The sequence below is a fragment of the Helianthus annuus genome, chromosome 15 (assembly GCF_002127325.2).
Source record: "Helianthus annuus cultivar XRQ/B chromosome 15, HanXRQr2.0-SUNRISE, whole genome shotgun sequence".
In the NCBI taxonomy this organism is placed as follows: domain Eukaryota; kingdom Viridiplantae; phylum Streptophyta; class Magnoliopsida; order Asterales; family Asteraceae; genus Helianthus; species Helianthus annuus.
This window is the reverse complement of record NC_035447.2, coordinates 104,148,067-104,220,155: the sequence shown is the minus strand read 5'-3', so window position 1 is coordinate 104,220,155 and position 72,089 is coordinate 104,148,067. Positions and strand designations below refer to the sequence as shown.

Sequence of the window (72,089 nt, the reverse complement as noted above, 5' to 3'; positions counted from 1 at the left end):
ACTTACATCGTAGCAGAACCTCGCTAATTTAGGGGGGGTATAATGCCCGGGTATAATAACACTACTACAGAAATTGTGATTGAGAATCGAAAATTGAACGAGCAGACTGAAGGCCCGTTGCCTTCTATTTATAGTTGTGAAGTCTGGTTCCCACGCGGCCCGCGTGACATTTGGGCAGGGCCTACGCGGCCCGCGTCAATCTCGGTCAACGGACTAGCTTGTCCGGCTCACACACTAGGTTCGACACGCGCTGGACACGTGGCGGCTCCGGGTCATGCCACCATTTAGGACGCGCGCGGCCCGCATCAACTAAACCAAACATGTACGCGGCCCGCTTGGGCTTATGGTTTTGGCGATATACTGGTACACACTCGCGCGGCCCGCTTTAACTTGAGGTGAGGCCCTACGCGGCCCGCCTCAACTTAATAATTATTGTTTTTATTTATTTTCTATTTTGGGGCTCGGTTTTCACATACGGGGTGCATATAAAGACACATTGAGATATTTAAAATATATTAGGGTGTCGGAAATATCATGAGGATGTCTGTTTTACCGAGGTTTGTTATAGTAGGCCCCTCTTTTGAAGGTGACGTTACCCTCAACCCAGTAGTTTGAGTCAGCAAGTATACAATCCTAAAGGGTTGGATTATTGAAAGATAATTAATTAAGTTATTAATGCATAATGTGGTATGCCCCTCTTTTGAAGGTGACGTTACCCTCGGCTAAGTAGTTTGAGTCAGCAGGGATACAATCCTAAATAGCCGGGTTAAAGTTTTAATAGTAGTTTACATATGAGGGGGTCAAGGAGTTCGGACCCCCGCCATCCAATACCAGTGGGTATTGAAGGAGGTCCTACTAAACTTGACCCAGGTCCTTGCAGGATCTATACACTGAACAAGGCAAGACACTTACCAAACCATTCCCTTAACCCCCGACCAGGTAGCCAACATATCTCCATATAGACCGTGGAGATATGAATGGTGAAAATCTTTTATATTATATAGACAGTAAAATAACGCCAAGACACCACAGACAAATGATAAGGAAGACTCACCTTCAACATGAGAAACTAGTTATTAAAGTCATTAATACATAACCAAATAAAAAGTGCGAAAAGATTAAAAATAAAAAGTATTACACTAAACACTTGTCTTCACTAAGTGTTGTAAGAGACTTAGGCAAACATGACCTTTGATTTTCAAGAACTCTTACGATCAATCTTGGATCCCGAGACTACTCACACACTCTATGATAGATGATGGATGATGGTGGTGGATGTGGGTTGTGATAGTGGTGCCGGGTGGGTGAAGTGTGTGAGAGAGGGTTTGCCAAGGGATGGTTTGCAAGTGAGCCAAGCATCCCTATTTATAGCCTGCACAGAAGCCCGGACACGGCCCAGTGTCCATTGGGCACGGCCCCATGTCCACCCATCTTCTCTTTCTTCATTAAATGCAGTTTGTCTGCATTAGTTGACCACGCCCCCGTGTCCGCTGGGCACGACCCCGTGTGTAGAAGCGTATATGTACTATCAAGATTTGCCTAGATTCTGCGAATCTTTGCGTTGACCACGGCCCCGTGTCCGCTGGGTACGCCCCCGTGGTGGGTGATAGAAGCTTCTACAACTTTGTCTTTTCTGCAGACACTTGGGCACGCCCCCATGCTCACTGAGCACGGGGCGTGTTCAGCCTTCTGTTCTCTAGTTTTTTCTTGGGAAGATGCTGTCGAGGGGTCGGGCATGCCACGTTTATTCCTTTTCTTGTATTATTGTTAGATTTGGCTGCATTTTTGCTTCTTTTGTTCATTTAAGCTCTTTTAATCCTAAAAATACAAAAGGAAGAAGAAAACACACTTTTTTCCAACATTAGTACTAAAAAAGGGTTAGTTTTATGCCTCATTTGATGTAATTTATATGTTGCATTTTACGCACATCAGACACACTCACAAAACCTATTGTAACACCTCACAAAATCATACCCAATAAATGGATGACACGTGTCATAAACCCTAGACGGGTAATAAAATTTACTTTGAAAGAATGAAAGTGTCAACATGCAAATCTTTGACTCTGAGTGACCATTTATCAGACTCGGGACTTTATAATATTGATAACATGCTCTCGGGAATGACTGGTGATAACTATAAAAGTTGTGTGATCAAATATAAAAAAGGTTTCAATTTTTTTAGTCCTCTGATCAAAAGCTTACGGACCGTAAAGGGTCCAGCTTACCGTCCCTAAGGACTGTAACTGGGCGATACATTTCAAAAGCGGTTACGGACCGTAAGGGCCCAGGCTTATGGTCCGTAAAGACTGGTACTGGGCAGAAAAATGGACAGCTGCAGGTTTGTCACCTTCTACACCCTTAATTCAAAACAAGGGGCTGTTGTCTGTATTTGGACATGTCTAAGGACACTTGTTAAGCTCTCCTAACTTCCTAAGACACCTGGTTGCAACATAGAACTCTTGCACTATAAATAGCCCCATTTACCTTCATTTGCAACTTGCACTTTCAAATTTTCTACTCTCTACATCATCTCTGGGATTCCTGGTCAAGAAGGAAGCCCTCCTCAGTTCAAGTTTCGAGCTAGGACCATTTGTAAGTGTCCTTAGCCTCCTTAGTTCGGTTTTTATATGTTTTAAGGCCAAAAGTCAAAGTTGTCGTAATAACACATTGACTATCGGTTTACACCTAAACGGTCCAGCCATTGTTCGGGGCGAATGTGGCTATATGATCATAATTAGGTAGGTGTTAATCCCTCAAAAGGGCGCCTTCTAATTACCACGTTTATTTAGTTAATTGTCGGGTCAAAGTAATTAACATAAAAAGTCAAACGGGTCAGTTTTAAATAAAATCAAATATGATAATGTGGAAGTTATAAAATATGTTTTGTCACCTTATTAACTTGGTAAATATTATTAGAACATATCTAGACATGTTCAACCCGACAATTCTGAGTTTAGGCTCGGTTCACAACCGAAAGTCGCAAAAGTTGACTTTTGCTTTGACTTTCAGTTCTGACCCGAATTAGCTAAGTTTCTTTATGCATTGAGGTTCCTTTGTGACCATATTATATAGTAGTATAACCCTTTGAGGTTATATTACATGATCCCTTAGTAATCTGAGTTTATTTACTTGATTCTGTTATTATGCTTAATATTGACTAAAATGCCCTTTTTGTCAAAAATGAGATTTTTAACATAAACAACCATGCAAATGAATTACATTTTGATTAGTAATATTATTTAACATATTTTGACATTTAGAATCTGGTCAGAAACTGTAATTACACAATAAATCGTAAATTATGCTTTTAAAAGGACAAAAATACCCTTTTTGCATGCAAAAAGAGTTTAAACATAATTTTGACATAAAAATTTATCAATCACTGTTATGATATCATATTTAGGACTAATTGAGATTCTAAGTTAGATTACTAACTAAGTTTATGCATAAGTTTCGTATTAAATTAGTAAATGACGATTATGCCCTTTTCATGCATAAATTGAGATTTAAATAAGATTATCATGCAAAAACCTTTTGTTACGGATATGATATGATAAATAAATTATTTTGACCTTTTAAAGCTGGTCATAACCTCAAAATTTCCTAAACATCAAAATAATCGTCATTTATCGATTTTTACGACATTAAGGTGCATAGTATGGTTTTAAACCTAACTTAGCACCCAACCAAGATTGCTTTACCTAACCCAGAGGCATTCCGGCTGTAAAGTCGTTATCCCCAACCAAGATTACAATAGGTGTCGGTAATTTTTTTTTCTGCAATTTCGATTTCACACATCCTAGAGGTATTCCGGCTGTAGAGTCGTTATCCCCAACCAAGATTACATAGGCCTGCGCTACTATTCTTTAGTTTCCAGCTCATTTATTTTATTATTATTTTTTTATTTTCCATGATATGATAAGAAACTCTAACGACCTTAGCTTATAATGGCATCCCTTATGCTATTATTGGCGGTTTCAATTTCCCCACTTTCCCTAGATGAGAACCCACTAGTAGACCGACAATTTAAGGTGTATTAAGATCCAAGGAACCTAGAACCGAATCGAGCCTACCCGTACATCCCAAACTAGACACAAGCTCGAATATATTATCTCATATTATCATTATTTGAACCCGAACAAAAACCCGACTTTTCTATCATTTTTCGCTTTTTAGTTGCAAACTTCTTATAACAAAGGACATTTTCTAGTTTTTCAATTTTTTTAATTTTTTTATTTTTTTTCATTTTCAAATTTTTATGACTCAAACTAACCTAAAAAGCAGCTACCCATCCCCACACTTGAGATTTGCATTGTCCCCAATGCAGAGACGGAAACTAAAAATAAAATAAGAAACAAATAAAGTACAAAGAGAGTTGGAAAAGACTTAGCTGGTTAGGACAAAAGTCAGTGCCAGTTGTACGAGTCTTGAATCCAACGAACGACCGTATAGCATTTCCTTCGCGATCGTTGCCTAGTCTGCTTGGAAAATATCAACATGGCAGCTCTGAAATCACCCGAATGGAGATTGAGTACGGGTGGTACAATCCAAACATGCACAAACATAGCAAAACAAAACCCAAAGTAGTACCGGCTCTAAAAACCGACTCAAAAACTACTAACTAAGACTCAATATACAAAAACTACAACTCTATACAAACTCTACAAAACCTCCCCACACTTGAATTTAATCAGGAGGCTTTTCTTTTACTTGAACCCGGTCTAACCCATTTAATTCCACCCGGTCCTCATAAACATTTAAAAATTTAACGGTGGAATTATAAAATGATTTTAAAATTTTTAACGGGTTAGAACACAAAAATTTGAACTTACCTGGCAGGAGCCGCTGAAACACGATCCCATGTGTTCTTCTCATTGCCTTCTCCCGTGGTTTTGAACTTTTACTCGCATTTGTTATCAGTACCACGGGCCAGCTGTGGTGTTCTTTCTCTTCCACCACCACTTCTTCTTATTTGATGTCTACATTAGGTTTCCTACAAGTAAAGCTTCTAAGTATGCAAGGTCCCCCTCCGGATCAAACTCCTTTACCTCTTCATCTACCGACAAACCCTCTAACTCATCCGTAAATTCTCTCTCCCAAAATAGCTCATCTTCACTTTCCTTATCCTCTTCATCTGACAAATCCCATATTGGTTCGGTTGGATAAAACTCATCATCAGAGATATCTAGGTTAATAGGATCACCTGCCATTAAGAGAGTAGAAAGAGCAGAACAAGGTAGAGAGAATAAAAGAAAACTAACTAAAAAAATTACACAACTATACAAGTAGGGGTGTGTATGGGTCGGTTTGGTTGGGTTTTTACTATTAACCATAACCATAACCGCTAGTTCGGTTATGGAATTTTGGTAACCATAACCATAACCAAACTTCGGTTACGGTTAATCGGTTATGAAGTCGGTTATGGTTCGGTTTTGGTTAATTTTGGTTAAGTAACCAAGCAAGGTTTGAAATAAATAGGGTTGTGCACGATTTGAACTTAGCTTAAGCCTATTTTAGAAGATAACGGAGACTAAACTTTTGGTTAAACTACTGATTTGGGGTTCTTTTTAATAAGGTAATTCTCAAACAAAAAAACTTATGGCCATAACACCTTAGTTCTTTATCAAAATAAATGGCATCTACATAAGATCATTTTATTAGTAACATACTTTTATCTTAGTAAAATTAACGTTACAAGTTCGGTTCGGTTTCAACTATATCGGTTAACCAAAGCTTATAACCATAACCATAACCGATTGAGCGGTTATACAAAGTTTCATAACCATAACCATTGGTTATATTGGTTATCGTTTATTAGTGGTTCGGTTATGTCGGTTATGGTTCTGTTATCGGTTATGGTGGTTAATTTGCTCACCCCTATACACAAGTAGCACAAATTTTTCAATTAAGTATAATCAAAGCTAATAAACGCAATCGCCAAATAGTCCCCGGCAACGGCACCAAAACCTTGATGTGCAAAAAGTGGTCTAATTAAATTAACTAAAATCAAACCCTAAACTAGACTCTCTAAGTTTTAAATTTATAAACTAAGACTCTCTAAACCTAGACCACACAACCGGAAAGTGTACGGTCAATGTAGTATAGCCTAAGCAACTCTGAGTATCGAACCCACAAGACTCTACTAATCACGCTAACTAGACTTTAACAGACTCGACTCTAACAGACACGACTCAAACTGTTTAATTGTTTGGGGGGGGGGGTACTGAAAATCTAAGGAAATCTATTAAACTAATTACTAAACTAGAACTATGCTAATACGAACTAATATGAAGACTTTTCTTAGATTATGATGAAGACCACCTAGACTAGAATCCTATATTGATTTTAAGAATTTACCAATTAAGTTAACCACATGTTTTATGGAACCGGGATCTTGTGATACTAAACCTGTTAAGACACCAACTAAGCCCCTCAACCCTTCTCGAGGTGAAACTTATGGCACTACCTAGGCCGTTAATTCTACCGGTTATTAGACTTCCTTCCAGTTATCTAATTATTGTGTAAGTCCCCTAATATTGACCTACTCTTTTCCAATTATAGATCTAGGGTAGTTTGAGTTTCTTACTTTGACTTGATAGACTAATAAACCGACGGGGAAACTAAGGCACGACTTTTTCCAAAGACTGTCTAAAGCAATTCGCCGGGTAAGACCTACCAATAGCCCTGCACCTTCCAGCTATTAGGATCGACTAGTAGAATACTAAAATCTAGCAAATTATTAACTATCACTTCTAAGGTTTATTGGCCAATTCACCCAAAAGGTCAAAGACACAAGGTCAAAGATCTAGCATGAACCTATTACGTAGCAGACAACCACCTAGATTCATACGAAGCAATTGATAATAATGAACCAAATTAAAGTACGCATACACACCAAATTAATAAACCAAACCTCTTACAAAACACAATTAATCCATAAACACATGCAATTAACTAAAAAGGTTCAAACTTTATTCAAATCCCTTCATCGTAGTCTAGGCGGTTTAAAAGAATTAGCCAAGGAACATAGTCTTAAAAATAATAAAACTAGGTCTCAAACAAGAATTAATTGAATAAAAACAAAGAAACTAGAAAATAAGAGAAACTGAGTAGCAAAACCTGTTAATCCCTTGTTCTCCAAGCTTTCCGCTCAATCCCGATGATTCCGTAGTCTTGATCCTTGCCAAATAATCTATAGAATTCGTCCACAAAAGCTCCTGTCTTCGTGCGTCACCCAGGAATATTATATCTTCACAAATATTCGCCTCTGATGTTCCTCTCAAAATTGTCTATATATCTATACTAGTGGGAATGCCCACGCGTTGCGGCGGGTGTCCCAACTGATATCAGATTCAGTTATGATGTCTATTTCGAACCACAACTCATTTCGAATTTCTAATATTTTATTCCATTGGATAATAAATAGTCATTAGAAAGGGAAGTTGGATCTTAAAAAGTTTGAATAAACTCAGCTCGGGTCTTTTACTAAACATTAGAAAGGGAAGGGGGTAAATGTTATTAAATATTAATGAAAACTAATATTACACTAAGGCTCGATAAGGCTCGGCGAGCTTGACGAGCTTCACATGTCAGGCTCAAGCTCGGGCTCAATAAACAAACGAGCTTTATTTTAGGCTCAAGCTCGGCTCGTTTCGAGCTTTTCTCGAGCCGCTCGACTCATTTTCACCCCTAACAAGATCGGACAAAAAGAACTGACCTGTTCTTCACACCTTCAATGAACTCTGGGATATTGTCAACAGTTCCAATCTCATTCAACATCTTTAGTCCTATTCATTTCAGCCATTTCACTTTTCTTCATTTTGCAGGTTCATCCATTAATATTTTTTGGTTCTATTAGTGGAGAAAAAAACAGGTCAAATGGGCTGAGAGTTACCCAAAGTGTATTTTAAACGCATACAACCTACTACATTATTGAATCATAAATTTAGTTTACTATTGTGATAATTTAATTTATGCAACGTATTAAATATTGGGAAAAGTATCTAATAAAAGCGGGGACAAGAAAGTGTTTTCAGGATGTCTTGCTGCTAAAGTGGAGCAGTTCATCTCATGTTCCGTGTGTAAAATAAAGAGGATATCGAGTAGTCGAGCAAGTCTGGGATTGGGTTTATATGATTTGTCACCCCTGCAAGTATTATTAAATGAAACCCTTAGTTCAAAAGTAATTTATACAAGTGATAGAAATTTTGAGACACAGCAGTTGCAAACCAAAAAAAAAACGATCATTAATAACACGGAATAGTAACATACATTGAATCTAGCATGTATAGAAAATTCTCAGAGTAATAAAGGTTGCTGGAAGGAAGAACAGGTGGCCTCCCTGCCATCCTTAGATAAGCTGCTACTGCGATCGTTGGTGCCTGGCCATTAATCATTAATCAATAGCCAATAAGCTCAATAGTGTAAAGATAAAAAGATATAAACAAAGCGCTCAACATTTAAAAGCGTCAACTCCCCGATACCTTGTAACAGAGGTCAAAAAGCCGTAATTTGAGTTTTTTTTATTTATAAGATCTAGATCATTATTGTGATAAAATTATTTTTTTAATAATAGTCGAAGCATTTATTGTTTACAATAAACGGACAAAAAGAGTTTTAAGGGTCAACCCAACCAAGGCCAGCAAGTTTTAATCTGTACTAAAAAACACATGTGTCAACCCTTTATCCAACCAGCCTATCTTGCCACCTCTGCCTTGTAATAAAGAAAAATGTAAGAAATAAAGGGATGCGGATGTTTAATGTTCAAACCTTGCCAAGTATGCGCACTATTTGCTTGGCTCGACAATATAAAAGCAAGGGTGACTCGCCTCTTTAATTTCTTGGCTAATAGCTCAACCCGCTTGGTTAACTAAGTAAATCAGGAAGCATCTCATGTTACAGGTAATAATCATATTAGCGTAACAAAATCAAGAAAAAACATAACTTCAGTTATAAAGGGTGACGTTCAGATCCAACATACGTAATGCGGCTTTGATGGAGAGAACAGTCGATATGTCGGAAGTGAAGGAATCGGTGCTTATGCAGCGTAGCCTCCATTTCTGTTGTAAAACCGGTTCAAATGCAGCGGAAGGTTTGGATGAATTCACAGACATGATTATGTTGTGTGATTGTGCAGAAAATAAACAATGCAAGGTGTGCAGAAAAACGAATGGATTTTGTGGACAATTTCGGTTATATGAAACTGTCTTGATAACCGGAATAATTGCCGGCAATCAACTATATATATCATCATTTTGGCGGTTAATTTTAGCGGGTAACTGCTCCGGCAATTTTTTTTAAATCATCACCCGCTTATCATCCTAAATATACATAAGTTATCATCCGAATACATATCATAACTACATATAAGTTCGAATAAATATAAAACATATCTAAAGTTTAATAATACTTCTAACATAACCCCCCTTAAACTTTAGTTATGTTTTGAAGCTTGCTGCATGACACTCGGATTTGCATCTTCAACAGTTTTCCTCATGTGATTGAAGTTGAAACGCTTCCTCTTCTTTTGTAGATTCCATTTGTCTTCCCATCCGTTCCCGGCGAAGAGAGCATATTGAGCCGAATCATCATCATCATGAATATCACCTGTACTTCTCATTCTCCTGTGGCAGCCTTGAGAGGGACCAGCTTCCTCGTTCACCATTTCCTTATCATACACCTTTTCTTGCACTGATTTAAACCTGTAGTAATATTCCAAGACGTCGAGATACATGGCATAAATAATCCTCATGTAATCTCCGTCTTGGTAGTCAAATCCTTAGTCCTTCGCTATAATCGGCCATATATTCTCAGTGGTAACATCCCGGTAGCCGCCGTCTCTCGCCACCAACACATACAGGCTTAACAGATCAATCCTTCTTTTGTTCGGAGAATATGGAGGAACTGGTCTCGAAGTTATTCCCATGTAATCATTCAGAAACCGTCGCACCATATCTTCAAACTTCTTTTCAAGATCATACTTGTACTTGAATACATAATCTCGGTCATCAATCATATCTAGCAATGCTTTGCAATCCGCAAAGTTATGAAATTCTAATGCTCATATGATCATCCGACTCCAATCACTCTCATCATCATTCGAAACATTTAAAGTTTCAAAATAAGAATTCAAATAGTTATCTTTGAATTCATCATCTACCAAACACAGATCTTGCAGCCTTTGTTTCTCACTTAAACCCAATTCTTCCTCTTTTGTTAATCCACTCGCTTCGTTTACCGAATTCACTTCCGGAGATGAAAACATGGGAAATATTTTACACATATCACTGGATTTTCTGACCGTAAAACCTTGAAGTGTTAATTGATCAAGGCTAAGAACATTCCGATCAATTTCCGGTGAATAGAAAACACTGTGGATTCGCAGTGTATCATTCCCAGTTTTCATTTCCACCGATCCCACCCCTCGTATGAACGGGAAATTATTCATTCCTGATCTTGTTTCAACACCCATCATGTGTTTTACCCTTTTGAAAAAATTAAGATTACCCGCGAAATGATGTTTAAACGTCGGATTTACGTACCAGATTTCTCCCCATTGTCCACCCTCAGTCCCGGTGACAATCATTTCATTCTGGCAGTGAACATCATCTTCTTGTCTTCTGATTCCCGTGTTGATTGCCTGTTTGATCAGTTGCGTCGCTTCGTCGTTTTCCTTGGCCTTACACATGTAAATTTGATGCCCCGGTAAATGGCAGTAGTAGCATAGTCTTACACGAGGGATTCATCTATCTTTTTCGTTTTTCTCATCAACGCAGTGTTGACAAGGCATGGTGGTTGCACTCGGTTTGATTTCTGCATTGTTTCTTGTAGTGGCTCAGATACCACTACGTTGTAAAACCGGTTCAAATGCAGCGGAAGGTTTGGATGAATTCACAGACATGATTATGTTGTGTTATTGTGCAGAAAATAAACAATGCAAGGTGTGCAGAAAAACGAATGGATTTTGTGGACAATTTCGGTTATATGAAACTGTCTTGATAACCGGAATAATTGCCGGCAATCAACTATATATATCATCATTTTGGCGGTTAATTTTGGCGGTAACTGCTCCGGCAGTTGTTTTTTTAAATCATCACCCGCTTATCATCCTAAATATACATAAGTTATCATCCGAATACATATCATAACTACATATAAGTTCGAATAAATATAAAACATATCTATAGTTTAATAATACTTCTAACAATCTCATCCATCTTCTTAAAAGCCCGGTTAATCGCGGTCTAACACACCTCCTCTAACTGCCCACCTGTTAATCGTCGACCAGTTGCCATGAAACAGAACATGGAACTCCATTATTACTCACTAAATGGGTAAAAATAACAACAGAATGTATAAGCAATTAATGCAAATATATAGTAAACACACTTTGTGGATAGTTTACTTCCAATACTATCCACAATATATTATAATATATCATATAGGGGCCTTAAGTTAAGACTCAGTAAATGATCTAGGAAAAATTAAATGCTAGTTGCTAGTAGGGGTGAAAATGAGCGGAGCTACTCGAGCACGGATAAAAAAACTCGAAACGAAGTCTTATGTTTTTGTGGTTCAGCTTCTTTGAGCATATAAAATTATAATTAATCATCAAAATCAACTAAAAATCCAAAAATAAGTCCATATTTTGTGATTCCTTGCATGGGAAAAAGATTTGTTCATATTTTGTGATTCCTTGCAAGGATGCCAAAACATATAATAAACTTTGTGATAAAAAAAAAAAAAAAAAAGACTACCACAATTTAGAAACAACTGATCACCTACAAGAACAACCACTTTATCTCAAACTTGTTAAAGAGCAAAACCAACCTGAGTGAGCAAATAGCCCCAGAAGAAAGAAGATTGAATTAGACCCACGGTAGCACTGTTCCAATTAAACTCCTTTGACATTGGTAGTATTGCTATGCTCATATTCACCTGAAGGTAGTAGAGACATAAAACATCAATAAACATAATAAAGTGAGGTGGCGACGCGTTAATAACGCAAAATTACAACCACCTGACAATGAGATGAACGTGAGCATTAATAACAGTCTACTTACGAGTATAAGCTCGAGGTCGTTTAACTTATGAATGCTCGAGCTCGAGGTTGGCTCGTAGATAATTTTTCAAGTTCAAGATCGGCTCAAGTTTCGGTTGTTTGTTAATTATAACTTTTTATATTAAATTATAATTACTTTTTATATATAATTTTGATATTTTTTCATAACTTATAATTAGTAATTACAACTATTTAGATATATATATATATATATATATATATATATATATATATAGAGAGAGAGAGAGAGAGGGAGAGAGAGGAAGGTTAACGTACATTACGGCTGTCACACCCCGATTCTCCACGTGTCACCGGTGGGCCCGGTGTGGGGTATGGTGACGTAGTTGGCATCATCATAGACAAACAACACAATATAATAATGCACAGCGGAAGCAGAATAGATTCATTTCAACTTTAAATACAATGTAATAATAAATATCACGAGTAGTTGAAACGGATCCACAGGCGGATCAAATAAAATAAGATAATTGTTCAACAGTTATTGTCGTCCGAGCTTGCGAGACTATTGTGGACGCTCTAGGAGACAGCCAGCCTAGTACGTGTAGTACCTGCACTTAACCTTTTGGGAAAATACGTCAGTTTACACTGGTAAATACAAATTAACTGACTCATTTTGAAAATGATTGAAAATTTATTTAAATGCACATGGCATAAAACATTTTTATAAGTTGGGATAATTATGCAGTATAAACTTGTGAACGAATTACATGCTACTCGTACGTTTGGTAGCCCGGGATCTTCTGTCCGGGTTAAAGATTAATAGACACACCACTTTAAAGAGTTATACACGACGGGTGTACGCCTACACCCCGTGCTCTGGTCGTGGCCATCTCGTAAGATAATGCCAAGGATATACGGGACACGGTCAATAACCCCCCAAATGCTTAAAGTAAAACAAGACTGTTTAAACGAGCCGATCAAATTATTCCAACTGGACACCCAAGGGTGCAGGATTTGTACGCTCGATCAAGCGGTATTCGATATACCGTACCCCAAGCCCGTATAGGGAAAATAAGTCAAAATGTATTTACCTGAGCTAAATATAAATTCAATCTCAGCCGTATACCACCAAGCAAGTACAGATAGCTTTTACTGGGTCTCCTATTCTGGAATAGAGGTTTATAAGGACCTATTAGATTCCTAACGGGTCTTTATTTAAGCCTAAGCTTAGACCGGTTAGTTTTAAGGACGATACGGTACAAGCGCACGATTAAGCGAAAGACCGGATAGAATGTGTTTTAGACCCGACAAGTTTGAATACTTGTATAATATGGGTATACTAAATACATTCTGGATTTTGAGACAAAAATGATAACGTTTGACCCGTTTCGGTCAATTTACGCAAACTAGTTACGTAAACCGAACCGAGCGCTAAAGAGCGTTACGGGTAGGCAAAAGAGTCATATGCAAGTTCCCTGAGATAATATGCTTTAAATATAATATAATATCAGCAAGTTATGTTCTATTATGCCCCGAATAGATTTAAACCCAATTTATGCCTCATAAGGGCATTTCGGTCATTTAAAGGATTATAAAAGAGTTAGATTGGAAATCTGAGTTACAGGTCTGATTTATACAGTGAATATACTTAATTTGACATATTATATCAGTAGGGTATGACCCGTATACAAAACTTATCATTTAAAATCAAACTATGCACCATAGGGGTATTTTAGTAATTTCACAAGGGCTAAAAATGTCAAGACTGGAAATCTGGGTTCATAAACTTAGACTTACTGTTATTATATGAAAATATGCTAAATACATCAGTAGGTATGAATCTTATATGTTTAATATGAGTATAACGCTTACCACGCGCTAAAAACGCTTAAAATGCGATTTAGAGCCGTTTCCGGGTTTTTAAAAGAAAGCTGAGATTTTTATATTTCCCGAATGCTCAAAATAATTTATTTAACAAATAAAATCAGTAGAAAAAGGTTTGGGGTCAAAAGGATTTATAAAACTCATTTTATGGCTTAAACGGTCAAAACCGGCCTTAACCGAATCGACTTAGCGACCTATGATACGATCAGCCAAAAATTAAATAAAAATCATCAAAAATCCCAAAATATTATATAACATCAGTGGGTAAAAAGTTTTATATCAGAAAGTGGCCTTAAATAGGTTATACGCTAAATGCGCCGTTTATTTAACATAAAGATATAGTTTTACGATATCGGCCATAACTCAAAATCTGGACCACCAACTGATCTCAAATTTTCGGTGCAAGTTTATAAATTAGTAATAAAGATTTCTACTCTTTCACTTTTCCAAAAATCACGTTTTATATCAAAAAGGGCAAAATAGTCAACTTTTAAGCATAATCGGAAGCATGCATATGAATCGGTTAAACATAGACTCAAGTTGCAAAAATTCCAGAGAGTTACACTTAAACAAAATTTGTCAAAAATAAACTCCAATACAGATCTCAAACATGTATGCATGGATCCGAATCGAGAGTCAACGAAAAAGTCGTTTTATAAGACTTTCGGTTCCGATCCGAGTTTATACTAAAGATTGTCGAGTTGATCATGATAAAACATATTCTTATATTCATTATAAAGTTATTTTTGATGATCAAACTGATTGCATGTCATCTACATTACCATTTATGCTATATTTCACAAAAACGATTTCTGTTGACTTTTTAAGAACAACTTTGACTCGACAAATAGCATGCTTAGAGTGGGAATCAGAGAATACCCTTTTGAGGGTTTGTTTCCCACATAAATACCAACTTATAAGTGGTTTCAATTTGAGAAACGACAGAGCCAAACTCGTTTAATCGAAAAGTCAAACTATATGAACAACGGTTTGACTTTTGGCTACTAATCAAAGCTAGAACGAATTAGAGAATGATATGAATGCTTACAAAGGTCCTAATGCAGCCTAAATAACACTTGGAAGTTGCCTTGTCGATCAGATTGCTCCTGGAATGCTTTGTGAGTTCTTGCAAGTTTGTGATGTTCTTGTTACTAACACAAGACCCCCAAAATGTGAAGCTTTGATCATATTAAATGGGGAATTCAGGAGTTATGAGAGGTCTCCAGGTGTCCCAACATGCATGTCCTTTGATTGGTGCAAATGGGAGGTGCTCTTAGCTGTTATCAACTCAAAAATTGGACCAAAATGCAAAAATTCGCGAATTTCAGTCACTGGCAGGGGCATGCGGCCCGCTTAAGGCAGCCCAGGCGGGCCGCCTGGGGTCTGCAGGCCCAAACATGTTTCATTTGTTGCAGTTTTGGTCCCTGTCCTTTGCTCGCGAGGTTTTGGCTATTTATTTTGACTCGTAAACCCTCAAACTTGGTTTTTAAGAACCTTGGGACATTTACCAACATGGTAATGTCCTCGGTTAACTTTGCGCTCACCCGAAAAGCCATGAAATTCGACGTTGACGCTTTTAACCCCTCAAGTACGGTTTTGGCCATAACTTTCTCATACGATAACGAAACTTCATGAAATTTTTACCACATATTCTAGTGAGTATATTTTAGCATTACAAAGCTTCGGGTCTGCCAAAAGTTCACTCAGAGGTATAAATTCAACATGTTGACACTTTTAGCCCCTGCAGTTTGTAATTCCTCACTTTCGTGCATTTTCCGCTTCGTATGATCCATGATCCATCCGTTTAGGGTTATAAACATTATGTAGGGTTATCATAGAGTCTATTTATCCATTGTTGACACTTTGGACCCTTACGTTCCATAGTTTTCACTGTTTGCCAACTTTAGTCCCCCTAAAGTATATTTTCACATACCGGAAGTCTATGACACGTGTCCATGCATTATTGGGCGTAAATTTTCGAGGTGTTACATCCTCACCCCCTTAAAAGAAATCTCGACCTCGAGATTTACTGATACAAATGAGGGTATTTCTCTTTCATCGTGGATTCCACTTCCCACGTATATTCGGGACCTCTACGGGCATCCCATTTGACCTTAACAATAGGCACATGCTTCCCTCGAAGCTTCTTCGCCTGTCGATCCTCGATCGACAATGGTTTTTCCACGAACTTCAAACTCTCATCTATGTGTATATCTGTATGCGGTATAACCAGTGATTTATCAGCGAAACACTTCTTCAGATTACAGGTGTGGAACACCTTATGAATTGCGCTAAGTTCTTCAGGCAAGTTTAACTTATAAGCAACTGACCCGACATGTTCGACAGTCTCGAAAGATCCTTTGTATCTTGGGCTTAGCTTGCCTTTCTTACCAAATCGCATCACCCCCTTCCAGGGCGATACCTTAAGTAACACTTTATCGCCTACTTCGAAGTGAAAATCTTTGCGTCTTGGATCCGCATTCGATACAGGTTTATTATTATATCACAAGTCTTCCAACCGTTATGTGATAGTGCTTCTTGACTTATTGGCGAAACATATCCTTTAACCCTTAGGGTGTAATACATTGCGAGCTCCACTAAGCTCCTTAAATAGGCTTTAGCTCATAAGTTATATGACCTATGATACATTCGATTCCTTCGAATGATTTTTATATATAATCAGAGCTTAACTAGCCTGATACTTATTAATTTGGCACACCCTTCCAGAGTGATGTCTTTGATGGACCTTATTTCTTAACAAGGACTTAGGAGGGTTGCTATTTTCATAAATCTTTGATTTTTCTGCCAAAACTGGAAATCTTACAGATGATCATGGATTTGCCCAATCTTATTCGTTGTTTCCAAGGCAACTATCAGACCGGATGATTGGACGTACCAATCTTCTATTTAACCATAGATAGTCAACATTCCATCTAAGCAAGGTCTCCAAAGGAGCAGCCTTGATACTTATACATCAATTATTATAGAAAAGCTTATCTTAAATGTGAAATGATTATTCCAACCATTACTTTAAAACTAATCTTAAGGGATAGTTAATCCTTCAGACAGTCGAATAAATCGACGATCCTGGGCGGCTGATGGAAATTCTTAATTGTTGCCTATTTTGGGTTGCGGTATTTCATGCATAAGCAAAATGAACCGTCTTTCTTAATTAACGATACCGATTTCTTTAGGATATCGAGTCAGGCTATATGAATCCTTTATTTTAAAACTTACTTAATTGGGGATTCGAATTATCCAATGATGGTACTAGCCGACTTGGGGATTCATAAAGATACAACCTTAAATGGGGTATAGAAATCTTAATTCTACCTGCCTCTCAGGAGGTAAACAGGGAAGTCAAGATACAATGAGGTTACAGAGATTTTCCGAATCTCAGACTCCAGTTCATCCATCATTGCTCGAGTCATATAAATGACACATTTATGTTATAAGTCCACGAATTTCCTTAATCGGGAACATTTGCATGAAAACTTCCATTCTGGATATCTTCTTTGAATACCATTAGTTGACTTTAGTACCATATGACCATCAGGATATCTTTGTGGTCCCATGCATTAAACCTCCATACTGATCAGGCATGGAAGCAATCTATGGAACATGTTAAGATACACAAATCCCCATATGGTGCTTTTATCATACCATCTGGTATTCGTAATCGATTGAGATCAAGGAGATATCAACTGTATATGCCGACGCACCTCCTTTATAGAGAAGGTACTTCAAAATTTTACGGCTGAAGGTTTCTGATGAGAACAGGAGAAATGGTTCTTACGATCTTGCTTGTAAGTTTTACCTTACACTTAATATCTGAAGTTATTACGGGATATTTCCTAAAAGTTTGCTAAGCTTATGGTTTTATGAGAAACTTATCAGATCCTGAACCCAAACGAAATTTTTTTTATACTAAAAATCACAATAGGGGATTTATCTAATATCTTTATTAATGCGAACTGCCTCTAATCATTTATCAGGAGGGTTAAACGCCTCTATTCTTAATCCTTTTATACTCAGCTGCAGAATCTTTAACAATTTCGGGGCAGTCTTAGCTTTGACTGGTTATTTCTAAATCTATATAACACGAGTAGCTGAGGTGGATCCATAATGGATTCATAGTAAGCAGGCTTTGAAACCTTAATGTGCCCTCTTATTGTTGATGCTAAATCATGATATATATATATATATATATATATATATATATATAGTGCATTATGCTTAAATTCTAGGTTAACCGAATAAGAGCACTATTTCAACCAATGAATCAATGTTTGCAACCTACTGCCGATAGTTTATAGCTCTTATGGGGGTCGGAAAATTCTTATTCCATCCTTTCCACTTTGCAAAGTGGAAACCAAGTTTTTCTAATAAGGTCCTTAAAATTTGGACCATCCCATACTGTATAAGGGGACTCCATTAGTGTCCTCACAAATCAAGGGTATTACCACCGAATGATTGGGACGCACACCTTACCGCGTGCTCTCCAGCATAACCACTGTTATACCTAATGGTTTCTACTTCTTTCAACAATTCCTTGCAATCAATGGCCCCTTTTACTCATTGAAGTCTCTGGACTTCCCCGAGACGAAGTACTTTTAAGTACATCCAAAAGAATGGGCTCCTTGCCATTTATGGTTTTACTGAGTTCATTCTTCGCATTTGAAGCGCGAATAAAGTTCTTCTCATGAGCAGCGACATGTGTTTTAGAGCAAACAGCAAACAATATTCAGCTCCTCGATCCTTTTCATGGCTCTTCTCCCAGCCTTTCCAATGGCTGCGTTAATTACCGATTTGGAGGTTAACTCCATTGATATTGAGGTTTACTCTCGATGCACCGATAACATTTGTCGCATCTCTAGCATTGCGACTGTTGTTTGCCTTATATGAGTTTTTCCTACTCGCAACTTTGGTATTGAATACCAGATTCAACAAGTGCTCAGGCAGTCCTTACCATGAGTCTTCCTTGAATTGCCAAGGGCTTAACATAAAAATCTTGTTAACTACTTGCTTCTCATTACCTCGACTATAGATTTGGTTACAGGATTACCAATCCATTACTATTATTATATCGAGTCCCTTATATTGCGGAAACAAAGACAGAGGATAAGAATGGTTCCTAACGGATATATCCATATGATATTGCTGAACAGTTTCTGGGGTACCATTGGCCGATCCTACTTTATGCTTAACGCTTAGAGTTTTCAACAGGCAGATTTAAAGATTTATAAAATCCATTGTCTACAAAAGACTTATCTGAACCTCAATTAAGTAATACTCTAGTATGCGCGTTATTGATAAAGGAATTACCTGATGCGATATTGGCATCCTGATTAGCTTCTTGAGCATCCATTTGAGAGTTTCCAGCGTTGTTCTTCTTAGTCTCCCCAGGCTTCTTGGTTTTATTCGGGCAGTTAGTTTTGATGTGCCCTATTTCTTTGCAACCATAGCAGGTTGCGTCTCCCAACTTCGGACAATCCAAGGTCTTATGCTCCTTGGTCTTGCAGATTCCACAGGATAAAGGTCGGGATTTAAATCTGCATTTCCCGAGGTGGTCTTTCTTACAGGTTTTGCATTTGGCTTTTTATCTAACTGCCGGTTGTCTTTTGAGTCCTTGCATTCATGGGTCTCGGGATTCACCTCTTTACAGATGACACATCCCTTGGTCTGCTCATAGAAACACTTTCCAAAGTGCTTCTTCCCGCAGGTTTTACACTCGGGTTTTGCCTCCCTTGGCTTGAACTGGCTATAGTTTGAACTGGCCTTACCCTTTTTACAGCCCTTACTCGGGGTGTCATCGGACTTTCGCTTGTGTTCCTTCAATGCACGGTCCACAGCGTTGTTTACAGCCATATCTATCATAGCCTGTAACTCGGTGCCCGTTAAATTCAGTCTTGCATCATCATTCTGATTAACTGGATGATTGGGAGTTTCAGAGGGGTCGGCCATGATGATGCTTCGAAGGCTACAAACCAAGAAGTAATAGCTTACTTAATTATAGGGAATTGTCGAACTTGATAATTTAAATAGCCATGGTGCAAACAAACCATATAGGCCAATAGATAGTATTAAGTTTATGTGATCATGTTTTGCCTAGGTTTTTAAATAAACCATCTTTGGCGTTTAAATGGAATAAGATCCTTTATACTTGCTAGACAGGGGACATAAGTCACGACTGTCAATGTCATAGTGACATCTTATATAGCACAACGGTTTGTTCCATAGGACTTTTCGATGGAACAGATGCCTTGTCACTAGGGAAATTTTAAAACATAATCAATGATTCCTTTGGATCGGAAATTTTCATAATTCATTGTCTTGACAAGAAGTTTATGAAATAAAACTATCGTTTTCATGTATGCATCCTTGCCCGCAGGTATACATCCCAGGTGGATGTTTAGATGTGTATATCATGTTCGACGTTTATTAGCCATGATTCCTATTGATCATATAGGCTAATTAAGGGGTTTGGAAGTTCCTAATATAAAGGTGACAATCGCGATTTTATCGCATTACTGTTGTCGGGAGTGTTAACACGTTTTCAAGTGTTTAACAAGGATCTTAATCTCTTTAAACAGGTCTTACCATCTTAGCCAGGTCTCTAACGACATTCAAGCTAGGTTATACCCTTTGAGACTCTTTTAATATTTATACTGGCAGGAAAAGAAGGATATCTATTTTATTCAGGATTTTCATTATAATTATCCTAAATTATTTAAAATATAACTATGGCACAAAAAGCCTAGTCACATAGACAAGTTTAATTTATAACCAGGATTTCCACAGAATCGAGGTATTTGGGTCTGAGTTACAGTTCATTACCCTTCTTGACAGTGAGTTGCAGACTTCTACTGTCTCTTAGTCCCAGAGGACGTTATTTATTACCCGTAGGCACTTCATCCTTGATGGATGGCTATTTTACTTACAGGGAATTTTTAAATAAATCCCAATTTTCAAATTCATTACCCGTAGGCACTTCATCCTTAATGGATGGCTATTTTACTTGCAGGGAATTTTTAAATAAATCCCAATTTTCAAATTCATTACCCGTAGGCACTTCATCCTTAATGGATGGCTATTTTACTTGCAGGGAATTTTAAATAAATCCCAATTTTCAAATTCGGCCTGTGTGATTTATACTGCATCACAATTTGCCCAGCATGTTAACATACTTTCAGATGTTAACCAAACTTTTGGAATCTTTTGGACAGGTTCTACCATCTTGGCCATGTCTATAATAACTCGTGGCTAGGCTTTACCCCGAAGATTCTCTTTTAATATTAAACGCAGAACAATCCTAAGTTGAGATGTTAATGAAGATCTGAATCTAAATTGAGGAACTGCCATCTTGGTCGGGTCTTAATATGACACGAGGCTAGGTCTTGTCCTTTTAGATTTTGCCATTTTATAATAATGGTAGATCTTGCAAAAGGATTGTTACTTTAATTTATTTCATATATTATATGCTTATATATTGAATAAATGAAATTTTGATAAAGCATTCTAATGATTATAAAAATACTGAGTTGCCCTAAAAGGGACTTAAAAGGAATGATGTTGTTCTCAAAGGGACCAAAAGATAAATATCGTTATAAAGACTTTTAAGGAAACGATCTTCAGTAAAAGGAGTTTCTTCTTCCTCTTATTTCTGAATGCTTTCTCCTTGGATGTTTGTTTTATTTTAGCCGCGGTACGAAGTTCAGCATCTCGGGGCTCCGGGTGTGGAGATCTCCTATTACAGCTCCTTCGCTTGGCGACGTATCCAATATATAAAATGATTGGAAGCAATACATTCCAGATTAGAATCGGGTGTATTCATATGTTAAGTCTAGACTCAAGTATGTGCAATTGTGTCACTGAGATTAAACACATTAGGATAGTGTTTAATTCACTCAGCGTTGGCTCTGATACCAACCTGTCACACCCCCGATTCTCCACGTGTCACCGGTGGGCCCGGTGTGGGGTATGGTGACGTAGTTGGCATCATCATAGACAAACAACACAATATAATAATGCACAGCAGAAGCAGAATAGATTCATTTCAACTTTAAATACAATGTAATAATAAATATCACGAGTAGTTGAAACGGATCCACAGGCGGATCAAATAAAATAAGATAATTGTTCAACAGTTATTGTCGTCCGAGCTTGCGAGACTATTGTGGACGCTCTAGGAGACAGCCAGCCTAGTACGTGTAGTACCTGCACTTAACCTTTTGGGAAAATACGTCAGTTTACACTGGTAAATACAAATTAACTAACTCATTTTGAAAATGATTGAAAATTTATTTAAATGCACATGGCATAAAACATTTTTATAACTTGGGATAATTATGCAGTATAAACTTGTGAACGAATTACATGCTACTCGTACGTTTGGTAGCCCGGGATCTTCTGTCCGGGTTAAAGATTAATAGACACACCACTTTAAAGAGTTATACACGACGGGTGTACGCCTACACCCCGTTCTCTGGTCGTGGCCATCTCGTAAGATAATGCTAAGGATATCCGGGACACGGTCAATAACCCCCCAAATGCTTAAAGTAAAACAAGACTATTTAAACGAGCCGATCAAATTATTCCAACTGGACACCCAAGGGTGCAGGATTTGTACGCTCTATCAAGCGGTATTCTATATACCGTACCCCAAGCCCGTATAGGGAAAATAAGTCAAAATGTATTTACCTGAGCTAAATATAAATTCAATCTCAGCCGTATACCACCAAGCAAGTACAGATAGCTTTTACTGGGTCTCCTATTCTGGAACAGAGGTTTATAATAACCTATTAGATTCCTAACGGGTCTTTATTTAAGCCTAAGCTTAGACCGGTTAGTTTTAAGGATGATACGGTACAAGCGCACGATTAAGCGAAAGACCGGATAGAATGTGTTTTAGACCCGACAAGTTTGAATACTTGTATAATATGGGTATACTAAATACATTCTGGATTTTGAGACAAAAATGATAACGTTTGACCCGTTTCGGTCAATTTACGCAAACTAGTTACGTAAACCGAACCGAGCGCTAAAGAGCGTTACGGGTAGGCAAAAGAGTCATATGCAAGTTCCCTGAGATAATATGCTTTAAATATAATATAATATCAGCAAGTTATGTTCTATTATGCCCCGAATAGATTTAAACCCAATTTATGCCTCATAAGGGCATTTCGGTCATTTAAAGGATTATAAAAGAGTTAGATTGGAAATCTGAGTTACAGGTCTGATTTATATAGTGAATATACTTAATTTGACATATTATATCAGTAGGGTATGACCCGTATACAAAACTTATCATTTAAAATCAAACTATGCACCATAGGGGTATTTTAGTAATTTCACAAGGGCTAAAAATGTCAAGACTGGAAATCTGGGTTCATAAACTTAGACTTACTGTTATTATATGAAAATATGCTAAATACATCAGTAGGTATGAATCTTATATGTTTAATATGAGTATAACGCTTACCACGCGCTAAAAACGCTTAAAATGCGATTTAGAGCCGTTTCCGGGTTTTTAAAAGAAAGCTGAGATTTTTATATTTCCCGAATGCTCAAAATAATTTATTTAACAAATAAAATCAGTAGAAAAAGGTTTGGGGTCAAAAGGATTTATAAAACTCATTTTATGGCTTAAACGGTCAAAACCGGCCTTAACCGAATCGACTTAGCGACCTATGATACGATCAGCCAAAAATTAAATAAAAATCATCAAAAATCCCAAAATATTATATAACATCAGTGGGTAAAAAGTTTTATATCAGAAAGTGGCCTTAAATAGGTTATACGCTAAATGCGCCGTTTATTTAACATAAAGATATAGTTTTACGATATCGGCCATAACTCAAAATCTGGACCACCAACTGATCTCAAATTTTCGGTGCAAGTTTATAAATTAGTAATAAAGATTTCTACTCTTTCACTTTTCCAAAAATCACGTTTTATATCAAAAAGGGCAAAATAGTCAACTTTTAAGCATAATCGGAAGCATGCATATGAATCGGTTAAACATAGACTCAAGTTGCAAAAATTCCAGAGAGTTACACTTAAACAAAATTTGTCAAAAATAAACTCCAATACAGATCTCAAACATGCATGCATGGATCCGAATCGAGAGTCAACGAAAAAGTCGTTTTATAAGACTTTCGGTTCCGATCCGAGTTTATACTAAAGATTGTCGAGTTGATCATGATAAAACATATTCTTATATTCATTATAAAGTTATTTTTGATGATCAAACTGATTGCATGTCATCTACATTACCATTTATGCTATATTTCACAAAAACGATTTCTGTTGACTTTTTAAGAACAACTTTGACTCGACAAATAGCATGCTTAGAGTGGGAATCAGAGAATACCCTTTTGAGGGTTTGTTTCCCACATAAATACCAACTTATAAGTGGTTTCAATTTGAGAAACGACAGAGCCAAACTCGTTTAATCGAAAAGTCAAACTATATGAACAACGGTTTGACTTTTGGCTACTAATCAAAGCTAGAACGAATTAGAGAATGATATGAATGCTTACAAAGGTCCTAATGCAGCCTAAATAACACTTGGAAGTTGCCTTGTCGATCAGATTGCTCCTGGAATGCTTTGTGAGTTCTTGCAAGTTTGTGATGTTCTTGTTACTAACACAAGACCCCCAAAATGTGAAGCTTTGATCAGATTAAATGGGGAATTCAGGAGTTATGAGAGGTCTCCAGGTGTCCCAACATGCATGTCCTTTGATTGGTGCAAATGGGAGGTGCTCTTAGCTGTTATCAACTCAAAAATTAGACCAAAATGCAAAAATTCGCGAATTTCAGTCACTGGCAGGGGCATGCGGCCCGCTTAAGGCAGCCCAGGCGGGCCGCCTGGGGTCTGCAGGCCCAAACATGTTTCATTTGTTGCAGTTTTGGTCCCTGTCCTTTGCTCGCGAGGTTTTGGCTATTTATTTTGACTCGTAAACCCTCAAACTTGGTTTTTAAGAACCTTGGGACATTTACCAACATGGTAATGTCCTCGGTTAACTTTGCGCTCACCCGAAAAGCCATGAAATTCGACGTTGACGCTTTTAACCCCTCAAGTACGGTTTTGGCCATAACTTTCTCATACGATAACGAAACTTCATGAAATTTTTACCACATATTCTAGTGAGTATATTTTAGCATTACAAAGCTTCGGGTCTGCCAAAAGTTCACTCAGAGGTATAAATTCAACATGTTGACACTTTTAGCCCCTGCAGTTTGTAATTCCTCACTTTCGTGCATTTTCCGCTTCGTATGATCCATGATCCATCCGTTTAGGGTTATAAACATTATGTAGGGTTATCATAGAGTCTATTTATCCATTGTTGACACTTTGGACCCTTACGTTCCATAGTTTTCACTGTTTGCCAACTTTAGTCCCCCTAAAGTATATTTTCACATACCGGAAGTCTATGACACGTGTCCATGCATTATTGGGCGTAAATTTTCGAGGTGTTACATCCTCACCCCCTTAAAAGAAATCTCGACCTCGAGATTTACTGATACAAATGAGGGTATTTCTCTTTCATCGTGGATTCCACTTCCCACGTATATTCGGGACCTCTACGGGCATCCCATTTGACCTTAACAATAGGCACATGCTTCCCTCGAAGCTTCTTCGCCTGTCGATCCTCGATCGACAATGGTTTTTCCACGAACTTCAAACTCTCATCTATGTGTATATCTGTATGCGGTATAACCAGTGATTTATCAGCGAAACACTTCTTCAGATTACAGGTGTGGAACACCTTATGAATTGCGCTAAGTTCTTCAGGCAAGTTTAACTTATAAGCAACTGACCCGACATGTTCGACAGTCTCGAAAGATCCTTTGTATCTTGGGCTTAGCTTGCCTTTCTTACCAAATCGCATCACCCCCTTCCAGGGCGATACCTTAAGTAACACTTTATCGCCTACTTCGAAGTGAAAATCTTTGCGTCTTGGATCCGCATTCGATACAGGTTTATTATTATATCACAAGTCTTCCAACCGTTATGTGATAGTGCTTCTTGACTTATTGGCGAAACATATCCTTTAACCCTTAGGGTGTAATACATTGCGAGCTCCACTAAGCTCCTTAAATAGGCTTTAGCTCATAAGTTATATGACCTATGATACATTCGATTCCTTCGAATGATTTTTATATATAATCAGAGCTTAACTAGCCTGATACTTATTAATTTGGCACACCCTTCCAGAGTGATGTCTTTGATGGACCTTATTTCTTAACAAGGACTTAGGAGGGTTGCTATTTTCATAAATCTTTGATTTTTCTGCCAAAACTGGAAATCTTACAGATGATCATGGATTTGCCCAATCTTATTCGTTGTTTCCAAGGCAACTATCAGACCGGATGATTGGACGTACCAATCTTCTATTTAACCATAGATAGTCAACATTCCATCTAAGCAAGGTCTCCAAAGGAGCAGCCTTGATACTTATACATCAATTATTATAGAAAAGCTTATCTTAAATGTGAAATGATTATTCCAACCATTACTTTAAAACTAATCTTAAGGGATAGTTAATCCTTCAGACAGTCGAATAAATCGACGATCCTGGGCGGCTGATGGAAATTCTTAATTGTTGCCTATTTTGGGTTGCGGTATTTCATGCATAAGCAAAATGAACCGTCTTTCTTAATTAACGATACCGATTTCTTTAGGATATCGAGTCAGGCTATATGAATCCTTTATTTTAAAACTTACTTAATTGGGGATTCGAATTATCCAATGATGGTACTAGCCGACTTGGGGATTCATAAAGATACAACCTTAAATGGGGTATAGAAATCTTAATTCTACCTGCCTCTCAGGAGGTAAACAGGGAAGTCAAGATACAATGAGGTTACAGAGATTTTCCGAATCTCAGACTCCAGTTCATCCATCATTGCTCGAGTCATATAAATGACACATTTATGTTATAAGTCCACGAATTTCCTTAATCGGGAACATTTGCATGAAAACTTCCATTCTGGATATCTTCTTTGAATACCATTAGTTGACTTTAGTACCATATGACCATCAGGATATCTTTGTGGTCCCATGCATTAAACCTCCATACTGATCAGGCATGGAAGCAATCTATGGAACATGTTAAGATACACAAATCCCCATATGGTGCTTTTATCATACCATCTGGTATTCGTAATCGATTGAGATCAAGGAGATATCAACTGTATATGCCGACGCACCTCCTTTATAGAGAAGGTACTTCAAAATTTTACGGCTGAAGGTTTCTGATGAGAACAGGAGAAATGGTTCTTACGATCTTGCTTGTAAGTTTTACCTTACACTTAATATCTGAAGTTATTACGGGATATTTCCTAAAAGTTTGCTAAGCTTATGGTTTTATGAGAAACTTATCAGATCCTGAACCCAAACGAAATTTTTTTTATACTAAAAATCACAATAGGGGATTTATCTAATATCTTTATTAATGCGAACTGCCTCTAATCATTTATCAGGAGGGTTAAACGCCTCTATTCTTAATCCTTTTATACTCAGCTGCAGAATCTTTAACAATTTCGGGGCAGTCTTAGCTTTGACTGGTTATTTCTAAATCTATATAACACGAGTAGCTGAGGTGGATCCATAATGGATTCATAGTAAGCAGGCTTTGAAACCTTAATGTGCCCTCTTATTGTTGATGCTAAATCATGATATATATATATATATATATATATATATATATATAGTGCATTATGCTTAAATTCTAGGTTAACCGAATAAGAGCACTATTTCAACCAATGAATCAATGTTTGCAACCTACTGCGATAGTTTATAGCTCTTATGGGGGTCGGAAAATTCTTATTCCATCCTTTCCACTTTGCAAAGTGGAAACCAAGTTTTTCTAATAAGGTCCTTAAAATTTGGACCATCCCATACTGTATAAGGGGACTCCATTAGTGTCCTCACAAATCAAGGGTATTACCACCGAATGATTGGGACGCACACCTTACCGCGTGCTCTCCAGCATAACCACTGTTATACCTAATGGTTTCTACTTCTTTCAACAATTCCTTGCAATCAATGGCCCCTTTTACTCATTGAAGTCTCTGGACTTCCCCGAGACGAAGTACTTTTAAGTACATCCAAAAGAATGGGCTCCTTGCCATTTATGGTTTACTGAGTTCATTCTTCGCATTTGAAGCGCGAATAAAGTTCTTCTCATGAGCAGCGACATGTGTTTTAGAGCAAACAGCAAACAATATTCAGCTCCTCGATCCTTTTCATGGCTCTTCTCCCAGCCTTTCCAATGGCTGCGTTAATTACCGATTTGGAGGTTAACTCCATTGATATTGAGGTTTACTCTCGATGCACCGATAACATTTGTCGCATCTCTAGCATTGCGACTGTTGTTTGCCTTATATGAGTTTTTCCTACTCGCAACTTTGGTATTGAATACCAGATTCAACAAGTGCTCAGGCAGTCCTTACCATGAGTCTTCCTTGAATTGCCAAGGGCTTAACATAAAAATCTTGTTAACTACTTGCTTCTCATTACCTCGACTATAGATTTGGTTACAGGATTACCAATCCATTACTATTATTATATCGAGTCCCTTATATTGCGGAAACAAAGACAGAGGATAAGAATGGTTCCTAACGGATATATCCATATGATATTGCTGAACAGTTTCTGGGGTACCATTGGCCGATCCTACTTTATGCTTAACGCTTAGAGTTTTCAACAGGCAGATTTAAAGATTTATAAAATCCATTGTCTACAAAAGACTTATCTGAACCTCAATTAAGTAATACTCTAGTATGCGCGTTATTGATAAAGGAATTACCTGATGCGATATTGGCATCCTGATTAGCTTCTTGAGCATCCATTTGAGAGTTTCCAGCGTTGTTCTTCTTAGTCTCCCCAGGCTTCTTGGTTTTATTCGGGCAGTTAGTTTTGATGTGCCCTATTTCTTTGCAACCATAGCAGGTTGCGTCTCCCAACTTCGGACAATCCAAGGTCTTATGCTCCTTGGTCTTGCAGATTCCACAGGATAAAGGTCGGGATTTAAATCTGCATTTCCCGAGGTGGTCTTTCTTACAGGTTTTGCATTTGGCTTTTTATCTAACTGCCGGTTGTCTTTTGAGTCCTTGCATTCATGGGTCTCGGGATTCACCTCTTTACAGATGACACATCCCTTGGTCTGCTCATAGAAACACTTTCCAAAGTGCTTCTTCCCGCAGGTTTTACACTCGGGTTTTGCCTCCCTTGGCTTGAACTGGCTATAGTTTGAACTGGCCTTACCCTTTTTACAGCCCTTACTCGGGGTGTCATCGGACTTTCGCTTGTGTTCCTTCAATGCACGGTCCACAGCGTTGTTTACAGCCATATCTATCATAGCCTGTAACTCGGTGCCCGTTAAATTCAGTCTTGCATCATCATTCTGATTAACTGGATGATTGGGAGTTTCAGAGGGGTCGGCCATGATGATGCTTCGAAGGCTACAAACCAAGAAGTAATAGCTTACTTAATTATAGGGAATTGTCGAACTTGATAATTTAAATAGCCATGGTGCAAACAAACCATATAGGCCAATAGATAGTATTAAGTTTATGTGATCATGTTTTGCCTAGGTTTTTAAATAAACCATCTTTGGCGTTTAAATGGAATAAGATCCTTTATACTTGCTAGACAGGGGACATAAGTCACGACTGTCAATGTCATAGTGACATCTTATATAGCACAACGGTTTGTTCCATAGGACTTTTCGATGGAACAGATGCCTTGTCACTAGGGAAATTTTAAAACATAATCAATGATTCCTTTGGATCGGAAATTTTCATAATTCATTGTCTTGACAAGAAGTTTATGAAATAAAACTATCGTTTTCATGTATGCATCCTTGCCCGCAGGTATACATCCCAGGTGGATGTTTAGATGTGTATATCATGTTCGACGTTTATTAGCCATGATTCCTATTGATCATATAGGCTAATTAAGGGGTTTGGAAGTTCCTAATATAAAGGTGACAATCGCGATTTTATCGCATTACTGTTGTCGGGAGTGTTAACACGTTTTCAAGTGTTTAACAAGGATCTTAATCTCTTTAAACAGGTCTTACCATCTTAGCCAGGTCTCTAACGACATTCAAGCTAGGTTATACCCTTTGAGACTCTTTTAATATTTATACTGGCAGGAAAAGAAGGATATCTATTTTATTCAGGATTTTCATTATAATTATCCTAAATTATTTAAAATATAACTATGGCACAAAAAGCCTAGTCACATAGACAAGTTTAATTTATAACCAGGATTTCCACAGAATCGAGGTATTTGGGTCTGAGTTACAGTTCATTACCCTTCTTGACAGTGAGTTGCAGACTTCTACTGTCTCTTAGTCCCAGAGGACGTTATTTATTACCCGTAGGCACTTCATCCTTGATGGATGGCTATTTTACTTACAGGGAATTTTTAAATAAATCCCAATTTTCAAATTCATTACCCGTAGGCACTTCATCCTTAATGGATGGCTATTTTACTTGCAGGGAATTTTTAAATAAATCCCAATTTTCAAATTCATTACCCGTAGGCACTTCATCCTTAATGGATGGCTATTTTACTTGCAGGGAATTTTAAATAAATCCCAATTTTCAAATTCGGCCTGTGTGATTTATACTGCATCACAATTTGCCCAGCATGTTAACATACTTTCAGATGTTAACCAAACTTTTGGAATCTTTTGGACAGGTTCTACCATCTTGGCCATGTCTATAATAACTCGTGGCTAGGCTTTACCCCGAAGATTCTCTTTTAATATTAAACGCAGAACAATCCTAAGTTGAGATGTTAATGAAGATCTGAATCTAAATTGAGGAACTGCCATCTTGGTCGGGTCTTAATATGACACGAGGCTAGGTCTTGTCCTTTTAGATTTTGCCATTTTATAATAATGGTAGATCTTGCAAAAGGATTGTTACTTTAATTTATTTCATATATTATATGCTTATATATTGAATAAATGAAATTTTGATAAAGCATTCTAATGATTATAAAAATACTGAGTTGCCCTAAAAGGGACTTAAAAGGAATGATGTTGTTCTCAAAGGGACCAAAAGATAAATATCGTTATAAAGACTTTTAAGGAAACGATCTTCAGTAAAAGGAGTTTCTTCTTCCTCTTATTTCTGAATGCTTTCTCCTTGGATGTTTGTTTTATTTTAGCCGCGGTACGAAGTTCAGCATCTCGGGGCTCCGGGTGTGGAGATCTCCTATTACAGCTCCTTCGCTTGGCGACGTATCCAATATATAAAATGATTGGAAGCAATACATTCCAGATTAGAATCGGGTGTATTCATATGTTAAGTCTAGACTCAAGTATGTGCAATTGTGTCACTGAGATTAAACACATTAGGATAGTGTTTAATTCACTCAGCGTTGGCTCTGATACCAACCTGTCACACCCCCGATTCTCCACGTGTCACCGGTGGGCCCGGTGTGGGGTATGGTGACGTAGTTGGCATCATCATAGACAAACAACACAATATAATAATGCACAGCAGAAGCAGAATAGATTCATTTCAACTTTAAATACAATGTAATAATAAATATCACGAGTAGTTGAAACGGATCCACAGGCGGATCAAATAAAATAAGATAATTGTTCAACAGTTATTGTCGTCCGAGCTTGCGAGACTATTGTGGACGCTCTAGGAGACAGCCAGCCTAGTACGTGTAGTACCTGCACTTAACCTTTTGGGAAAATACGTCAGTTTACACTGGTAAATACAAATTAACTAACTCATTTTGAAAATGATTGAAAATTTATTTAAATGCACATGGCATAAAACATTTTTATAACTTGGGATAATTATGCAGTATAAACTTGTGAACGAATTACATGCTACTCGTACGTTTGGTAGCCCGGGATCTTCTGTCCGGGTTAAAGATTAATAGACACACCACTTTAAAGAGTTATACACGACGGGTGTACGCCTACACCCCGTTCTCTGGTCGTGGCCATCTCGTAAGATAATGCTAAGGATATCCGGGACACGGTCAATAACCCCCCAAATGCTTAAAGTAAAACAAGACTATTTAAACGAGCCGATCAAATTATTCCAACTGGACACCCAAGGGTGCAGGATTTGTACGCTCTATCAAGCGGTATTCTATATACCGTACCCCAAGCCCGTATAGGGAAAATAAGTCAAAATGTATTTACCTGAGCTAAATATAAATTCAATCTCAGCCGTATACCACCAAGCAAGTACAGATAGCTTTTACTGGGTCTCCTATTCTGGAACAGAGGTTTATAATAACCTATTAGATTCCTAACGGGTCTTTATTTAAGCCTAAGCTTAGACCGGTTAGTTTTAAGGATGATACGGTACAAGCGCACGATTAAGCGAAAGACCGGATAGAATGTGTTTTAGACCCGACAAGTTTGAATACTTGTATAATATGGGTATACTAAATACATTCTGGATTTTGAGACAAAAATGATAACGTTTGACCCGTTTCGGTCAATTTACGCAAACTAGTTACGTAAACCGAACCGAGCGCTAAAGAGCGTTACGGGTAGGCAAAAGAGTCATATGCAAGTTCCCTGAGATAATATGCTTTAAATATAATATAATATCAGCAAGTTATGTTCTATTATGCCCCGAATAGATTTAAACCCAATTTATGCCTCATAAGGGCATTTCGGTCATTTAAAGGATTATAAAAGAGTTAGATTGGAAATCTGAGTTACAGGTCTGATTTATATAGTGAATATACTTAATTTGACATATTATATCAGTAGGGTATGACCCGTATACAAAACTTATCATTTAAAATCAAACTATGCACCATAGGGGTATTTTAGTAATTTCACAAGGGCTAAAAATGTCAAGACTGGAAATCTGGGTTCATAAACTTAGACTTACTGTTATTATATGAAAATATGCTAAATACATCAGTAGGTATGAATCTTATATGTTTAATATGAGTATAACGCTTACCACGCGCTAAAAACGCTTAAAATGCGATTTAGAGCCGTTTCCGGGTTTTTAAAAGAAAGCTGAGATTTTTATATTTCCCGAATGCTCAAAATAATTTATTTAACAAATAAAATCAGTAGAAAAAGGTTTGGGGTCAAAAGGATTTATAAAACTCATTTTATGGCTTAAACGGTCAAAACCGGCCTTAACCGAATCGACTTAGCGACCTATGATACGATCAGCCAAAAATTAAATAAAAATCATCAAAAATCCCAAAATATTATATAACATCAGTGGGTAAAAAGTTTTATATCAGAAAGTGGCCTTAAATAGGTTATACGCTAAATGCGCCGTTTATTTAACATAAAGATATAGTTTTACGATATCGGCCATAACTCAAAATCTGGACCACCAACTGATCTCAAATTTTCGGTGCAAGTTTATAAATTAGTAATAAAGATTTCTACTCTTTCACTTTTCCAAAAATCACGTTTTATATCAAAAAGGGCAAAATAGTCAACTTTTAAGCATAATCGGAAGCATGCATATGAATCGGTTAAACATAGACTCAAGTTGCAAAAATTCCAGAGAGTTACACTTAAACAAAATTTGTCAAAAATAAACTCCAATACAGATCTCAAACATGCATGCATGGATCCGAATCGAGAGTCAACGAAAAAGTCGTTTTATAAGACTTTCGGTTCCGATCCGAGTTTATACTAAAGATTGTCGAGTTGATCATGATAAAACATATTCTTATATTCATTATAAAGTTATTTTTGATGATCAAACTGATTGCATGTCATCTACATTACCATTTATGCTATATTTCACAAAAACGATTTCTGTTGACTTTTTAAGAACAACTTTGACTCGACAAATAGCATGCTTAGAGTGGGAATCAGAGAATACCCTTTTGAGGGTTTGTTTCCCACATAAATACCAACTTATAAGTGGTTTCAATTTGAGAAACGACAGAGCCAAACTCGTTTAATCGAAAAGTCAAACTATATGAACAACGGTTTGACTTTTGGCTACTAATCAAAGCTAGAACGAATTAGAGAATGATATGAATGCTTACAAAGGTCCTAATGCAGCCTAAATAACACTTGGAAGTTGCCTTGTCGATCAGATTGCTCCTGGAATGCTTTGTGAGTTCTTGCAAGTTTGTGATGTTCTTGTTACTAACACAAGACCCCCAAAATGTGAAGCTTTGATCAGATTAAATGGGGAATTCAGGAGTTATGAGAGGTCTCCAGGTGTCCCAACATGCATGTCCTTTGATTGGTGCAAATGGGAGGTGCTCTTAGCTGTTATCAACTCAAAAATTAGACCAAAATGCAAAAATTCGCGAATTTCAGTCACTGGCAGGGGCATGCGGCCCGCTTAAGGCAGCCCAGGCGGGCCGCCTGGGGTCTGCAGGCCCAAACATGTTTCATTTGTTGCAGTTTTGGTCCCTGTCCTTTGCTCGCGAGGTTTTGGCTATTTATTTTGACTCGTAAACCCTCAAACTTGGTTTTTAAGAACCTTGGGACATTTACCAACATGGTAATGTCCTCGGTTAACTTTGCGCTCACCCGAAAAGCCATGAAATTCGACGTTGACGCTTTTAACCCCTCAAGTACGGTTTTGGCCATAACTTTCTCATACGATAACGAAACTTCATGAAATTTTTACCACATATTCTAGTGAGTATATTTTAGCATTACAAAGCTTCGGGTCTGCCAAAAGTTCACTCAGAGGTATAAATTCAACATGTTGACACTTTTAGCCCCTGCAGTTTGTAATTCCTCACTTTCGTGCATTTTCCGCTTCGTATGATCCATGATCCATCCGTTTAGGGTTATAAACATTATGTAGGGTTATCATAGAGTCTATTTATCCATTGTTGACACTTTGGACCCTTACGTTCCATAGTTTTCACTGTTTGCCAACTTTAGTCCCCCTAAAGTATATTTTCACATACCGGAAGTCTATGACACGTGTCCATGCATTATTGGGCGTAAATTTTCGAGGTGTTACATCCTCACCCCCTTAAAAGAAATCTCGACCTCGAGATTTACTGATACAAATGAGGGTATTTCTCTTTCATCGTGGATTCCACTTCCCACGTATATTCGGGACCTCTACGGGCATCCCATTTGACCTTAACAATAGGCACATGCTTCCCTCGAAGCTTCTTCGCCTGTCGATCCTCGATCGACAATGGTTTTTCCACGAACTTCAAACTCTCATCTATGTGTATATCTGTATGCGGTATAACCAGTGATTTATCAGCGAAACACTTCTTCAGATTACAGGTGTGGAACACCTTATGAATTGCGCTAAGTTCTTCAGGCAAGTTTAACTTATAAGCAACTGACCCGACATGTTCGACAGTCTCGAAAGATCCTTTGTATCTTGGGCTTAGCTTGCCTTTCTTACCAAATCGCATCACCCCCTTCCAGGGCGATACCTTAAGTAACACTTTATCGCCTACTTCGAAGTGAAAATCTTTGCGTCTTGGATCCGCATTCGATACAGGTTTATTATTATATCACAAGTCTTCCAACCGTTATGTGATAGTGCTTCTTGACTTATTGGCGAAACATATCCTTTAACCCTTAGGGTGTAATACATTGCGAGCTCCACTAAGCTCCTTAAATAGGCTTTAGCTCATAAGTTATATGACCTATGATACATTCGATTCCTTCGAATGATTTTTATATATAATCAGAGCTTAACTAGCCTGATACTTATTAATTTGGCACACCCTTCCAGAGTGATGTCTTTGATGGACCTTATTTCTTAACAAGGACTTAGGAGGGTTGCTATTTTCATAAATCTTTGATTTTTCTGCCAAAACTGGAAATCTTACAGATGATCATGGATTTGCCCAATCTTATTCGTTGTTTCCAAGGCAACTATCAGACCGGATGATTGGACGTACCAATCTTCTATTTAACCATAGATAGTCAACATTCCATCTAAGCAAGGTCTCCAAAGGAGCAGCCTTGATACTTATACATCAATTATTATAGAAAAGCTTATCTTAAATGTGAAATGATTATTCCAACCATTACTTTAAAACTAATCTTAAGGGATAGTTAATCCTTCAGACAGTCGAATAAATCGACGATCCTGGGCGGCTGATGGAAATTCTTAATTGTTGCCTATTTTGGGTTGCGGTATTTCATGCATAAGCAAAATGAACCGTCTTTCTTAATTAACGATACCGATTTCTTTAGGATATCGAGTCAGGCTATATGAATCCTTTATTTTAAAACTTACTTAATTGGGGATTCGAATTATCCAATGATGGTACTAGCCGACTTGGGGATTCATAAAGATACAACCTTAAATGGGGTATAGAAATCTTAATTCTACCTGCCTCTCAGGAGGTAAACAGGGAAGTCAAGATACAATGAGGTTACAGAGATTTTCCGAATCTCAGACTCCAGTTCATCCATCATTGCTCGAGTCATATAAATGACACATTTATGTTATAAGTCCACGAATTTCCTTAATCGGGAACATTTGCATGAAAACTTCCATTCTGGATATCTTCTTTGAATACCATTAGTTGACTTTAGTACCATATGACCATCAGGATATCTTTGTGGTCCCATGCATTAAACCTCCATACTGATCAGGCATGGAAGCAATCTATGGAACATGTTAAGATACACAAATCCCCATATGGTGCTTTTATCATACCATCTGGTATTCGTAATCGATTGAGATCAAGGAGATATCAACTGTATATGCCGACGCACCTCCTTTATAGAGAAGGTACTTCAAAATTTTACGGCTGAAGGTTTCTGATGAGAACAGGAGAAATGGTTCTTACGATCTTGCTTGTAAGTTTTACCTTACACTTAATATCTGAAGTTATTACGGGATATTTCCTAAAAGTTTGCTAAGCTTATGGTTTTATGAGAAACTTATCAGATCCTGAACCCAAACGAAATTTTTTTATACTAAAAATCACAATAGGGGATTTATCTAATATCTTTATTAATGCGAACTGCCTCTAATCATTTATCAGGAGGGTTAAACGCCTCTATTCTTAATCCTTTTATACTCAGCTGCAGAATCTTTAACAATTTCGGGGCAGTCTTAGCTTTGACTGGTTATTTCTAAATCTATATAACACGAGTAGCTGAGGTGGATCCATAATGGATTCATAGTAAGCAGGCTTTGAAACCTTAATGTGCCCTCTTATTGTTGATGCTAAATCATGATATATATATATATATATATATATATATATATATAGTGCATTATGCTTAAATTCTAGGTTAACCGAATAAGAGCACTATTTCAACCAATGAATCAATGTTTGCAACCTACTGCCGATAGTTTATAGCTCTTATGGGGGTCGGAAAATTCTTATTCCATCCTTTCCACTTTGCAAAGTGGAAACCAAGTTTTTCTAATAAGGTCCTTAAAATTTGGACCATCCCATACTGTATAAGGGGACTCCATTAGTGTCCTCACAAATCAAGGGTATTACCACCGAATGATTGGGACGCACACCTTACCGCGTGCTCTCCAGCATAACCACTGTTATACCTAATGGTTTCTACTTCTTTCAACAATTCCTTGCAATCAATGGCCCCTTTTACTCATTGAAGTCTCTGGACTTCCCCGAGACGAAGTACTTTTAAGTACATCCAAAAGAATGGGCTCCTTGCCATTTATGGTTTTACTGAGTTCATTCTTCGCATTTGAAGCGCGAATAAAGTTCTTCTCATGAGCAGCGACATGTGTTTTAGAGCAAACAGCAAACAATATTCAGCTCCTCGATCCTTTTCATGGCTCTTCTCCCAGCCTTTCCAATGGCTGCGTTAATTACCGATTTGGAGGTTAACTCCATTGATATTGAGGTTTACTCTCGATGCACCGATAACATTTGTCGCATCTCTAGCATTGCGACTGTTGTTTGCCTTATACGAGTTTTTCCTACTCGCAACTTTGGTATTGAATACCAGATTCAACAAGTGCTCAGGCAGTCCTTACCATAAGTCTTCCTTGAATTGCCAAGGGCTTAACATAAAAATTTTGTTAACTACTTGCTTCTCATTACCTCGACTATAGATTTGGTTACAGGATTACCAATCCATTACTATTATTATATCGAGTCCCTTATATTGCGGAAACAAAGACAGAGGATAAGAATGGTTCCTAACGGATATATCCATATGATATTGCTGAACAGTTTCTGGGGTACCATTGGCCGATCCTACTTTATGCTTAACGCTTAGAGTTTTCAACAGGCAGATTTAAAGATTTATAAAATCCATTGTCTACGAAAGACTTATCTGAACCTCAATTAAGTAATACTCTAGTATGCGCGTTATTGATAAAGGAATTACCTGATGCGATATTGGCATCCTGATTAGCTTCTTGAGCATCCATTTGAGAGTTTCCAGCGTTGTTCTTCTTAGTCTCCCCAGGCTTCTTGGTTTTATTCGGGCAGTTAGTTTTGATGTGCCCTATTTCTTTGCAACCATAGCAGGTTGCGTCTCCCAACTTCGGACAATCCAAGGTCTTATGCTCCTTGGTCTTGCAGATTCCACAGGATAAAGGTCGGGATTTAAATCTGCATTTCCCGAGGTGGTCTTTCTTACAGGTTTTGCATTTGGCTTTTTATCTAACTGCCGGTTGTCTTTTGAGTCCTTGCATTCATGGGTCTCGGGATTCACCTCTTTACAGATGACACATCCCTTGGTCTGCTCATAGAAACACTTTCCAAAGTGCTTCTTCCCGCAGGTTTTACACTCGGGTTTTGCCTCCCTTGGCTTGAACTGGCTATAGTTTGAACTGGCCTTACCCTTTTTACAGCCCTTACTCGGGGTGTCATCGGACTTTCGCTTGTGTTCCTTCAATGCACGGTCCACAGCGTTGTTTACAGCCATATCTATCATAGCCTGTAACTCGGTGCCCGTTAAATTCAGTCTTGCATCATCATTCTGATTAACTGGATGATTGGGAGTTTCAGAGGGGTCGGCCATGATGATGCTTCGAAGGCTACAAACCAAGAAGTAATAGCTTACTTAATTATAGGGAATTGTCGAACTTGATAATTTAAATAGCCATGGTGCAAACAAACCATATAGGCCAATAGATAGTATTAAGTTTATGTGATCATGTTTTGCCTAGGTTTTTAAATAAACCATCTTTGGCGTTTAAATGGAATAAGATCCTTTATACTTGCTAGACAGGGGACATAAGTCACGACTGTCAATGTCATAGTGACATCTTATATAGCACAACGGTTTGTTCCATAGGACTTTTCGATGGAACAGATGCCTTGTCACTAGGGAAATTTTAAAACATAATCAATGATTCCTTTGGATCGGAAATTTTCATAATTCATTGTCTTGACAAGAAGTTTATGAAATAAAACTATCGTTTTCATGTATGCATCCTTGCCCGCAGGTATACATCCCAGGTGGATGTTTAGATGTGTATATCATGTTCGACGTTTATTAGCCATGATTCCTATTGATCATATAGGCTAATTAAGGGGTTTGGAAGTTCCTAATATAAAGGTGACAATCGCGATTTTATCGCATTACTGTTGTCGGGAGTGTTAACACGTTTTCAAGTGTTTAACAAGGATCTGAATCTCTTTAAACAGGTCTTACCATCTTAGCCAGGTCTCTAACGACATTCAAGCTAGGTTATACCCTTTGAGACTCTTTTAATATTTATACTGGCAGGAAAAGAAGGATATCTATTTTATTCAGGATTTTCATTATAATTATCCTAAATTATTTAAAATATAACTATGGCACAAAAAGCCTAGTCACATAGACAAGTTTAATTTATAACCAGGATTTCCACAGAATCGAGGTATTTGGGTCTGAGTTACAGTTCATTACCCTTCTTGACAGTGAGTTGCAGACTTCTACTGTCTCTTAGTCCCAGAGGACGTTATTTATTACCCGTAGGCACTTCATCCTTGATGGATGGCTATTTTACTTACAGGGAATTTTTAAATAAATCCCAATTTTCAAATTCATTACCCGTAGGCACTTCATCCTTAATGGATGGCTATTTTACTTGCAGGGAATTTTTAAATAAATCCCAATTTTCAAATTCATTACCCGTAGGCACTTCATCCTTAATGGATGGCTATTTTACTTGCAGGGAATTTTAAATAAATCCCAATTTTCAAATTCGGCCTGTGTGATTTATACTGCATCACAATTTGCCCAGCATGTTAACATACTTTCAGATGTTAACCAAACTTTTGGAATCTTTTGGACAGGTTCTACCATCTTGGCCATGTCTATAATAACTCGTGGCTAGGCTTTACCCCGAAGATTCTCTTTTAATATTAAACGCAGAACAATCCTAAGTTGAGATGTTAATGAAGATCTGAATCTAAATTGAGGAACTGCCATCTTGGTCGGGTCTTAATATGACACGAGGCTAGGTCTTGTCCTTTTAGATTTTGCCATTTTATAATAATGGTAGATCTTGCAAAAGGATTGTTACTTTAATTTATTTCATATATTATATGCTTATATATTGAATAAATGAAATTTTGATAAAGCATTCTAATGATTATAAAAATACTGAGTTGCCCTAAAAGGGACTTAAAAGGAATGATGTTGTCCTCAAAGGGACCAAAAGATAAATATCGTTATAAAGACTTTTAAGGAAACGATCTTCAGTAAAAGGAGTTTCTTCTTCCTCTTATTTCTGAATGCTTTCTCCTTGGATGTTTGTTTTATTTTAGCCGCGGTACGAAGTTCAGCATCTCGGGGCTCCGGGTGTGGAGATCTCCTATTACAGCTCCTTCGCTTGGCGACGTATCCAATATATAAAATGATTGGAAGCAATACATTCCAGATTAGAATCGGGTGTATTCATATGTTAAGTCTAGACTCAAGTATGTGCAATTGTGTCACTGAGATTAAACACATTAGGATAGTGTTTAATTCACTCAGCGTTGGCTCTGATACCAACCTGTCACACCCCCGATTCTCCACGTGTCACCGGTGGGCCCGGTGTGGGGTATGGTGACGTAGTTGGCATCATCATAGACAAACAACACAATATAATAATGCACAGCAGAAGCAGAATAGATTCATTTCAACTTTAAATACAATGTAATAATAAATATCACGAGTAGTTGAAACGGATCCACAGGCGGATCAAATAAAATAAGATAATTGTTCAACAGGTATTGTCGTCCGAGCTTGCGAGACTATTGTGGACGCTCTAGGAGACAGCCAGCCTAGTACGTGTAGTACCTGCACTTAACCTTTTGGGAAAATACGTCAGTTTACACTGGTAAATACAAATTAACTAACTCATTTTGAAAATGATTGAAAATTTATTTAAATGCACATGGCATAAAACATTTTTATAACTTGGGATAATTATGCAGTATAAACTTGTGAACGAATTACATGCTACTCGTACGTTTGGTAGCCCGGGATCTTCTGTCCGGGTTAAAGATTAATAGACACACCACTTTAAAGAGTTATACACGACGGGTGTACGCCTACACCCCGTTCTCTGGTCGTGGCCATCTCGTAAGATAATGCTAAGGATATCCGGGACACGGTCAATAACCCCCCAAATGCTTAAAGTAAAACAAGACTATTTAAACGAGCCGATCAAATTATTCCAACTGGACACCCAAGGGTGCAGGATTTGTACGCTCTATCAAGCGGTATTCTATATACCGTACCCCAAGCCCGTATAGGGAAAATAAGTCAAAATGTATTTACCTGAGCTAAATATAAATTCAATCTCAGCCGTATACCACCAAGCAAGTACAGATAGCTTTTACTGGGTCTCCTATTCTGGAACAGAGGTTTATAATAACCTATTAGATTCCTAACGGGTCTTTATTTAAGCCTAAGCTTAGACCGGTTAGTTTTAAGGATGATACGGTACAAGCGCACGATTAAGCGAAAGACCGGATAGAATGTGTTTTAGACCCGACAAGTTTGAATACTTGTATAATATGGGTATACTAAATACATTCTGGATTTTGAGACAAAAATGATAACGTTTGACCCGTTTCGGTCAATTTACGCAAACTAGTTACGTAAACCGAACCGAGCGCTAAAGAGCGTTACGGGTAGGCAAAAGAGTCATATGCAAGTTCCCTGAGATAATATGCTTTAAATATAATATAATATCAGCAAGTTATGTTCTATTATGCCCCGAATAGATTTAAACCCAATTTATGCCTCATAAGGGCATTTCGGTCATTTAAAGGATTATAAAAGAGTTAGATTGGAAATCTGAGTTACAGGTCTGATTTATATAGTGAATATACTTAATTTGACATATTATATCAGTAGGGTATGACCCGTATACAAAACTTATCATTTAAAATCAAACTATGCACCATAGGGGTATTTTAGTAATTTCACAAGGGCTAAAAATGTCAAGACTGGAAATCTGGGTTCATAAACTTAGACTTACTGTTATTATATGAAAATATGCTAAATACATCAGTAGGTATGAATCTTATATGTTTAATATGAGTATAACGCTTACCACGCGCTAAAAACGCTTAAAATGCGATTTAGAGCCGTTTCCGGGTTTTTAAAAGAAAGCTGAGATTTTTATATTTCCCGAATGCTCAAAATAATTTATTTAACAAATAAAATCAGTAGAAAAAGGTTTGGGGTCAAAAGGATTTATAAAACTCATTTTATGGCTTAAACGGTCAAAACCGGCCTTAACCGAATCGACTTAGCGACCTATGATACGATCAGCCAAAAATTAAATAAAAATCATCAAAAATCCCAAAATATTATATAACATCAGTGGGTAAAAAGTTTTATATCAGAAAGTGGCCTTAAATAGGTTATACGCTAAATGCGCCGTTTATTTAACATAAAGATATAGTTTTACGATATCGGCCATAACTCAAAATCTGGACCACCAACTGATCTCAAATTTTCGGTGCAAGTTTATAAATTAGTAATAAAGATTTCTACTCTTTCACTTTTCCAAAAATCACGTTTTATATCAAAAAGGGCAAAATAGTCAACTTTTAAGCATAATCGGAAGCATGCATATGAATCGGTTAAACATAGACTCAAGTTGCAAAAATTCCAGAGAGTTACACTTAAACAAAATTTGTCAAAAATAAACTCCAATACAGATCTCAAACATGCATGCATGGATCCGAATCGAGAGTCAACGAAAAAGTCGTTTTATAAGACTTTCGGTTCCGATCCGAGTTTATACTAAAGATTGTCGAGTTGATCATGATAAAACATATTCTTATATTCATTATAAAGTTATTTTTGATGATCAAACTGATTGCATGTCATCTACATTACCATTTATGCTATATTTCACAAAAACGATTTCTGTTGACTTTTTAAGAACAACTTTGACTCGACAAATAGCATGCTTAGAGTGGGAATCAGAGAATACCCTTTTGAGGGTTTGTTTCCCACATAAATACCAACTTATAAGTGGTTTCAATTTGAGAAACGACAGAGCCAAACTCGTTTAATCGAAAAGTCAAACTATATGAACAACGGTTTGACTTTTGGCTACTAATCAAAGCTAGAACGAATTAGAGAATGATATGAATGCTTACAAAGGTCCTAATGCAGCCTAAATAACACTTGGAAGTTGCCTTGTCGATCAGATTGCTCCTGGAATGCTTTGTGAGTTCTTGCAAGTTTGTGATGTTCTTGTTACTAACACAAGACCCCCAAAATGTGAAGCTTTGATCAGATTAAATGGGGAATTCAGGAGTTATGAGAGGTCTCCAGGTGTCCCAACATGCATGTCCTTTGATTGGTGCAAATGGGAGGTGCTCTTAGCTGTTATCAACTCAAAAATTAGACCAAAATGCAAAAATTCGCGAATTTCAGTCACTGGCAGGGGCATGCGGCCCGCTTAAGGCAGCCCAGGCGGGCCGCCTGGGGTCTGCAGGCCCAAACATGTTTCATTTGTTGCAGTTTTGGTCCCTGTCCTTTGCTCGCGAGGTTTTGGCTATTTATTTTGACTCGTAAACCCTCAAACTTGGTTTTTAAGAACCTTGGGACATTTACCAACATGGTAATGTCCTCGGTTAACTTTGCGCTCACCCGAAAAGCCATGAAATTCGACGTTGACGCTTTTAACCCCTCAAGTACGGTTTTGGCCATAACTTTCTCATACGATAACAAAACTTCATGAAAATTTTACCACATATTCTAGTGAGTATATTTTAGCATTATAAAGCTCCGGGTCTGCCAAAAGTTCACTCAGAGGTATAAATTCAACATGTTGACACTTTTAGCCCCTGCAGTTTGTAATTCCTCACTTTCGTGCATTTTCCGCTTCGTATGATCCATGATCCATCCGTTTAGGGTTATAAACATTATGTAGGGTTATCATAGAGTCTATTTATCCATTGTTGACACTTTGGACCCTTACGTTCCATATTTTTCACTGTTTGCCAACTTTTGTCCCCCTAAAGTATATTTTCACATACCGGAAGTCTATGACACGTGTCCATGCATTATTGGGCGTAAATTTTCGAGGTGTTACAACGGCTTAACGTACATCACGTACGACAGGTAATTACGCACGTTCATTTTAAAATCACGCATGTTATAACTCAAAAATCCAAAATCATGCATGTTGAAAAACAATAATCATCGCATATTGAAAATATTAATCACGCATGTTATAGAACAAATCACGCACGTTGTTGTACGTGAAGTACGTTAAGCCGTAATGTACGATATACTTTTTCAATATATGTATTGAAAAATGACAGTAATGAACATGGAATAAAATTACACATTTCATGGTGGTATTGGCTTTATATTGACACAGCTTAATATGGGTGAAACATATAAATTGAAAGCACCTAAGCACTAAATGATGCTAATTTCCTATTAACTAAACAGGTAATAGCACATATGAGTTAATATTTATGCATATTAGCCATAATCACAAGAATCACAGACCCCCTCTGCCCGTATCGCGAACCAGATCACCCGTAACGAACTCGGGTACAAAATCAAACCAAGCGCCACGGGTTCGCGATCCGGACCGGAAAAAACAGGCCGTACGCGGTTTTCATTAAATTCGTTACAAATCATTATCTCTCTGCCATCAACAACTCTTCCTGAAAATCTATTATATATAATAAACATAAAGATTTGGGCTGATGTGGCATTAGATTAGAGCTTCTTAGATTCATTTTTGGCGGGAAAACCAATGGGTCAAAAATTTTTATAATGGGTTATCAGGGATCCAGATTTTGACCCGACTATATATTGCTTCTAAAATTCTAAAATCCTTTGTTCTTTCATTCTACGACACTGAAGAATTCCTTTTCTCTGTCGCCACTCTCAAAACCCTAGCGCCGCATACTCATATTCTTCTACTTCTTCAAAAATCAATGGTGATTTCGGACATTAAACACGGATCTCACATCTTCAAGTATGATTTTCTCATTTTCAATTGTTCATCATCCATTCAAAGCCCAATACGTCACTTTCCTCCATCGCCCTTTCTTCAAATATCAAACAGTAAGTCTTCTAATCTTCATCTTCAAAACCTAATATCTTCATCTTCTACATCCTTTAACCCTAATATTTGCTTTTTTATTAGTTTGCTTTTCGATCTTCTCTTTCAAAACATGAATTTCTCAATCTCTCCTCAGTCGTTTTCTCTAATTCCATTTAGTAGCATTTCAAATCCAAAACAAATTTTGAATCAACACACACAATAATGAAGTTGAAGAACGGTGATGAGTGTATTGGGCGTGTAAAGGACAAAGAATTGTCTTCTTCTCTTCACGATGCCTCTGATTGGGTAATCCCTCTCCGTTTCTTCTTAAATTCGATGTTTTTTTTTTTGTTACTAGGTAGTTTAATTTGATGAATTTTTGATTTAGGGGTTCTTATTATGATTAGAAATTGTTAGGGTTTCTATAGTTTCAAATTTATAGCAGTTGTGAAGATTCTTGTGTATTTGTAATGCTTAGTTAATTTGCTAGAATTCAGTAAAGATCACCAAGTGTTCGATGAAATGATCGAATGAACAAGACATCAATCACATGGTTTTAGAGTACTTGCTCAGCATTGGTGCTTCGATCATTGAAGGCTCTAACAATGAAGATGAAGACATTGATTTCGTTGACGATGACGATAATTCGGAAGGTTATTTTCTTCGTTTTTTTTTTCAGTTGTTGGATATGAAGCATGGGGAATTTTTTTTATACAAGTTTTTGATATTCATCATAAATGGAACCAGCTGGTCAGTGTTCTTTTATACACTAATGAATTCAAAAATCATATAATAGATTTACAAAGCTCCTATCAGGTTTAGTTATGAAGTTATAATCAGTTCATCTAAGTTGACAGAATCGTTAATTGAGTTCAATTTTGTGTTGTTGTTGTAAATTCGCTAGGATTGTTGACACTTTTAGTTCATCACTTGAAATGATTTTAATTTCCTTTTGTGTGTTGTCTACAAAAGGTTAATTGATATTTTCGTAACAGGTAAGGTTGGTAGTTGATGCAATTTTAATTGCGGAGGCAGGAGGGTGCTGAACGTAAGGAGCAAATTGCATCATGGACAGCTGATAAAAAGCAAGTTAGTCAACATGCATTGACTTTAAAACAGATAGATAACGGTGTCAGAATTCCTCCATCTGGATGGAAATGTGCCAAGTGTGACAAAACTAAGAATCTATGGTTGAATTTAACTGATGGAATGATTCTTTGTGGTCGGAAACTTTGGTATGGCAGTGGTGGTAATAACCATGCTATTGAACATTATGAAACTCATTATCCGCTTGCTGTTAAGCTTGGAACAATAACTTCTGATCCGGAAGGAGCAGGTAATGTCATCATGCCCATTGGTGATTGTACATCACATATGATTAGTGCAAGCGTTATATGTTTTTTCAAATATAATTTTGAGTTCTATATTATGACAGCTCAGATGTTTTTTCTTATCCGGAGGATGATAGTGTGACTGATCCTCTTCTGGCTGAGCATTTGGTCTGTTGTTGGTAATCACTATGGTTATTGGTTTGATAGCAGGGTGCAATGGCATAGTTGTCGATAACGGACGACAGCGACAAGCTACCAATACGCTATTTAGCAATAGCGATGAAATAGGGGGTGTTATTTTATGTTTAGCGATACACTATAAGAAAATTTTAGAAATATTTTATAGGAATATTTTATCAAAATACGCTGTATATTTCATCTGAATACGCAGTTTATATTAAGTAGTTCTATTAAAACAGGAAAAAGGCCTAAAATAGTAAAATCCCGTTATTCATATTAAAGCCCAAAAATAAGTCCCGGAAATCCCGCTATATTCACGCTATGGAGTCGCTAATCAACAGATTGCGAGATATGTGCGATACGCTATGTAGTGCGCTATAGCGAACGCTATCTTTGCTATTGACATCTATGTGCTATGGTTGATCAATTTAAAACTGTGATTGGTTTATGAGTTGCATTTGGCTATCGTTCTCGAATAAGTGTTCCATTTTAGGCTACATTAAAGTTGATTATGTTATCATTGGTGTTTTAGGGCAAAGTGCATGACAATGTGACGAACTATACACAAATTGTCATTGTATGTAATGAGTTAAATTCCATTTTTACTAGCTTTGAGTCACATTACCGAAGTAACATCCTTTTCAATTGTCACTGAATACTTAAACTTACTTTTTAACATGTAGATATGGTGAGATTGTTGATGTGAACCTGGTTAGAGATAAAGGCACAAGAAAATCGGAAGGCTTTGCTTTTGTTGCATATGAGGACCAGAGAAGTACAATTCTTGCTGTCAGTTAGTCTCTTTGTCTATCTAATTTTGGATTTTGTATAAATTATCATAGCTGGTAACCAAATGTGTGGTTAACAACCTATGATTTTTTATTTGAATCATTCAGTTGGAGTTCTTAGCAGAAGATGAAATGATCGAGATAGTTCCAAACCTAAGAATAAAGCCTCAGTTTGATTTGTGTAATTTTCTATCCCTTATTCTTTACGATTTTACATTATGACTTTATTTAGTAACTTTTTTTATATAATTACAAATTTTTACTCACAATTTTGATGTATTGTTAAAATTAGTTCCATCTTATGATTTTTTTATATATGGCAGGGTGACTTTGGTCCGTTTCAGCCACAAATACCTACTCAAGTCCCAATATGGTTGGCTGTGGCTTTGAAAAAGAGAGGGAAATGCACTATTCGCCCTCCAGATTGGATGTCTGTTGGTGAAATTTCACTCTCTTATATTTAAACACCACACACTCAGGCCATATGATGAAGTCAAAAGTCAAGATAAAGGAACCAACTTTTTATGGAAAAAATGCCAAAGATTTTCTAAAACAGCCTATAACATTTACAACTATGGAAAAAGCATTTTAAACAGCTAAAGCAGATATTTGTTAGTTTATCTGAACGTTTGTTTTATCAATCATTCAATTGGAGTTGGTCATTTACTTGGTTTTAAAAAGGGCGAAGCGCACAAAAGCGAGGAAGTCTAAAATCGAAGGGCAAAAGCGTCGGGCTTCTCATACATGAGGCGCAAGGCGATTTTATATATATATTCTATAGGTTTCTAGGAACATTTACCCAGTATTTAGACACATAAGCTTTATATATGTTTGTTAAATTTAATGATCTAGAAAGATGTACTTGTTCGAACCGTTACTCCATCAGAGATAAAACATAAGGCTGACTTTACTCTATATTAATGAATCCTTTTCAGGTGGAAAAGTGAGGTGGAAAAGTGGGGTCTGGTAGAAGACAGTTAGGCTACTCGGTATGGTTGATGGAGGATGGGCCTCCACGTCAGAGCCACGTAGGATGGGTGTGAGGATGGGACAAATAGGATGGACCTAAGGAAATGGGGGATAGGCCTAAAACATATATGTATATGTTGTATGTATATGTGTATGTGAGAAGAAGATGATGTGAATTTTGTCCTTTAGCTCCCGTCCCAATCGTCCCACTCCTGACGTTTCGGACGACGCCGAGCCACCCGGGACGGTGTTTGGGGGCGTCGCCGGGCCTGGACGACCCCCGCACCGAGTGCCCTTACGATCTTGATGTTGCATACCTTAGTGCTAATATAATTTGCTACGGTTTTCCTTGGTCTCAAAAAAGGTTTTGAAGTGGTGTGTAGAATTACCATTTCGCCTTTGGCTATCAGTGTTGTTTTGCCATTATCATTCATTCATAGATGTTAAAGTTAAACCTAAGGATCGAGTAATAAGAGGCACACTCATTATTTGTTGCCCTTTTATAGCCTCATTTGTAAGTTCAATGTTTATAGTAATGCTTCGCAAAAGTAGAATTTGTTATCGTATTATTTTTTTATGGGTGGAATTTAAAAGATCCCCGCGTGTTATTAAAATGGCTAATTGGTGGGAAAAGAGATGCGACGTTGAACCACAAAGTAATACGTGATACGTGTCCCAAGTTATTTTATAATAGACTAGAGGGTATAGATATATAGATAGGTAGGTGACATAGATTTCTTCGTTATTTTCCCTAATATGTTTTTAGGGTTCTTACATGAAGTCATACGTTTTGTATTATAGCCAAAGCACTAATTTGTCATACATTTTGTATGATTTTAAGTTTGTATTAATCATAAATAATAATTATATTAGAAATTTTCTCGAGCCCGGGAAGCAATCCCGGGTGATAACCTAGTAACACATAAACATAAACGGCTTTGAATCACAATGCAAATTGTAAAAATTATTAAAAAAATACAGTACTCACCGTCAAGCTTGTCCACTGCCTTCTGAGTCTCATCTGCATACTTATACCTAACAAAAGCAAACCCCCGAGAATCTCCAGTCCTTCAAGCACAAAAAGTATAACATACACGGTATCACTTCCATTCTAATAGAACTGAAAACACCAGTTATATCGAAAAACAAAAACGAGCCCTTAGAAAACATTAATTCTTTCATTTCAAAAGCAAATTAGCATAAGATGTAACACAGGTTACCGTTTAAAATTCTTATTTTTGCTCTCTAAGACAAACTTCCTCGCTAAGAGAAAATACACACACACACACACACATATATATATATATATATAAAGGTCTCATGTATAGGAGATAAACTTACAAGAAACACAACATCGACGCAGATATAACAATTCAACAAATGAAATTAAATGAAATCGGGAAAAACAATACCTGCGATCTCTGGGGATGAATACATCAACAACCTTTCCGTACTTATAAAAAAGGGGAAACAAATCATCAGCAGTTGACCTGTAAAAGACGAAATCGGTTACACAAATTGGAGATTTTATTTTACAAAGGAAATTGTGAACATACGGAAGGTGATGTTGAGAACGAGTAGCGAATAGGTGTCTGTGATGTCCGGTGGGCCTGCTCTTCCAAAGTGCGACATGATTACTGTCGTTCAGGCGGGCGATTTTAGGGTTTCAAGAATTAAACAAAAATCAGCAAAAAAACCTAAACTCAATTTTCCAAATAAAGGCGTGAATCTAAAAGGGGATCAAAGATTGATATCAACAAAACCTAAAAATAAAGAACTGAAACAATTTTGCCCTAATCTGTGCATACCTTGTTTGACCGAGAGGAGTAAGCAGCAGCGCTGGTCGCCAGCGAATCAGCGGGGGGATTTTCCGGTCGGGGCAACAGGTCTGCGATGGGATTTTCCGGCCGGGGCAACAGGTCTGCGATGGAATGTCCAGTTTACTCTAGATAAAGATGTAAAATGGGTGACAATAAGTACCTTTAATCGACGGATATCAAAATAAGTAGAATCTGTAGAGAAAAATAAAGAGGAAGATGTTTGGAATTCCTAATTGAATGTCTGAGATAATCAGGGGATGGGGGGTTTGATTCAGAGGGGGGTCGATCAGGTTTCTTTCTTGAGGGCAGAGAAGGAAAGAATTGTGAGTGGGTGAGTACGTAGTGAAGGAACGTCGCTTCATCCAGATCCATTGTAACCACCACCGTCGCCATAAAGAAAGAAATGAAGAGGCAGCATTTAGGGCATGTTTGGCTAAGCTTTTTGAAATACCTTATTGACTTATTGGGTTTTGGAAAAGTTATAAGCTCTAAAATAATGTTTGGCAATGAGGGTGTATGTGAGGGGAAAAAGCCAACAAGTCAATAAGTCACTTCATACTGACTTTTCCAAAAAGCTAATAAGTCAATAAGTTGTTTCAAAAAGCTTAGCCAAACATGCACTTAATCCCACTACAAAATCCCAATTTTAACCCTATGGCGTCTTAAAAATAAAGCCAAATCCCTATTATATTGGCTTGCACTCCTTGTAAATATTGCTTAATAACTTGTACTTGTAGTAAAATTACAATTTGATACATCACTTCTCCCTTTTAATATATTATAGATATAGTATGATAGATTAGGTTGAACAGGATCCTTCACCTCATAATAGCCGCCAATTCTTTCTAGTTTTGAAGCCCAATTGTGTATTACAAAAACCCCAAGTGGGCCTGGCCCCTCTTGCTTCCTTTTCGTCTCCTCTTGTCTGCAGCTAGCCAATTCTTGTTCGATGTGTATACTGTATATTACAATTCTAATTGTTCCCTTGTTGGGCTTACCTCACAAAAATCAGCAGCCCAAAAACTAAAATAGTTGAGGAGGTCAAACTCTAAATCTCGGTCAAAATATACAATTGCTTGGTCAGTATATCACTTTTTGAGAATGGAATTAATATCAACTTTTAGCATATTGCAAGAATAGTCCCTCAAGTTACAATAATTATTTTTAAACAAACCTTCAACTTTAATCAATTTGATCATCCAACTTATAAATAGAGATAGTGGCCTTGGCCCACTCACAGAAAATAGCTGTAAATTTCCTTCAGTCACTCTGCCCAACTGGCTGGTTATTTCCATATTACTCTTTTCCGCTCCATTTGCACCAGAACCTGGCCCAACACAAAATAATGTAATATAGTACTAATAACTAAATAAAACAAATAAAAACTATACAATAATTATACACTTTACACGAGACAAATATGTATATTTTACCCCACATCAGTATACAAGATTATTTTATATAATTGTCCCAAGTTATAAAAGAATATTTGTGCCTTGTGCATCTAAACCAATTTTCATAAATGTTTTCAAAAGAGTCGGTTAATTGTATTTACCGGTGTAAGATGACGTATTTTCAAAAGACTAAGTGACAGGTACTACACGTACTAGGTTGGGAGCTTCTGGGCGTTAAATAGAGGATCTTGCAAGTCTGTAATGTCTTATGTCTATTGAACATGTTATGTATTTGATTTAGATCCGCATGTGGATCCTTTCTTACAACCGTTTGTATATTCTTTTATTCGTACTTTACACTTTCGGTTTCTAATAGTAATTTCTACCAAGACTTCCGCTGTGCTATAAACTGTGTATATTTGTCTATGATGATATCAACTACGTCACGATACTCCCTACCAGGCACACCGGTTTTGTGGTTAAAATATCGGGGTGTGACACCTATGTACTTGCCGACATTTTTATGCTGACTTTCTTTTCACATATGTTTCAGGTGCCATTGTTTGATGATCATGATGCAAAACATAAGATTGGACGCGGGCCTTAGTGACATAAACCATGAAAGGCATTATATTTAAACTTTGTTTCTATTTAATCTAAGACAATGTAACATATTTAATTCAATAAAACGAAACTTCAAATCCATGTGTTGTGAAATAATTTATCCTGTGACGTGACTCCCCGATGTTTTCGCCGCGGTTTGTTGTTTTACGCGGTCGGGGTGTTACAGTTGTGAAGAGTTGTTGCCACTTGCAATGCTTCTTTCAAAGTGACCGGTTCCAAAGGTACTGAATCATCATCAACCGGATTTTGAACGGTATCCACCATAATTTCTTCTATGCTTTGAACCTCATAACATTTATTATTTTCACATGGATAATCCAACAACTCATTCACATCCATTTTGTGCCGATAATGCATTCATGTAATCATGTTCTCAAGCTCACGAATGTCTTCTCTAGAATTTACATCGTTTAAAGCATTTGAGCCGATTGGATTAGCCGAACGAATTTTACAGCGTCGAAAGCAATTTCTATGAACTTTTGTTTCACATTTCTCCAAGCCGAGACGGCCAAATTTATGGCATCTAAAACATTAATCTTTTCTGGGGAAGAAATGTCCAACTTATAACCTTACAAAATCTTACGATAAAACCTTTTACGGCAGTGCATTTTAAAGGCTTTAATTATCCCAGCATCATATGGTTGAATTTTTGAAGTCATGTTTGACGGTAGAAAAAACAACTCTATATTTTGCAACCCTTGAATATTAGAATGGGCTAGACAATTATCCACTACCAAGAGAATTTTTCGACCGTGCATTTAATCATCTAGCCAACGAACATATTCTTCAAAAAGCAACCCAGTCATCCATGCTCTTTTGTTGGCACGATATTCACAATCTAGGCTATTTATGTTGACATTCTTAAAACAACGTGGCTTTGCTACTTACCAAGCATCCATAGAGGATTTTTTTCTGAGCCATCCTCATTGCAACAGATAACAATTGTAAGTCTTTCCTTGTCATGTTTCCTACCTTCAAGTTGTTTTGTTGCAAGTGAATGGTCAGCTTGTAACCTGTAAAATAAACCAGTTTCATCCATGTTAAAAACATCTTTCATTGGAAATTGATTAATTTTTTCCCTTATAGACTCCAATTTATTCTCCATGTCATGTGTGTCGACTGAGCAACTTTCTCCGATCGGCAATACTATTTGATACCATGCCTTAACTTAAATTTCTCAAGCCAGCCCTGTGAATGTTTATGCTCAGAAGAATCTTGTGGATACAAAAGCTTCAACACCTCAACCGCTATCTCTATGATTAGCTATCCTTTTATATTCACATGCTCTTAATGTTGGAGAAACCATTCATAAACAGCTTTCTCCATGTCCGGATGCTTGGCTGCTTTGTGACGCTTGTTCCTTGACTAACGTTCAAATCGAAACTTTTGTCAACCCACTGCACCAAATCTTGTTGAGTACATTCTTGGTGATCTCTCTTATACTCGCGTAATAGTTTTCGTTGTTGATTGGTCATCGTTGATTTTTTTAACACCTTTGCCATAGTTGATGTGATTTTAAAATTTATTATTACACATTTTATAATGATCAATCTAAATCTATGTACATTGAACTTGACAAGTTCATTAATGTGTGAATGTACATGGGAATTTTGAAGGTCCTTGTTTCTGTTTTATTCAAATAGGTAAAGTAAACGAAAATGGAAATTTTGAAGGTCGATGCATTAATTTGAGAGTTGCTCACGAATATAAGCCAACTCTTTAAATTAATAATTTATTAATTTATCAATATAATAATATCTCGTTAAATTAAAAAAATACACTGGTTCAAATATTATTAATTTATAGAGGTTTTACTGTATATGGTAAAAAAGGGAGGTTGGATGTGAATGTTCTTAGGTTCTTTAGGTATGAATTGTAATTTTATGTATTACAATAACTAGGTTTATCACCGTCGCCGTGTTGCGGCGAACTTCTTTTATTATTTAGTCTGTGTTTATATGTGTTTTGAAATCACTACGAGCGCGTTGCGCACGTAACCGTTGACAAGATAAAAAGAAAATGTAGAAAAAACACTAAATGATAACCGAAAGAAAATCAATAAATAAGTTGTATGGTAATGATGTTGTTCGTATGAAATCTGTGGTCAAAAATAAGCAAACGGTACTAGGTACCGGTACCGAATTTCCCGAACCGAAAGATGTTAAGTACCAATTCGGTACCGACTTTTGGCGTTCTTGGTACCGATTTTTACCTTCATATACCGGTACCGTAACCGGTATTTTCGGTACCAGTATCGATTTGGTATCGGTTAGCACCGAGCTCATCCATGCCCTTGAAACTAAAAAAAAAATCATTAAAAGTTGAAGAAAATCTACGGCACCCGTGATCAAGGTTGAGCAAATGGTACCGGGTAGCAGTACCGAAATTCCTGAACTAAAAGATTTTCAATATCAATTCGGTACGGACTTTTGGCGTTTTCTATAACAGGCTGATGCTGGTTTTTACCTTCTTGTACCGATACCAAACAGAATCGTACATGTATTTTATTATAATATTAAAAGTAGTATTCATTAATATTAATATTAATATTAATAATAATAATAATAATAATAATAATAATAATAATACATAAGAAGAACTGTTCATTCAGTTCTTCTATTATCATATATGAATGAATTATAATACTAACTTAAACTGTTAAATCATTTTTCATGTTCTGTAGATTCTTAGAAGTCTTGTTATAAATTCTGTATATTTTATAAAATGTTTATAGTCTCATCTAATTTTTAAATCCAATCCACACCAGGGGGCGGATCTATATGGTGGTGAATGGTAGCCTGGGATTGTCAAATGGTATGAATAAACAAACGAACACAAAAAATAGCGGCAAAACAAGCGACAAAACTCTATTATTTACCCAAACCAAAAAACTCCCCCCAATACCCTTGATCTTACAATTTGTAAGATCTGATAACAAATACATAATAACGATCACCGATACAAACAATCTACAATCTGATGATCAGAGACAGTAATCACACACGATCACTAGATCTATCAAAGATCTAACAACTGTAATTGCAATACAAAAGGATACAAAATGAAGAACAAGAAAAAGAACTAATCTTCCGGACGACTTGAAGAGACGCTGATGTACGGTAACTACGAACAATCAAGCAGCTTCAAAATAACCTTGAAGAAGATCAACTTTAGTAGATTAACTGATACATGAACACATCACACAAGAGAAAGCACAAACGAATTTGGGGGAGACTGTGAATACGCGAACAAGAGGTGTGTAGAACATCTGAAACCCTAGCCACCAAAGAGCCTTTTATAACCTGCAAATATATATTTACACATTGCACCCACAAGAAACTGTACAAACGATCGGACCCCCTGAGAACTTTCACATAACACCTTGCACTTAAACAAAAAACAGATTCCACCCAAATTATTGTTATAACCGAAAGAACAAACACAAGCCTAGCACACGTTTTGTTATAACAGACTGGCCCAAGACATAACTTGCCCAATAAATAAGAACGTATGAATGAGATAAACAGCCCAATAAACAAGTCCAGTAATGTTGAACCACAAATCCTCATGACATGTTTGTGTTTAAATCATTATTATTTTTAACATCCCCCCTTGATTCAAACAGCAAACATGTCAATTAGATCTAACTCAAAACACAACAGTGGCAATTTTTCCGGATTCATACCAACTGATATCACACATACAAGCTTTAACAAGTGAACAGTAGTAACACCAAATATTTATACAACACAAAATACAACACGAATCACTCCCAACAGAACCTAAAACACAACAGCATTGAGAAACAAGAAAAAAATAGGATTTCTATAACCAATATCCTAACACAGACATATAAGAACCCAGACAAATAACAATATGAGACAAGAGATCCTTTGAAGCAAAACACAAATACCAACAACAAATCAAAGATATCTCTATAACAGACAGTCATCAACACAGACAAACTGTTATGACAAAAAAATACCAGACAACAATGATAGCCAATACAGATTCTGGCAAAATGCACAATCACATACTTGAATAACCAGAAAAACATCTCTTACATAAGAGAAAAAGTACAAGGAGGCTAACATTGCATACATTCAACAAACAAGACTGAGAATAACAAGACATACTCAAGACTAAAGACACAGCAAAACAAATCCTGATTAATCACAAACTTATATAATTTGCAACCAGAACAATATTCCTCACAAGAAGAAACATACAATGCTGTCACATATACCAATTAATCTTGACAAAACCATCGGTTAAACATGAACCACACAACTCAACTAACCAAACAAACAAGACAATAGACAAGCAGACTTAGCGACTGTAAAACAGAGCCATTTTAACAACATTCAAGACAAAATATTCTCAACATAGAGATCTCATAACAGACACAGGCATCAAGAACAAACTTTGGCAAAACAACAGATTAGAGAACACTCAAACCACATGGTTTGACTAATCATACAACACAAGACAATAAGATATACGGACTACGCCCATGAGACACTTCGACAGTCCAAACACAGAGATGAATCAAATGATCCAAGATAAAGATCCACACCACACAAATCAACAACATTTATAGGTCTAAACTTAAAAAAAGCACAAGACCATATAACCACAAAAATAGAATATTACGTGAGAATCAAACAATAATCATGATTGAAAATACAGAATCATACAATGAACATACAAGATTCTATTACCAAGACATATAGACATGAGGTTCAATAAGCCAAGAGAACTTGTACAGATTTATTGAATATTCCAAAAACTTGAAGTTTAAACCCCACTTAACATATAATATAACATTTCTCATACTAACAAAGAAAAACATTATAAGAAACTTGATAATAGAACATATTGAGTAAGAATAAAAACAGATTATAAGAATTAACATAACCTCTTTACCACATAGACACAAAAAGACAAATAAAGGAACACAAGTTATCAAACAAATAACTAACCACAGAGAAACAATCAACCAAAATACAAAATCCTAAGGCGAAGCTGTATCAGTGTCCAGATTCCAGGTTCATCACTTATAGTGCCTGGACAGGTCTTTATACAGGAGCCACAACATATAAGATAACCATAAGTGAATAATAACAACTACTAGAACAATCTGAACACACATATAACACAGAACAAACAGCAAATGAAAACAACAAGAAGACCACAAATAGACCGGTCCTCACTACCTCGGCATCAACTATGTCAACAACAGAAAATAAAGAACACAAATGGAAAGATCTTACAGAGAGTGCGCATAACTCCAAGAGAAATCAGAACCATAGACTGGTCAAGCAACAATCAACCGAGACAAACCTGGTCAGTTTACCCTGAACCTTCTAGGGTTTCAGAGAATAACACAGGTCTTCAACAAGTAGAAGACAAGAGATCTCCTTCTTCAATACCAACAAACCCTAATTAGGGTTTGTGTGACATAGAATCTGAACAGATCTTACAAGATCAAAAAACCTGCATACACTTCAAAAAAAATCAAACAGAACAGACAAGAAAACATAAACTAGGAAAAAAAATTTTAAAAACTCAAGAACACAGCGGAAACCAAAAAACAGTCATAAGAGCTATGGTAAATTTTATACTTAAATCAATCACATCACAATAAGATTTCATGAAAATACAAGAACTCATCAATGACCAGATCTAAAATGCGACACCCACTAGATAAAAAGATAACAGGTTCTCTAGCACATCGAACCCAAATCACACCCTAAACCTAGAATACAAGAGATATAATAGTGAAAAAAAACAAAAAAAATTGACACAGTAATTGAAAGATCTAGAATGAGTCTTCATGAAACAAGATCACATACGCTCCAAGTTAGGGATTCGACATGAAACCCCTAAGAGAAAGACAGCAGCGCAATTATAAATAAGTGTGAACAGACTTTTTTCCAAACAAAATAGAACCAGCGAAGACAATCTAGGCAAATGGAAGACGATTCAAGAGCCGTGGCTCTGATACCATGTCAAATGGTATGAATAAACAAACGAACACCCAAAAATAGCGGCAAAACAAGCGACAAAACTCTATTATTTACCCAAACCAAAAAACTCCCCCCAATACCCTTGATCTTACAATTTGTAAGATCTGATAACAAGTACATAATAACGATCACCGATACAAACAATCTGATGATTAGAGACAGTAATCACACACGATCACTAGATCTATCAAAGATCTAACAACTGTAATTGCAATACAAAAGGATACAAAATGAAGAACAAGAAAAAGAACTAATCTTCTGGACGACTTGAAGAGATGCTGATGTACAGTAACTACGAACAGTCCAGCAGCTTCAAAATAACCTTGAAGAAAATCAACTTTAGCAGATTAACTGATACATGAACACATCACACAAGAGAAAGCACAAATGAATTTGGGGGAGACTGTGAATATGCGAACAAGAGGTGTGTAGAACATCTGAAACCCTAGCCACCAAAGAGCCTTTTATAACCTGTAAATATATATTTACACATTGCACCCACAAGAAACTGTACAAACGATCGGACCCCCTGAGAACTTTCACATAACACCTTGCACTTAAACAAAAAACAGATTCCACCAAAATTATTGTTATAACCGAAAGAACAAACACAAGCCCAGCACACGTTTTGTTATAACAGACTGGCCCAAGACATAACTGGCGCAATAAATAAGAACGTATGAATGAGATAAACAACCCAATAAACAAGTCTAGTAATGTTGAACCACAAATCCTCTTGACATGTTTGTGTTTAAATCATTATTATTTTTAACAGATACCCCTCAACTTACTTGGCATAGTGCAGTTTTCTTTTAATCACCGTTTTTATATATCGGGATACCCCTAAACAAATGTGAGTGTAAGTGATAAAAAAATGAAATACGTTCGACGGAAAACGATAATTTTTCGGTCGACGGAACTTGTAGGGCGGCATGTTAAAAGAAGGTAGAAGATGAACTTGTATTAATATAATATAATATAATATAATATAATATAATATAATATAATATAATATAATATAATATAATATAATATAATATAATATAATATAATATAATATAATATAATATAATATAATATAATATAATATAATATAATATAATATAATATAATATAATATAATATAATATAATATAATATAATATAATATAATATAATATAATATAATATAATATAATATAGTATAATATAATATAATATAATAAGACAATCTCCAATGCTAAGGACGCCCTTAGCTGCCTAATCAGCTGCCACGTATATTGATGTGCACAAAATGCAACATATAAATTACATCAATTGTAGCATAAAACTAACCCTTTTTAGTACTAATGTTGGAAAAAGTGTGATTTTGTCTTCCTTTTGTATTTTCAGGATTAAATGAGCTCAAATGAACAAAAGAAGCAAAAAGACAGCTAAATCTAACATAAATACAAGAAAAGGAGCAAACATGGCATGCCCGACCTCCCGACAGCATCTTCCCAAGCAAAACAAAGAAGACAAAAGACTGAACACGCCCCATGCTCAGTGAGCACCGGGCCGTGCCCAAGTGTCAGCAGAAAAGACAAAGTGATAGAAGCTTCTATTTCCCACAACGGGGCCGTGCCCAGCGGACACGGGGGCGTGGTCAACTGCTGTAGACGCATTAAATGAAATTGCGAATTGCAATTAATGAAGAAAGAGAGAGTCAGATGGACACGGGGCCATGCCCAGTTGTAACACCTCGAATTTTTGTGTCCAATAATGTGTTAACACGTGTCATCTGTTTACACGTGGCATTGATATTAAATAAAGGACTAATTTTGACAAGACTTGAAAGTATATAAATTCGAGGGTTATAAATGTCAACAAGGGTAAATATACTGTATAGTAACCCTAAATAATGCTTGAACCTTCAAACGAATAAATCATAGATCGTACAGAAGCGAAACACGAAAGAAAGTGAGAGATTTCAAGCTACAGGGGTTAACCGTGTCAACATGTTTAATTATACCTCTGAGTGACCCTTTAACGTTCCCAAGGCTTTGTAACGGTATTATACACTCACTAAAATATAATATATATAAATTTCGCGAAGTTTCGTTATGAAACGAGAAAGTTACGATCGAATGCGTAGGAGAAGGGTTAAAAGCGTCAATAATGACAGTTAAGGCTTTCTGAATAATTAATAAACTAATCAGGGACTTAACAACGCGGATAAATAAAACGAGGTCCTTAGTTGTAATTAACCGAGGGCCAAACCGCAAAGTTACCCCTTCAAACCCGAAAGGTCAGGTAAATCATTACGAAAGATTTCGTTATTAATTACCGGATTCTGATAATCATTACAAAAGATTTTAAAAATCTGAAAAACAGGCCCCTCGCGACCCGCGTGATGTTTTGGTCTAAGTTGAGGCGGGCCGCGAGCCTTCTCTTTTACGCGCCTGATATTTGAAACTCAGGCGACCCGCATTAAAAGTGCATGGAACTCCCATGCGGGCCGCGTGGGACGCCCAGATGCAGAAAGTTGTAACTACATGCCTTTTGGAGCCTTTGAACGACCAACAACCAATAAATGAGGCATGGGCACCCTATGCTCGACCCATATCACTTAGGGGCACCTGCCCATCATCCATGGTCACTTGTAGCATGTGTTGTGATGATCTAATGGTCTTGTAAACACTATAAATAGCCACATTTGGCTCATAAGTTCACCACACCTCAAACACACTCATCTGATCATTTCAAGAGCTCTCAAGCAATCCTCTGTGTTCTTAAGTCTTCCCTCAAGCTTCTGTAAGTGATCTAACCCTTTGTGGTTTCACATTTCCTTAGTAAATAGCTAAAAACCAAACCGTCGTAAATACGGTTTGACTTTAAAATAAATCAGTGATGGTTCAGTCTTATGACGAATCAAAAGTGGTTATGAGTTGGTATTTATATGGGTAATAAACCCCTAAAAGGGTTCCCTCTGATCACCACTCTAACTATGTCAAATATCGAGTCAAACACGCACTTAAAAAGTCAACAGAAAGTCATTTTGCCATTTTCTACATAATCTGTAATGTATACGTTATGAAACCTGTTTTGATGTTCATAAAACATGATAATAAGTATATAAACTTGTTTGCGCTCGTTTGAATCGACCATTTGCTATATTGACCCGGTTCGGAGCTAAATGTCGCAAAAGTTTGACTTTTGCCTTGACTTCAGTTCTGACCCGTTTTAGTGAGGTATAGATATACCTTAGGACTCTCTTAGGACCAGGTTACATGATGGTATAAACCTCTGTGATCGGTTCATGAGTTATCCGAGTCTTTTGCACATTTCCGTTAATCGCCTAAAAGTTGACCGTAACGCCATTTTGAAAATAAAACGAGTATTCCGGACACGTGAACGGACCAGAACCTTGCTTATTAAATTATAAGCATGTCCTAAAAGTTTCACGTCAATCCGAGGTCTAGAATGAGAGTTATGCTAAATAGCGCAATTTAAGTAAACTTTTGTAATAAACGGCGCAATTAGCATAACGCCTATCTAAACCAAGATTTCGTCACCAAAACTTTTACCCACTGTATTAAAATAATATTTTGGGAATTTTAAAGATTTTTAATAATTTTTACCTCCCTCATAACCTGCGGTTATTGCTACGGTTCGGTAAATACCGAATATGCCCTTTTCGGCCAAAACTTGAGTTCTACAAGGTCTTTTGACCCGATTCCAGTTGCTACTGATTTTAAATAATAAATAAAGTATTCTAGACTTTATAAACTGTTCGGGAAACTCAGATTTCCTGTAGAACTCGAAAAGCTCTTTAAAAGTCTTTAAAATGACCAAAAAGCCCCTACGGGGCATAATATTAACTTAAACTCGTTACGGGCGTCATGGAAGGTATCCTACTGATACCACAACCTCTTTAAGGCATATTGACTTAGGAAATAAGCGTAAGACTCTCATGGTTAACCGTTTCGCCTATTGCGCGCACGGTTCGGCTTATGAAACTAGTTTTCATAGTTTAGCCGATACGGGTCAAATTATATTATTTGAACCCCAAAATCCAGAGTGTGAACCATAAACCCATATAAAACAAGTCTCTGAACTTGTTGGGTCAGAATCACACTCCATTCTCGGTTTTCGCCTTTCACGCGATTAAACCATATTTATATTCCGGAAACCAACCGGTCTAGGCTACGGCCAATATAAAGACCCGTTAGGATTCTAAGAGGTTAATTAAAACCTTCGTTCCAGATTAGGAGCCTAGTAAAAGCTATCGGTGACTAAATCAAATTAAGGAAATATACTTGCAAAGGTAAATACTTTAACTTATTTCCCCTATATGGGCTTGGGTTACGGTATGTTAATACCGCTTGATTGAGCATTATATTTTTCCATCGCTTAGGTGGTTAGTTAAATAATATGATCGGCTCATTTAAACAGTTTTGTTTCTTAAAAGCCTTTGGGGGGTTTAATGACCGTTGTCCCGGATATCCTTGGCATCATTTTACGAAATGGCCACGACCATCGACATCCCGGTGTAGGCGTACACCCGGTATATATTGTCGACATTAAATTAAAAGACGTAGCCGTTGGTTTTTATACTACGGTTTTACGCAATGTGGTGTGTCTATAAATCTTTAACCCGGCACGACCCGGGCTACTGAACGCATAAAAGAACATGTAAAACGTTCACAAGATTTTAATAATTTTCCCAAGTTATAAAAGAGTTTGTGCCTTGTGCATTCAAATCAATTTTAATAAACATTTTCAAATGTGTCAGTTGAATGTATTTACCAGTGTAAACTGACGTATTTTCCCCAAAAAGATTAAGTGCAGGTACTATACGAAATGGGCTGGTATTAGCTTCCTAAGCATCACGAATAGTCTCGCAAACTCGATGCCGTATCTGAATGAACAATATTTTATTATTATTTTGATCCGCTGTGGATATATTCGACTTCTGTAATACACTTGATATTACAACCAGAGGTTGAAGTATATATTTATCTTTAAGCTTCCGCTGTGCATTTATATAATTGTGTGGTTTGACTATATTGTTGCCAACATCGTCACGGTAATTCCCCCACCGGGCCCACTGGTGAGACACGTGGAAATCGGGGTGTGACACCAGTGGACACGGGCCATGCCCGAGCTTCTGTTCAACCTATAAATAGGAGTGTTTGGAGCTCTTGCAACTCATCCCTTGGCACACCACCTCTCTCACACTTCACCCACCACCTACCACCATCACAACACCATCATCCACCACCATCATCCATTGTCCATCATAGAGTGTCTGATTCGTCTCGGGATCCAAGATTGATCGTAAGAGTTCTTGACAATCAAAGGCCATGTTTTCCTTAGTCTCTTACATCACTTGGTGAAGACAAGTGTTTAGTGTAATACTTGTTATTTTTAATCTTTTGCACTTTTTAATTGGTTTTGTATTAATGACTTTAATTACTAGTTTCTTATGTTGAAGGTGATTCTTCCTTATCGTTTGTCCGTGGTGTCTTGACATTATTTTACTGTCTATATAAACTAAAATATTTTCACCATTCATATCTCCACGGTCTATATGGAGGTATGTTGGCTACCTGGTCGAGGGTTAAGGGAACAGTTTGGTAAGAGTCTTGCCATTGTTCAATGTATAAATCCTGCAAAGGACCTGGGTCAAATTTAGTAGGACCTCCTTCAATACCCAAAGGTATTGGATGGCGGGTGTCCAAACTCTTTGATCCCCTCATAAGTTAAACTACTATTAAAACTTTAACCCGGCTACTTAGGACTGTATCCCTGCTGACTCAGACTACTTAGCCGAGGGTAACGTCACCTTCAAAAGAGGGGCCTACCACATTATGCATTAATAACTTAATTAATTATCTTTCAATAATCCGACCCTTTAGGACTGTATCCTTGCTGACTCAAACTACTGGGTTGAGGGTAACGTCGCCTTCAAAAGAGGGGCCTACTACAATAACTAAGATAATCTCTTAAACAAGTGCAAAAGTGCGAAAATAATCAAAGGTTACCCTACACACGACTCGGATCCAAGTGATTCATCTTGTCTATCTGTTTTTATTTTTATTTTATTTTTCAGCATTTTAGTTAGTTTTATTTTCTTAGTTTAAAAACCTTTTTCTAACATTTTGATTTGATTAGACGTTGAGAATAAACCGGTACTAAAAGCTCTTGTGTCCTTGGACGACCTCGGTATCTTACCAACACTATACTACGTCCACGATGGGTGCACTTGCCCATATGTGTGTTTAGTGTTAGTAAATATCGTGTTTTATAAATTTAAAACTTGGCTAAAAAGTGTAAAAAGGGCTTAAAATATATACCTAAAACATATACACACTAACACGCATCAAGTTTTTGGCGCCGTTGCCGGGGACACAAGGATTTTAAGAAAGTTAGGAATCAGCGGCCTAATCAATTTTTTTATTTATTTTCTTTTTATTTTTTTTAGGATTTTCTTAATTTTTCAGCTTTTGCAGAGCTCAGCACGGGTCGTGCCTGGTCGGACACGGGTCGTGCCCAGCAGTGTCACTGGCAGTTTTTATTTTTCGAGTTACAGAGAGCTGAGCACGGGGCCGTGTCGGTGCAACACGGGGCCGTGTCCAACTTTCCAGTAACAGGGATCCAGAAAACAATTGTTATATCTCCGACCACGGGCCGTGTTCACTGAGCACGGGGCTATGGTGAACTTCCTGACCAACATTCTTTTATGTTTTTATTGCAGGACTTGGAAGCAGACACCACATCTGAACTTTCAACGTAGTGTATGAGCTCCAGTTCTAGTAGAGATATAAAAGAACCTCTAGAAGAACCTGAACGCTTTCTGAGAAAAAGACTTAAAGCTAAAAACCAAGAGAAGGTTCCGGGGGGGACCCACTTCCAATGGCGGACCAACGTACCCTCATGGATTACCTACGACCCACCGTGGGTAATCTTGGCGCCGCTATCAATGCACTGAATGTTAAGCCAACAACTTCGAACTTCGGCCACATTTGATACAAATGCTTCAAAACTCCGCAACCTTCCATGGGCTTGCGGACGAGGATCCCCATCTACATATTACTAATTTCTTAGAAATATGTGATACCTTTCGGATCAATGGGGCATCAAATGACACCATCCGCCTTCGAATGTTTCCCTTTTCACTAAAAGACCGAGCAAAAGCTTGGCTCAACGCCCTCTCAGTTGGTTCGGTAAACACCTGGGATGAACTAGCCCAAAAGTTTCTATATAAGTATTTCCCTCCCGCTAAAACGGCTAAATTAATGACTAAAATTAATACATATTCAAAAGAGGATGGGGAATCCTTATATGAAACTAGGGAAAGGTTCAAGGAGTTATTGCGAAAGTGTCCTCACCACGGTCTTGCGGTATGGCAACAAGTATCCACTTTCTATAATGGGTTGTTGCCACACACAAGACAAACACATGACTCTAGCTCCGGGGGACTTTTAGGTAATCGCCGCCCACATGAAATATACAATCAAATTGAGGAAATTTCTCAAACCAATTTTCAGTGGCACACTCCCTGAGGCAATAAATCTATTGCCCCGGGCGCCCATAAGGTTGATGAAAGCACTTCTTTACAAGCCCAAATCGAGGCCCTCTCTTCAAAAATCAAAACGTTAGAAATGACAAAAACGGTCTCGGTTATGGCTTGTGAAGGGTGTGGTGGGCCACATGAAAATTGGAGTTGTATGAAAGAAACAGATGATCAACCAGAATCAGTAAACTACATTGATAGTAGACCTAGGTCGTCGGGTCCTCCAACGGGTACCTACAACCAAGGATGGCGTAACCACCCTAACCTTAGTTGGAGAGAACCCGGCAATAGTAGCAACCAACAAAACCTAAACCAACGAACAAACTTTCAACAACCAAGAAATGAGTCACAAAATTTCCCTCAACAACGAGGTGGACGAGAAAGGCTTGAAGATACTGTATCTCGCCTCATCTCCGACACTGAAAAGAAAAACTCGGATCAATTTCAACAATTGGAATCGAATTTTAGAAATCAACAAGCTAGTATACAAAACATTGAAAAACAAATAAATCAACTAGCTCAAAATTTCTCCGAGAGACCACAAGGCGCGTTAGCAAGTAATACCGAAACAAAACCAAAAGCACAAGTCCATCTCATAACATTAAGAAACCGTACCGTGGGTCCCGAAGAAGCTCCGTTACCACCATCTGAGGAAAGCACAACACCGCCCCAACAAGAGAAGGCTTCTCCTCTACTTCAAGAGCCTACCAAGGCTCCTCCGGTTCCTTACCCCGGTAGGTTAATTTGCCAAAAGACCAATGAGCAATTCGCAAAATTTGAAAGTCTACTAAAACAGTTGCATGTTAATATTCCTTTTATCAAAGTCCTAACTCAAATGCCTAAATACTCAAAATTCATGAGGGACTTCCTCACTCATAAAAGGAAAATTGAAACATTGCAATTAGTTAACCTAGGCAAAGAATGCTCTGCCCTCGTACTCAACAAACTCCCACAAAAGAAGATTGATCCCGGAAGCTTCACAATTCCTTGCTCGATCGGGGAATCCCCCGTTCGTAATGCACTAGCCGACCTTAGGGCTAGCATTAACCTCATGCCCGCATCAATGTTCAAACGACTCGGCCTAGGAAAAATGAGCCATACCAAGATGAGTATACAACTTGCCGACAGATCCGTCAAATACCCGCAAGGTGTCACTGAAAATCTATTGGTCAAAGTCGACAATTTCGTCTACCCGGCCGACTTTTTCATACTAGATATGGAAGAAGACACCTAAGTCCCCCTCATACAAGGGAGGCCATTTTTAGCCACCGCGCAAGCAGTGGTAGATATGAATGACGGAACACTCACTTTGAAGTATGGGGATAAGGAAGTGAAGTTTGGGGTTGGGAAGTGAGTAGAGGACGATGACCCGGTAAATTACATGAAGGTTATTGATTCGAGTTTGGATGATGCTCTCCGACGGTGCAACATGGCATGCAAAACATCCCGCTCAGAAAACATATAACCTCACTTTGGGTCTAGCCAAGGACCCTTATAAACGTGGCGCACCACGGAGGCATTCCGCGGAACTATCCTTAGTTTAGTTTAATTTTAATTGGCAGAAATAAAACACACTCGGGATGGTGAAGGATAACAAGGGAAACAAGAAACATCACCCCATGCACGAAAATAGGGCCATCCGACAAAAATTTCTTCATTACAGCAAGTTCAGCATGGGCCATGTCCGCCCAATACGGCCCCGTGCTGCACAATCTGCAGAAAATGCCCAGTTCAGATAACTGGACACGGGCCGTGGTCACTGAACACACCCCCGTGTCCAGGCTTCTGTTTCTCTTTTCTAAATTTTGACACTGGCACCTGAACACGGGGCCGTGCCCGGTCACCACGGGGCCGTGTCCAGAATGCCAGTAACATAAAATTTTGCTTTTAATACCCTTTTACACATTCATTCAACCTAAAAACTTATTTTTGGGACACATTGAGGACAATGTGTAATTTAAGTGTGGGGGGATGCTAAAACCTTGAATCTTGCAAGTCCTAATAATAAGCCTTACACAAAACTATATTGGAACCGCTAATCACCCCAAATTTTTTCAAAAATTTTCATTTCCTTTTTACTTATCCAAGTTTAAGTTGGGAATTCAAGTTCTAACAATGTTATATTTTTACAAATTTACAACCGATAGCGTCGTGATAAAAAGAACCAACATAAGAAAATTATGAAACGGCATGACAAGCTTAGTTAAAATTTGATTATGTATACTTGATCATATAAAAACCCATTCCCACAAAAGTGAGTTTTGAGCCTTTATTGAGCATACAAATACATATCTTTACACTAAATGCTCATTTTCCGTTTCTTGTGTGAATAGCCGCTTGGTTCATACGACTCTAGAACTTGCCACGACAATACATTCCTGGTCCTTACCAACTTAGAGGTTGTTTGGCTGACCTTTTCAAAACAGCTTATTTGCTTATTCGCTTTTCTGAAAAGCAAATAAGTCAATAAGCTCTTTTGAAAAGCTTTAAAATGAAGCTTTTCAAAACAGCTTATTGACTTATTTGCTTTTCAGAAAGCAAATAAGCAAATAAGCTCTTTTGAAAAGCTCAGCCAAACAGCCCCTTAAACCCAAGTAAGTAAATGATGGAGGCATTAGGACTAACCCTTTTTCTTTCTACACCATTATTTTTCATTTTTTTACCACTACCCAAAATCCCCCTAGTTAACCCCTTTGAGCCTAAACCTTTTCATTTCTTAACCCAAAACAATCACCCTTTTTACCCACCTAAACCTTTTTATTTTAACCCTTTCTTTTAGTAACAACGTTTGGTTTTTCTTATGACTTGAATATATATATATATATATATATTGATGAAACCAAATAAGCAAACAAGTTCATCAAAAATAACTTTGTTTGAAAAGAATGGTTCATCAAAATAAAATAAAAATGTGAAAAACAAAAAGTCTTTCAAAAACCGACGTTTTGTTACGCTTTTCGCCCTTTTACTAACCACTAACCCAACCACCCACCTTTAGCCCAAGCCTAACCTTCACCCAAAAAGTCCTCTTAATATTTACAAAGGTATATAGTTAAAAAGGAGGAGGATTGATTGCTTGGCAAGCCTATGGTAGGAGTAAGTTCCATGCCGCTCTCGAGTGATTCACTAAAAATACACATTCGGCCGAGTGTTGAGTGATCCCCCGTGAGGTATGTGAACTTGTATATAAATGAAATTTTAAAAAGGTATGTTATGCCCTAATAAGTAATTTATTTTATGAAACGTTTTTAATAAATCATGACGAATAGGATTGTAAATAAATAAAAATAAAACCTAAATAAAGAATCTTGGAAATCCCGACACTCTATGACAAGCCCAAAAACCTTCTCTTCTACCCATTCCATTTGGGAGTGAAAAAAAAGCCACATTATAAAGAGTTTTTCTTGAAGACAAGCAAAGATTCAAGTGTGGAGTATTTGATGTACACAAAATGCAACATATAAATTACATCAATTGTGGCATAAAACTAACCCTTTTTTAGTCCTAATGTTGGAAAAAGTGTGATTTTGTCTTCCTTTTGTATTTTCAGGATTAAATGAGCTCAAATGAACAAAAGAAGCAAAAAGACAGCTAAATCTAACATAAATACAAGAAAAGGAGCAAACGTGGCATGCCCGACCTCCCGACAACATCTTCCCAAGCAAAACAAAGAAGACAGAAGACTGAACACGCCCCGTGCTCAGTGAGCACGGGGCCGTGCCCAAGTGTCAGCAGAAAAGACAAAGTGATAGAAGCTTCTATTGCCCACCACGGGGCCGTGCCCAGCGGACACGGGGGCGTGGTCAACTGCTGCAGACGCATTAAATGAAATTGAGAATTGCAATTAATGAAGAAAGAGAGAGTCAGATGGACACGGGGCCGTGCCCAGTGGACACGGGCCGTGCCCGAGCTTCTGTTCAGCCTATAAATAGGAGTGTTTGGAGCTCTTGCAACTCATCCCTTGGCACACCACATCTCTCACACTTCACCCACCGCCCACCACCATCACAACACCATCATCCATTGTCCATCATAGAGTGTGTGAGTCGTCTCGGGATCCAAGATTGATCGTAAGAGTTCTTGACAATCAAAGGCCATGTTTGCATAAGTCTCTTACATCACTTGGTGAAGACAAGTGTTTAGTGTAATACTTTTTATTTTTAATCTTTTGTACTTGTTAATTGGTTTGTATTAATGACTTTAATTACTAGTTTCTTATGTTGAAGGTGATTCTTCCTTATCGTTTGTCCGTGGTGTCTTGACATTATTTTACTGTCTATATAAAATAAAAGTTTTTCACCATTCATATCTCCACGGTCTATATGGAGGTATGTTGGCTACCTGGTTGGGGGTTAAGGGAACGGTTTGGTAAGAGTCTTGCCATTGTTCAGTGTATAGATCCTGTAAAGGACCTGGGTCAAATTTAGTAGGACCTCCTTCAATACCCAAAGGTATTGGATGGCGGGGGTCCAAACTCTTTGATCCCCTCATAAGTTAAACTACTATTAAAACTTTAACCCGGCTACTTAGGACTGTATCCCTGCTGACTCAGACTACTTAGCCGAGGGTAACGTCACCTTCAAAAGAGGGGCCTACCACATTATGCATTAATAACTTAATTAATTATTTTTCAATAATCCGACCCTTTAGGATTGTATCCTTGCTGACTTAAACTACTGAGTTGAGGGTAACGTCGCCTTCAAAAGAGAGGCCTACTATAATAACTAAGATAATCTCTTAAACAAGTGCAAAAGTGCGAAAATAATCAAAGGTTACACTACACACGAGTCGGATCCAAGTGATTCATCTTGTCTATCTGTTTTTATTTTTATTTTATTTTTCAGCATTTTAGTTAGTTTTATTTTCTTAGTTTAAAAACCGTTTTCTAACATTTTGATTTGATTAGACCTTGAGGATAAACCGGTACTAAAAGCTCTTGTGTCCTTGGACGACCTCGGTATCTTACCAACACTATACTACGTCCACGATGGGTGCACTTGCCCATATGTGTGTTTAGTGTTAGTAAATATCGTGTTTTATAAATTTAAAACTTGGCTAAAAAGTGTAAAAAAGGCTTAAAATATATACCTAAAACATATACACACTAACACGCATCATATATCCTTACAAATCTTTAAAAACTCTAATTTCACCTCCAACCATACAAACATTCTTATATATCCTTACATTTTTCACATCATCACATATATTGAATTTATAATTTGAGTTTGGGTGAAGTTTAGATTTTGATTTTGATTTGGATTCATTTTCTCTCTTTGTGTATACGACAGATGTTATTTTGGGTTTGAATAAAAGGTTCGAATTCAAGAATAAAATGTTGTTCAAAACTTATACCAACGAGTAAATAGTTTGGTATAATTAAATGGAGGAGTAAATTACCATTTTATTCCCTGGGGATTGTTCAAATTTTTCATTTTAGTCCAAATATTTTTTTTTTCTTTGGCTCTTTCGCTTTTTTCCTTTTATTGCCATTTTGATCACATTGCATAACTTCGTCCAAAAACCTCATTTTTATCCGGGGGTATTTTGAGGATTTTCAATTTAAATCTTTCAAATTGCCATTTTGATTCATTCTTTTTTTTATATTGAAAAAATAAAAGAAAAATATCTAATTAGTGGGACACACCCCTACCATCATCTTCTTCTTCAAACCCCCCCTCTCTCTCTCTCTCTCTCACTCACACACAGTGAGATGCTCTGATTCTAATTGTCGAACTGTGTGTGCGTGAGAAGGGGGGGTTTGAAGAAGAAGGGGAGGGTAAGGGTGGGTCCCACTAATTAGAGATTTTTCTTTTATTTTTTCAATATAAAAAAATGAATTAAAATGGCAATTTGAAATATTTAAATTGAAGGTTTTTTTTTTTGCATATTTCCCCTTAAAAACCGCCCTCAATTACATATTTCCTCAAGCTTAAATAAAAATTACATATTTCCCCTTTTCTAATAAAAAAACAAAATTATCCTTTTCAAAATTTAAAAGATCCTAACTTCGAGAAAAATCATGTTCAAAGTTATCTACGACTTTCAGTATCTTCTACGGATAAAGTTCTT

At 37.2% G+C, this 72,089-nt stretch overlaps 2 protein-coding genes, 3 long non-coding RNA genes, 1 other non-coding gene and 1 pseudogene across 15 annotated transcripts; 2 read left to right on the top strand and 5 right to left on the bottom strand.

Annotated features, from left to right (window-relative positions):
• Window positions 1–8,117: 8,117 nt before the first annotated feature.
• On the bottom strand, window positions 8,118–9,017 carry LOC110909910. The gene is made up of 3 exons (XR_002575716.2): window positions 8,772–9,017; window positions 8,274–8,383; window positions 8,118–8,148 (listed from the first exon to the last, which is right to left on the bottom strand). It is a non-coding gene; the product is annotated as an uncharacterized LOC110909910 (long non-coding RNA).
• Window positions 9,018–11,010: 1,993 nt separating this feature from the next.
• On the bottom strand, window positions 11,011–12,399 carry LOC118487651. The gene is made up of 3 exons (XR_004882422.1): window positions 12,340–12,399; window positions 11,832–11,939; window positions 11,011–11,271 (listed from the first exon to the last, which is right to left on the bottom strand). It is a non-coding gene; the product is annotated as an uncharacterized LOC118487651 (long non-coding RNA).
• Window positions 12,400–44,756: 32,357 nt separating this feature from the next.
• On the bottom strand, window positions 44,757–50,826 carry LOC110912053. The gene is made up of 6 exons (XM_035984400.1): window positions 50,773–50,826; window positions 50,422–50,558; window positions 50,170–50,250; window positions 50,026–50,103; window positions 49,602–49,681; window positions 44,757–44,959 (listed from the first exon to the last, which is right to left on the bottom strand). Exons 1-6 carry the CDS (start codon window positions 50,824–50,826, stop codon window positions 44,772–44,774), a joined length of 618 nt encoding a protein of 205 aa, XP_035840293.1. The 3' UTR covers window positions 44,757–44,771.
• On the top strand, window positions 45,661–47,647 carry LOC110912054 (ubiquitin carboxyl-terminal hydrolase 14-like). 10 transcript variants are annotated; one of them, XM_035984746.1, is made up of 5 exons: window positions 45,661–45,998; window positions 46,341–46,681; window positions 46,786–46,844; window positions 47,389–47,433; window positions 47,540–47,646. In XM_035984746.1, the coding sequence occupies exons 2-5, from the start codon at window positions 46,555–46,557 to the stop codon at window positions 47,546–47,548; spliced, it is 240 nt and encodes a 79-aa protein (XP_035840639.1). In that variant the 5' UTR covers window positions 45,661–45,998; window positions 46,341–46,554; the 3' UTR covers window positions 47,549–47,646. The 10 variants fall into 10 exon arrangements, 1 of the variants encoding a protein (XP_035840639.1); XR_004882416.1 differs by having other exon boundaries at window positions 46,781–46,844; window positions 47,389–47,647; XR_004882418.1 differs by lacking the exon at window positions 46,786–46,844.
• Window positions 47,738–49,179, top strand: LOC118487650. The gene is made up of 3 exons (XR_004882421.1): window positions 47,738–47,825; window positions 47,968–48,082; window positions 48,593–49,179. It is a non-coding gene; the product is annotated as an uncharacterized LOC118487650 (long non-coding RNA).
• Window positions 50,827–52,595: 1,769 nt separating the features above from the next.
• On the bottom strand, window positions 52,596–53,953 carry LOC118487505 (annotated as a pseudogene).
• Window positions 53,954–65,733: 11,780 nt separating this feature from the next.
• Window positions 65,734–65,840, bottom strand: LOC118487873. The gene has a single exon (XR_004882815.1). It is a non-coding gene; the product is annotated as a small nucleolar RNA R71 (small nucleolar RNA).
• Window positions 65,841–72,089: the final 6,249 nt, after the last annotated feature.

Bases quoted from the DNA above. Each gene is read 5' to 3' on its own strand.
- LOC110912054 (XM_035984746.1), top strand. From the start codon at position 46,555: ATGATTCTTTGTGGTCGGAAACTTTGGTATGGCAGTGGTGGTAATAAC. The intron at 46,682-46,785 runs GTAATGTCATCA...ATGACAGCTCAG, and splicing joins TTCTGATCCGGAAGGAGCAG to ATGTTTTTTCTTATCCGGAG. The intron at 46,845-47,388 runs GTCTGTTGTTGG...TTGGTGTTTTAG, and splicing joins CTCTTCTGGCTGAGCATTTG to GGCAAAGTGCATGACAATGT.
- LOC110912053 (XM_035984400.1), bottom strand. From the start codon at position 50,826: ATGGCGACGGTGGTGGTTACAATGGATCTGGATGAAGCGACGTTCCTT. The intron at 50,251-50,421 runs GTATGCACAGAT...CCTGAACGACAG, and splicing joins ACTCCTCTCGGTCAAACAAG to TAATCATGTCGCACTTTGGA. The intron at 50,104-50,169 runs GTATGTTCACAA...CGTCTTTTACAG, and splicing joins CGTTCTCAACATCACCTTCC to GTCAACTGCTGATGATTTGT.